This window comes from Arachis stenosperma, chromosome 3 (assembly GCF_014773155.1).
Source record: "Arachis stenosperma cultivar V10309 chromosome 3, arast.V10309.gnm1.PFL2, whole genome shotgun sequence".
Taxonomy (NCBI): domain Eukaryota; kingdom Viridiplantae; phylum Streptophyta; class Magnoliopsida; order Fabales; family Fabaceae; genus Arachis; species Arachis stenosperma.
The window spans coordinates 55036214-55108302 of NC_080379.1; the positions used below are offsets into that span (position 1 = coordinate 55036214).

Here is a 72089-nt window from a genome sequence, read left to right on the forward strand (position 1 = left end):
TTCTAACTCTGTGATAACTTCTGTTATTAGGGACCTATATTAAGATTTGCATGAGCATTAGTATTAGGATTGCATGATCATTAGTATTAGAATTGCATGAGCATTAGTATTATTTTTATCAATTTGGGTATAATTTAATTTTCTTATCATCATCAAACATAAATAAAATAGTAGATTTTTTTTAGAAGAGCAATGGTGCAAATATCTCAAGTATATAATAAGAAAAATTCAAATTATTTATATGTGGTGGCATTACTTTAGCTCTCTGAATGAATGCTTGAACACTGCATATTTTTTATAGTGAAGTTTATGAATGTTAAAATTGTTGGTTCTTGAAAGAATAATGAAAAAAGATAAATCTTATTGATAATCTGAAAAATCATAAAATTGATTCTTGAAGCAAGAAAAAGCAGTGAAAAATACAAAATAGAGAGAGAGAGAGAGAGAGAGAGAGAGAGAGAGAGAGAGAGAAAGAAAAAGAAAAAGCAAGCAGAAAAAGCCAGTAACCCTTTAAACTAAAAGGCAAGGGTAAAGAGGATCCAAGACTTTGAGCATCAGTGGATAGGAGGGCCCAAAGGAATAAAATCCTGGCCTAAGCGGCTAAATCAAGCTGTCCCTAACCATGTGCTTGTGTCATGAAGGTCCAAGTGAAAAGCTTGGGACTGAGTGGTTAAAGTCATGATCCAAAGTAAAAGAGTGTTCTTAAGAACTCTGGACACCTCTAACTGGGGACTCTAGCAAAGCTGAGTCATAATTTGAAAAGGTTCACTCAGTTATGTGTCTGTGGCATTTATGTATCCAGTGGTAATACTGGAAAACAAGATGCTTAGGGTCACAGCCAAGACTCATAAGTAGCTGTGTTCAAGAATCAACATACTTCACTAGGAGAATCAATAACACTATCTGAATTCTGAGTTTCTATGGATGCCAATCATTCTGAACTTCAAAGGATAAAATGAGATGCCAAAACTATTCAGAAGCAAAAAGCTCTAAGCCCCACTCATCTAATTTGAACTTGAGCTTCATTAAAGACTCTGAGATGTTATTGCATCATAATCTTCTTTTTATCCTATTTTATTTGTCTAGTTGCTTGGGGACAAACAATAGTTTAAGTTTGGTGTTGTGATGAGCAGATATTTTATACGCTTTTTGGTATTGTTTTCATATAGTTTTTAGCATGTTTTATTCACTTTTTGTTGTGTTTTTATTAATTTTTATTCAAAAATTATATTTCTGGACTTTACTATGAGTTGGTGTGTTTTTCTGTAATTTCATGTATTTTTTGCTGAAATTGAGGGACCTGAGCAAAAATCTGATTCTGAGGCTGAAAAAGGACTGCAAATGCTGTTGGATTCTGACCCTCCTGTACTCGAAGTGGATTTTCTGGAGCTACATAAACCTAATTGGCGCACTCTAAATTGCGTTGGAAATTATACATCTTGGGCTTTCCAGCAATATATAATAGTCCATACTTTGTTCGAGATTTGATGGGCCAAACTGGCGTTTAAACGCCCACCAGAGACCCTTCTCTGGCGTAAAATGCCAGAACTGGCACCAAAGCTGGAGTTAAACGCCTAAACTGGCATCCAAGCTGGCGTTTAACTCCAGAAATGGCACATGCACGTGAAAGCTAGGAAGCTCAGCCCAAACACTCACCAAGTGGGCCCCGGAAGTGGATTTCTGCACTCTCTGCATCTAGTTACTCATTCTATGTAAACCTACGTTACTAGTTTAGTATAAAAACTACTTTTAGAGATTTATTTTAGAACTTATGATCTTTTTGAAAAATCCTATTGTATCTTCTACAGTATGAACCTCTAAACCCCATAGGTGGGGGTGAGGAGCTCTGCTGTGTTTCCATGGATTAATGCAATTACTACAGTTTTCTATTCAATCACGTTTGTTTCTATTCTAAGATACTCACTCGTATTTCAACATGGAGAATATGATGATCCATAACACTCATCATCATTCCCCAACTTATGAACACGTGCCTGACAACCACTTCCGTTCTACATGAGCTCAACGTAGTCATTGGGCGACAGCTTGAGTGCGTATCTCTTGGGTTTCTAATCCACGAGTTTGACCTGCATCTCCTGATAACAGAGCACTCAAACTCGTGAGATCAGAACCTTGTCTGTGGTATTTGATGACCTCGATTCACTACCCCTTTTAAAAATTTAGTGAACAAGTTCTTTTGGCAAGCACACCAAAATTATCGCCAAGTAATAACCCACAGAGGAGTGGGATCGTATCCACAGAGATTGGCAAATCCAAGCAGTTTTAATTGATTGATGAATTAGTCAAACGGATCAATAAGATTGTGAAGTGCAGAATTGTAAATGACATAAATGTAAATGACTAGAATGTAAAGAAAAGCAATAAAGTGCAGAAATGAAAATTGCTGAATATAAAGTGCTGAATCATAAATGACTTGAATGTAAATGGGAATGGGGAATTGCAGAATGTAAAATTAAGCTATAAAGAAATGGATAGATAAGAATGGGGAAATTCATTGAGATTGGGAGATGTTGTCTCTTTGGATCAAATCTAGCTTATATCTTCTTCAATCATGCAACTCATTGACCTCTTGGCAATCTTGATTGATTGAGCCCCAATCCCTTAGTGACTCAATCTCTCAGATCTTGATCAATAGCCAATTTCTTGGTCTAATTGCTCATGAAGAGAGATATGCTTGGTCCCTAATTATACCACACACCCTTGTAGGTCCAAGTAGAGGAGGGATTATATGTCACGTATCCCATCACTAAAACCCAGAATCTACTCAAATGTGAGAAGGGATTTCAAGCATGGTTTCATGTTTTCTTTTCCAAGGTTCCCATGAAACCCAATTGCATTCAATTTCTTTCCCAAGATGATTGAACACTAAGCATTAAGAACAAAATTCCTTCTAACAAATCAAGAGAAGATGAAGAGAAGAGAATTTCACTATTATCAATCCATCAAGTACAACAGAGCTCCCTCTCTCAATGGGAGGGAAGTTAGCTACTCATAGCTTAGAAAGTACTCAAAAGTGGAATGTAAAAGTGGATCTAGAACTAACTGCTTAACCCTTTCTTCAATACTCTCTGGGCGTATTTATACTACTCCTAGTTAAAATAAAGAAATTACAAAAGTAAAAAGGGAAAATTACATTTTGGAGGGAAAGAAAGCACTCAATAAACGTGACTCCTTAGCTGGCGTATGGCTGGCGCTTCATTAGCGTGTCACGTGCCCTTCAAAATGGCTTGGCGTGCCACGCTCAATCCTTCTTGTGACATTCTTGTGTTGGCGTGCCACGCCTTTGAGCTCAAGTGGCACGCCCCTTTGATTTTTCCACTTTGTTTGCTTCTGGAATCTTTAACTAGCGTGGCACGCCCAGGGTCTGGCGTGCCACGCCCCTTATGATGTGCTTGGCTATGCTCTCTGGAAAGTTACACTAGCGTGGTACGCCCAGGATCTGGCGTGCCACGCCCCTTTGTGAGTGAGTGGTTCCTCTATTTGGCGTGCCACGCCACGAACTCAAGTGGCACGCCCCAATGATGCTTTGGCCTCTGAATGGCACTGGCGTGCCACGCCTGGTTGCTCAAGTGGTACGCCTAAGTGAAGAATAGTGATTGGCGTGCCACGCCTTCGATACCAAGTGGCACGCCCCATGTAATTGGCCTCTTCCACCCTCTCTGAAAACTTATACCAGCGTATCATGCCTATAAGTTGGCGTGCCACGCCCATGATCTTGCCTTGCTCCAGTAAGTGGCGTGCCACGCCTTGGCCTTCAAGTGGCACACCAAAGTAACTTTTTGGAACTGGCGTGCCACGCCTTCGACACCAAGTGGCATGCCCAGTCTTGAATCATCTTCAGCCCCTTCTTTGGACCATTGTACCAGCGTGCCATGCCATGTTGCTCAAGTGGCACGCCCATGTATTTGTGCATTCTTCAAGCTTGGCGTGCCACGCCTGGGTCTTCAAGTGGCACGCCAAAGTATTTGTGCATTCTTCAAGCTTGGCGTGCCACGCCTGGGTCTTCAAGTGGCACGCCAAAGTGACTTTTAGAGCTGGCGTGCCACGCCTTCGACACCAAGTGGCACGCCCAAGTGAGGTTGAGGGGTCAGGCGTGCCACGCCCCTTTTGTGTCCTCCGTTTTGCTCTCTGATATTTTGTACTAGCGTGCCACGCCTAGTCCCTAGCGTGCCACGCCCACATGCATGCTTGGATCTCCCTTCTGGAATTTAGTACTGGCATGCCACGCTTAACTCCTGGCGTGCCACGCTAGTGCATTTTTGTGGCGTTTCCTCCCAAGTGACACGCCAGTCTCACACGCCCAGCTTCTTGTTTGTCTTCTTCCCATTTTTGACACCTTTTTCACCTGTAATTCAGCACAACTCATCTCAAAGTAGTGTACCATAATATTCATCAAATAATGCATGAATTGTACTGATCAAATGAGATTTGTGCTCTTTTATGGTCTTCTTTATGCAAGAAAGAAGGGTAGATGATGCAAGTCATCAGTATTCCGAGTAGGATCTGGGATGGGATAACTGTGACGAGCTTTAAACGCGTGAATGTTGAGCGTAGTGACAGTGTGCAAAAGGATAAATGTATCCTATTCCGACACAAGTGAGAACCGACAGATGATTAGCCATGCGGGAAACCGTAGATGATATGTTTTCACCGAGAGGACGGATGGTAGCCATTGACAATGGTGATCCACCAACATACAGCCTGCCATGGAAGGGACATGCGTTTCTGGAAGAAGAAGACAGTTGGAAAGCAGAAATTCAGAAGACAAAGCAACTCCGAAACCTCAACCTGCTCTCTATTATTGAATAACAAGTACCATTCTTTTCATGCTCTTTTACTTTTCACAAACAAAATCCTTTTTATTATTAATTTCCTGACTAAGAGTTACAAGATAACCATAGCTTGCTTCAAGCCGGCAATCTCCGTGGGATCGACCCTTACTCACGTAAAGTATTACTTGGACGACCCAATGCACTTGCTGGTTAGTTGTGCGGAGTTACAAAAGTGTGATTGCAATTCCGCGCACTAGTGAATTGGCTAGGACTTATGGATTAAGGTCAATTATGCTTGTTTGACTTACTCCTTGATGGTTGGGGTTAACTAGGCGAGACTAACTCATGACAATTACCATAGTTGTGGTTATGGCAATGATAGGACTCCTTGGACCTTCACTCCCAAGTCAAGGTCTCTTTTATGCATTAATTCACAATTTCGCTCATTCCTTATTTCTTTGATTTCTTAGTTCTTTTAATCTTTAATTTCTTCCTCAAAAACCCCTTTTTGCCTTAACAACCAAGGAAGTAACACTTCAATTGCGTCCTAGGGAGAACGACCTGGGAGTCTAAATACTCTCGGTTTATATTGTATTGAATTTATTATTTGATTATGAGGGTTTGTTGTTGGTTTGGACTATGCTACTAACGAATTAATCCTTGTTTTGATTGATACCGAACCGTACACAATAAACTCTTCTACATCATACATCATAAAAAGAGAGAAAAAAAAGGAGCTACAAAGGATCTAGCTTCGCCCCGGTCATAGCATCCTGAGGGCCAGAAGGGATGACAAAGATCGGGACAGCACCGACCACACCATCAGGGCCATTCAGTATCTCCAAATCAGGTTCTGCCTCAAGCTGGGACGTCTCGGTAGGAGGGGCTGTGGAGGCCTTAGCGGTTGACACTAAAGGAGGAGCATCATCATCATCATCAGGAGCAAGCACAATTTTACCATCCTCCACTATGCTGTCCATGCTGAATAAGGAGATGTCAACATCGGCAGCGAGAACTCGGACCTGGGCCTTCAGATTCTCATATAAAGCAGTCATACCATTCACTACATGGCCCTGGAGCTCGGCATAGTCATCATAAGCAGACTGAAGCCTCTCCTTGGTCTCCAACAGCTTGCTATAGGTCCGAGTATAGCTCTCCTTAGCCTTTTTTGCCATCTCTTCAGCCAGATTAGCGGCCGCCTCTGCAGCTATGGCCCTAGCCTTCTCCCTCTCCGCCGTAAGCTCCAATCCAACATTCTTGGCCTCCAACTCATCCTTCAAACCCTTCATCCTATCATAATCGGCCTTAGCTTCTTCAAGAAAAGCCCTAGTGGCGCGAACAAGAGACTCCTTAACAACCCGAGACAAAACAGCGCTAAGATTAGCCATCCGGATAAAATCAAGGTGGTGAAGGATGGACACGTCATCAGTAGGAACCTTGCCATAAGGAGCGATGAGTTTTGAAGTGAAAGCCACACCATCAAAATATTTATCATCCAAATTGTAAATTCCGGAAGTCCTTGACTTCTTGGGAGGAGGACCAGATGGAGAAGGGGAGAAGGCAGCACCAGAAATCACCAAGGGAGGCTCAGTAGGAACCGTCGGAACTCGAGGGGTTGAGATGACCTTCCTCGGTCCCTGAAGGTCAGACTCCGGCTTCTTCGGAAGAACCTGACTAGAACCCTCCCCTGACGTCTTGCTCTGAATATTTTGAGCGGCCACTATTTTCTTGGTCTTTCTCAGGACCTTCATCGAATCAGAATGAGCAACCATCTCTGAAAAAGAAGAAAGGAATCACAGAAACAGTTATGTAATACGCAAATAAAGTAACAAGAGAAGACTGCCTCATAAAGAAGTCGGGCGCTACCTAGCTCGGAACAGAGGAGAGCAGGATCTCCTAAAAACCTCTTCGTGTTTAGATGAGGAGGCTCCCCACAATGCTCCTCTAAGACACCTACAAAAGCCCTTTCTACCTCATCTAAACTCTCCCACTGGTACTTAAGAACTAAAGGGTCTTTCTGCCACCATAAGGGAAATGTCGGCTCATCGTTTTCGTCCAAGAAGAAGGGCCAACACCCTCAACAGCTCAGACTTTGAAGTAAAAGTTCTTAAAATCTTGGAAAGAGTCATCAAACATGGAAAAAAACTTTCTTCCCTTGGATAGCCCGGAAGGAGATCTAAGAAGCTTTCTTCTTGGCCACCCCCGGTTTGGTCAGCACAAACAAATAAAGAAAAAGGGAAAGGGTAGGTCGGACACCCAACTCTTGACACAACAATTGAAACATCTTCATAAAAGCCCAAGAATTCGGATGAAGCTGTAAAGGGGCCACATTACAGTTCCACAAAATTTCGGTCTCAAAGGTAGTAAAAGGAAAGGTAATACCTAGCTAGGTAAAGAAATAGTCATATGCATAAAAGAAAGGATGCTCTGTCCGACTTAAAGGAAGGAAACTAACCCTCTCCTCGGAGTCGGGCGACACTAGCTCATAGTTCTTTTCATCTTCCCTACACTCACAAATTCTATGGAACCTCCTAAGCTTCTCACAATACTCCGGATCAGCCACAGTAACACACATTAACACTATCGAATCCAACCAATCAGCCATACCAGCAAGGACCTTCGTAGACATCTCAACAATATTCTTACGCGAAGACATAAGAAAACTACACCTACAACAAGAAAATGGAAGAAAGGTCACTACCAAGCAACTCGGGCAGAATCAAAAAAACAAAAAACAACCAGCAAACGACAGAATCCAACAGCGAAAAAAGGCGCCCTAAGGTTCAAAGATCACCACCAAAACCTAGGGGCACCCTTTGGAGGTAACAGTACAGAATACAGAAGGGAAGAAATGCTGCGAGCCAAAATCCTAACTCTCTCGACAAAGGAAACACAAGGAGGTAAATCAAGGCGCCAACATTTCTTCAAAGGGACAAGCAAAGCAAAAAGATCAAAACTTTCCAGAAAATAAACATGCAATACCAACAGAGACCAACACAGAACTACCAGCGAACCAGAAAAATACAGAAGGCACAATAAAAGAAAGAAAAAGTACCAACCTGCGATAGGAGCAACTGCAACAAACGCACAACAGAGGCACAAACGATCCACACGAATAAAGGCCTAATCAATAGGCTTTAAAGATGCTCGCGCACTCCCAAAAAACTAACGCCCTCGAAAGCAATGCCACAATTAAGGAGCGAAGGTAAAAACGCTTTGCATTTTTAAATGGCACTTAAAAGACGTGAAGCCCGCATAAGAAGAAGGAGATCGGACGCTACCAAACGAGATGCTTGAACACGACTTCCCAAAGAGGTCGAAAATCAGCAGCACATCCTCATGGGAAGATCGAAGCTCAAGTAGGGGCATAGTTCATACCCTGGACCGAACTGTAAAGTCCGAGTTGTCCAAAGGGCCAACCTCTTTAAAGGACAAGCTGTTACAACAGACTCTCCGTGCAGAGTCCGCACAAATCGCAAAGAGGCCCAAGAAGGCCCAGAAGAAACCAGCGCCTGAGTAGAAAGGCGGTTAACTAAAAAGATGATCTCATCCACAAAAGATAAAAGATAAGATAACAAACTTATCTCATAAAGATCATCAAGAACACTACTATAAATACACTAGAGCACCCAGGTATAACTCATACTCCAATTCTACAAAAAACCTGCCAAAAGCCCGTACTGACTTAAGCATCGGAGTCTCTTGCAGGCACCACTTCCCTCCGGTGAACGTTCACCAGCAGCGCTTCCCACTCCAACAAATCAGACACGGCAACCTCGACCTGTCCAGAAGATCTCGTCCGAGATCGACCTCCCAATTTCAGGTAACTCACGGAATATGACCTTTTCAAAAAAGTAATTTAATTTTTAAAATTTTTTTCTATAATCTATAATGTTAAAATAAAAATTAACGTAATTTCAAAAGATTTATATTTTCGTAATATTATTATGTACAAAAACACTAATATCAACTAATTTCAATTCGGTCAAGAATTAAGTCAACCAATTTTCTATGAAAATGTGGTCAAGAATTTGGGTGGTGTCGGATATTTTATAGAACGTATTCCTTCCTGTGACCCTAATCCAATTTCAAAAGTTCACCACATTCTAAAGCAGAACAAGAGCAACCAGTTCTAAGAGAATGGCCTCCAACATCATAACAATAAGCTCAAGCTTGGTTCTAGCAGTGATAGTGTCTTTCACAGTTCAAATCTTCTACTTCTCTCCCATCGATCCACTCCCTCTGGAACTTCCACCTTCATCTTCTACACCAGGAAACCAATTACAGGTTCAGAAAATGCATATCATATATTTTTTTTTTAAGAAAAAAAAGAGCTAACACTTATAGTGGAGCTTATTATAATTGAAGAATTAAAAAAATTAAGAAATAAAAGAGAGCTAAAGTGCTCCGTAATTAATATTTAAATTTTTGTTATATGTTACTTTGTTTCCTTAGCAGAACATAACTAAGCTTGGAGAAGGGGCTCTGAAGGATCCAGAGGATGTGTGTGTGGACAACGACGGAACTCTCTATGCCGCGACTCGCGACGGTTGGATCAAAAGATTGCCCAGAAATAACGAAAATTGGGAGAACTGGAAGCATATTGACAGTAACACTTTGCTAGGAATCGCTGCTTCTAAAGATGGTGGCCTTTTTGTTTGTGACGTTGAAAAGGTAACCACTGAATCTCTCATTCATATCTTAATTTATTGGTTCAGAGCATAATAACATGGTTAATTATAATTGTTTATATTGCAGGGTTTGTTCAAGGTTACAGACGATGGTTTTAGCCTTCTCCTTTCACAAGTGAATGGTTCTCGGTTAAGGTGAGTTCTTACTCTCATAATATTTTGCTTCAATAAAATCTGAAATTATGTTTAAAATACTTGGTTGCCTTTTTGCTTGTGATGATACGGATCTAATTCTTCACTGAATCTGCTTCACCCAAATGTTTGCACCTCTGTTTTGTTTGTAATTTTTTTTTTCTTTTTGTTAATGAAAATAAGGAAGAAAAATAAAAATAAATAAACTAAAAAACGTTAAGCAAGCTGCGTCAGCAACTTTAAATTGTACGTCAGTAGAGTCATGATCAGAAGTTCATAACACATTCACTTTAAAATGACCTATCCTTTTTATCCAGCCAGTGCTTTCAACTGCAGTGGTGATAAGTCATCATATACGTTTTAGAAGATTTGTAGTTATTGTAGCTTATTTTATTATTTATTTTTGGGTAAACTAATAAAATAGTACTTGAAACTTGAAAGTTCAAATTATGGACTATAGTTTAACAAAAATACTATTTATACACTAAAATTAACTACTATATATTTATATATAAATATATATAATTTAACTTATTTTTAATTTATATTTTATATTCTAATGCGAATCGATTGAATTCTATTTTAATAACTAATTTTAATAACTGATTTTAACATATATCTAACACGATTGAAAATATAATTACAAAAAGTATGAACGATAAGTTCTAAAAGATTTAAAAACATAACAAAACTAACTAAATATTAAATATATTTTTTAAAAAGACTTTTGAAATTATATTTTAATGTAATGTTTTGCAAATAAGATTAGAAATATGAGATATTTTTATTTTTAATTAATAATTTTATACCAGGTAAATTTTGTTTTTTTTTTTTTTTGTGTATAACTGAAATGTTTCTAAAAAAATGAAGAAAATATAGAAATCGAATTTGGTTTCAATTTTTCGCATGCACCTTTTAAATAATTATTTAAATATTTATACAAAACTTCAAATCAAATAGACAAGTTATTTGTCCGAAAAATAGTTTGCCACTACTTAAAGAATGATATTTTTATTATTTTTATCGCGTTTTTATAATTTCGTTTCTGAATTTATTTGTGTTTCAAATTTTTAGAATTTTTTTTAGCAAACGTAAACTTTGAAAAAACCATTTTAACTTCTTTATTTTTCTCTAGCAATTTGGAGTCCATACGTCTCTGCTACTTGTTGAGGCCCATTTGTTTTGACTTTTGATGCATTACGTTGCAGTTAAAATTATGTGAATTTATCAATTTAACATACCAATTGTTACAGTTATGCAGCCGTATTTCCGATTGCAGACTGTAATTTAAAATATGGCATTGGATTAACACACATTAAGCTAGTCTCATATCACTCTAATAATAAATTAACGTGTGTTAATCAATTTTCAAAAAAAGATATAAGAACGAAAAAATTCATCTCCATACGAAAATGACACAGGGAAAGAGGGAAATAATTTTAAGATAGTCACGTGCAAGGGAATAGCAAGATACCAATACCATTTGTCAAGGACACATAATGAATTAATGATATATTGAAATGGACGTGGCTACTAGATTCTGTCAAGGAGGAATACTTTTCTGCTGGGACCATTTAGACTAGTTACAGTGATCCATCATCTATCGAGTATGTACAAGCATAGTTATCAAAGTCCAACTCGCCAATTGATCCCGTTAACTTATTGAATTATTGGTGCATACTATGTTGAGAAAAAATGGTGAAGGGATAAAAGATTTATTTTTATAGATAACTAAATCTTTTTTGAGAAAATATGTCATTTTATTTTTGTTATTTAAAAAAAATTATACAGGCTACTTTTCATTCTCTTTATATAAATATCTTTTCATCATAGAATTATTTTTAATTATTAGATCACTTATTTAGCGTGTATATAAGTCGAATAAAATCAAATTTGTTTAAATTTAGATCTAACTATAAATTTAGAATTCAGACTGAGCCAATTTTACGGAATTTTACAGGATTTTAAACTCTATAAAATACTGTCTCTTTTAAATTAAATTAAAATAAGCTATAGATATGATTTAAACCTAATTAATTTCACATTTAAGAATGACAAAACAACTTTGTGGGATGTAGGAGTGGTAAAATGAACCAAATTCGTCGGGTCGACTTGTTAAAATTGTCAAAAAAAGATGGATCGATACGAGATTTTGAACACATTAATTTTAAAAAATCGCTAAACCCACATCGCCAAACCCACATAGCCAAAATCATGAGCTTTGGCAAGGTCAGGAGGGTTAGCTCAATGAACCTGTAATATTGTTATTTTTTTTAAAAAGAGGACAATGTTGATATTTAATTAAAGGATATACATACCAAAATTTAGGATTTCAAAGGCAAAAGCTTAGTCTTACAGTCACTAATGCTTTCATTCTCTCGTCTAGTCACCACACTAGTGATTAACCTCATTGCCTCTGTCAACACAATCTCTCTCTCTCTTTCTCTCTCTCTCTCTCTCTCTCTCTTAACTTTCTACCTTTCTCTCTTTCTCTCTCTCTTGCCATCGCTAATGCTTAAACCTCTTCACTCCACTTTCTCCCTTTAGCTTCCAACTCGAGTTCGCACCCAGCCTCATTTTTGTCCAGCTTTTCGTTGCCTACAGCCTTGTCTAGTCATCGTTCATATCTTCACCGTCTCTAACTAGCCATTTCCTACTATCTCCAGCTCCTTTTCCATCTCCGAATCTGCCAAAATAATTATTGTGCATTGTGAGTAGCTGGGTCAGTGGTGCGCGAAATTAGAACTCGCATAACTGAACCGGCAAGTACACCAAGTCGTCCAAGTAATATCTCAGGTGAGTGAGGGTCGATCCCACGAGGATTGTCGGATTGAGCAAGCAACAGTTATCTTGCTGGACTTAGTCAAGCGAATAGAAAAGATAGTTGTTGTTGTAGGCACATGAAACAAAATAAGAACGAAAGTAATACCGAATTGACGTAGAACCAATGATGAGAAATTAGTTAAAGCCTCAGAGATGCTTGTTCTTCCGGATTAATACTTCTTACTGACTATTTTAACAATAAATGATTCATTCAATGGCAAGGCTGTAAGTAATTAAAGTCAGGGTCAGTGGTCATTAATCTCCTCTGATCCACACTAAATGCAAGGGTCAGTGGTCATTCGATCTGAACGAGAATGAAGCTCACGCAATTCAATCTCTGGTGATCCTACTCAAAACGCCATAGACAAGATCAGATCTTTCGGATCTGAGAATAAAGCTCAGGGTTCTAGCCTTAGCTCCACAGAAACCTCAATTACCCATGACTAACAAGATTTTATATCACTTATCCCAATTAGCCCAGATACTCTATTGGAACCTGTGATGCATTCTCAAGCTGCAGCTCAATACTATCCTGTCAGGGACTCGCAAGAACTCATGTAGAATAAAGGATCATACTTCTGTTCCACCCCAGATTCATAAGGATGAAGAACCAAATTGCATTATAGAATAGAATCAAACGTATATTAAAATAGAAAAGTAATTATATTAATCCATGGGAATGAGTAGAGCTCCTATCCTTAATTTAGGAGGTTTAGTTGCTCATACTTTAAAGAAAAAACAGAAAAGAAGGTGTAAAAACTCTAAGACTAAACCTAAAAGATATTGTTCTTAATTAAAATTTACAAAAAGAGAATAAAATAAGCTAAGAAGTGTTAAAATCCACTTTGGTCATGTGCTTTATATGCCTGGCATTCAACTTGGGCTTCTGGGCGTTAAACGTCTATTGGGGGGTGAGCGTGATATTTCCTTGCTCCCTAGGTGGCGTTGAACTCTAGTCTTGGGTGTTCAACGCTGGGCTTGCTCCTCTTTGGGCGTTGAACTCCAGTCTTGGGCGTTCAACTTGGAGGCTGGTCATTCTTGAGCGTTGAACTCTAGAGGAGGGCATTCGATGCCCGTTTTGAGCAGTGATTCCAAAAGCAAAGAATAGACAATTATATATTTCTGGAAAGCCCTGGAAGTTTTCTTTCCAAAGACATTGAGAACGCATCAATTGGATCTCTGTAGCGCAAGATATGCTTGTTAGAATGCACGGAGGTCAGGATTTGACAGCATGTGCTATCCTTTCTTTGCCTCTGAATTAGACTTTGCCAAAACTTGCCAATCTCACCCAAAAATCACCTAAAATCATAAGAAAAACACAAAAACTCAAAGTATCATCCAAAAGGTGAATTTTGCACTAAAACATACTAAAACTTAATAAACCTTAATAAAATATAACTAAAAATGCTGTGAAAAAGGGTATGAGATGCTCCATCATCAGAACATCAAACTTAAACTGTTGCTTGTCCTCAAGCAACCAAAAACAAGATAGGACAATTGGAAGAGAAAAATATAATAGGTCTCAGAGTTGTCAATGATGCTCAGTTCCTAATATTGAATGGGGCTATTAGCTCTTTTCTTCTGAACAGTTTTAGCATCTCACTTTCCTTTGAAGCTCATAAATATTGACATCCCTTAGAATTAGAATCTGGAAGATATTATTGATTCTCTTTTAGCTTTTCTTTATTCTTGAACACAACTTTTTATTTTGGTGCTTTGCACCTTTTCAAGCCTAGTCGTGACTCTAAGCGTTTTGTTTTCAAGTATTACCACCGGATACATAAACGCCACAGGCACTTAACTGGGGGAACCCTTTGGATTCGAATTTAGCTTTGCATAAATTCCCAGACAGTGGTGCCTAGAGTTCTTAAGCATACTCTTTTATTGTCTTGGATCACGACTTTAACTGCTCAGTCTCAAGTATTTTATTTGATACCTTCACACCATAAGCATATAGTTAGGGATAGTAACTCATTTGACCTTTTTAGGCCAAATTTGACACTCCTAACCATTGATGCTCAAAACCTTGGACCCTTTTCTTGGTTTTCTTCTTTTTTTTCTCTTTTTTTTTTCTTTTTTGTTGTTGTTTCTTTTGCTTCAAGAATCCATATTTTTGTTTTCAAAGAACCAATAATACTTCTCTAAATTCACTGTTCTTCAAGAGCCAACATGCTTTGTAACACCCTAATATTCAAATCCTTATGCTCGAGTCATAAGTCAATGATATTACAGTGGTACGACTCTCAGGTAGATTTTTAATACATAAATATAGGTAATTTCGAAAGGAGTATTACTCGAGAAACCTGAAAAAGGAGTAAAATAAAATCGTGAAGATGTATCACTCACGTTTCGACAACTAAAAGGTAAAGCATGAAGTCGAAAGTGATATACAGATAAAGGCATAAAGGAGAATAAGAGAAGGACAATATATAGATATATAACATAAGTAAATAGCCACTAGTCGCGACCCGCGAAGTTTAGGTCGGCTAGGGTACAGTATAACAGTAGTTGATAATAGAATCTCCTAATCTCTCCCAAAAGAAACATAAGAGCCTCTATAGGCAAGTTCAAAAGAATCAAATACATAATATAAGTTCTTCAAAATAAAGGTGGAGAGATTCTAAGCAAAATATATAGTGGAGAATGTAAAGATCTTCGCCATCTGTCAGATGAACCATAGCTCACTTCTGAGTACCTAGACCTGCATCTGAAAAATAAGAGATATATACAGAATGAAAACCCCCGACCCATGGGTTCCCAATATGGTAAAAGTGCCAAATAAATACAATGCATTGTAACAAAAACTCACTAAGCATCCTAAACTTCCTTTCACCAAATATTCACCCTATGTTCTCGCTAATACATAAACAGGCAACTGTCATAAGGGAATGCTAAATCTAATTCATATTTTTCATGCTTCCTAACTTTCTAACTCTCCTACAAATCAGAATCAAAATCATAAGCCAAACCATCACCAGTTATGTTGTCTCGGCAATTCTATATCAATACTTCATATTCGCACCTGGAGCAACTGAAATCACTTCACTGCGTCTACCTAGGGAACTCAAATTATATCATTCAATAGTCATCATCATTATTCAATTACATCATCAATTCATCTCATCAAGAACAGCCCTTAGCGTCCACCAACACCAGCATGAAGGACCTCTCAGTTGTACAAACACAGGCAATACAGATAAGTAAGACATCATTAAAGTACAAGTAGAACAAGTAGCACATAATCAGGTAACATAGCATATATGATATAGCAATTCAAAACAAATAGGAAAATCCAAACAATTCAAACATATGCAAATGATGTATGCTTGTCATATGGCTGATGATATCATCTGTCGGTTATATAGCCAACCCGACACGTCTTGGTAGCTAACCATGGATAGAAACACCAATCACGGAGCAAGTAGGTTTGAGCTACAACCCCCTTGCTACTACCAGCTCAACCAAGAGCCAGTGGAATAACCATTACTGTGGCTACTACCCAGGCGGGTGTTTAAAAGCTCAACTTGGAGTGAGTGGATTCACCACTACTGTCGCTATTACCCAGGTGTCACAATCTTTGACTTTGAGCAAGTGGGACGAACCACAACCTTGCTACTGTCTAGGATCTCAAAATATACATTCATTCAACTTAAAATCAATCATCGTTGTTATCAAATCTCAAATGTTAACCTGGAGCAAGCGGGACGAACCACCACCCTTACTATTTTTGAAGAGTTATAAACTTTATGGACCGAGTTACGGACCACCAAATTTAGTCAAAAATCAGTTTTTATCAAAAAACAAAAATCCCCAATTTTTACAATGTTCACAAGCCAAATTCATTTCCACTCATCCGAATGACCACAACCCAACCACATTCACATAATTACACGCAACTAAACCAAACCTACCTCCTCTATACAATTTCACCCAAAATTATCAAATTCCACACTTCAATTACTCAAACCTTATTATTCAATAACCAAACCAATTATTCACACATTCAATATCTAAAATCTATTCAATCTCTTATATCATCATACAATACACACATCAACTTAACTTTCTTACCTCTCTCCGGCCTCTGGCCCAAATTCACAATTTAATTGCATATTCCACAAACCAATATTCATTATCCAATTCATCATATTCTCAACATACCAAACATGCAAATTCACACAATTTCTCAACTCAATCATTAATTCACATGACATATCAACTATGCATATTAGCACCAACCATTTACACAATCCAAACTTAATCCTATGGGCATCTAGCCTAAGAATTCTCATTACACCACACGGTACTTAAATGAAACTTAAACCGTACCTCTTGTAGCCAAAATAATTGAGCATCTTCTTGGAAGTCTCCACCAATCCTTAGCTGTAAGCCTCACCAAAGCTCCTCAAGCAACACCAACCTCCCAATTCTGCACCAAAATCACCAAATACACTAACATAACCAATTTCACATATATACATTAACTTAGGGTTCATGAAAATGATAAATCACAAGGGTTGGAGGGTTTCTTACCTTAACCCACCGAAGTTTATGATAAATATCACCCATTGCTCATACTAGAGTACTCCTAAACAACCAAAATCACATGATTTCCTCAAAACCCAAATCAAATTCAAATTTAAAGTGGAAAACAAAAAATGGGCAGAGGATAGTGAGATACTCACCACAAACCTTACATAGAATTATAGAGGATGAGAAAAGCGACGCGTCGCTGTAAACGGCTTGTCAATCGGAGTTCCGGAGAGAAAGTTATGGTGATTTGAAGTCGGAACTTGGATTAGGTTTTCTCCTCTCTTCTCTCTTCTCCAAATATCCGCCCGTACCCTCTTCCTTTAGGGTAAATGAGCTGAAATGCTCATAACTAATGTTTATATATGTTGGGTCTTGGGCCCACTTGGGCCCGATTCACTTATTTTTGTCTGTTGGCCCAATTTTGGGCCAAAACCTTTAATATTAGCACTCTAAATCGTACTTTAAATATTTCTACTTTCCCTAATTAAAATTCCTAATTTCTTAACCTCATTTACTTATAATCAATTTTTTCAACTGTAGTACCAGACAGATCTTAGCCGGTACTGCCGATCAAAATTCTAGTGCATGTTTTTACGCTGAAAACTATGTTTTCCAACTCAGAAAATTTTACTGAGTCCAAATATCATATTTAAATTATTAAATTCCTATTGCTAATTTTCTAACCATTTTCGCTCATATCTAATTTATTATTTAATTAATTACGGTTAGACCGGGTTTTACATTCTACTCCCCTAACAGAAATGTTTTCCCTCGAAAATTCTATCTGCCACCACGAGTACGTGATCATAGTCTCCCTTTATATCCAACACATAGTAGGTCTAATGTCTTTTTACTCTGCGTGCTTCCGTTGTCGCGCTCTGATTTCTCTATCTCCGAGGGTCTCAGTCGTTCGTTCAACGCCGACCAACAGCCTCGTTCTTTACTTTTATCGTCTCATCAACTCACATCCTATTAAATCTCAAATCATGTCATCAATAATATCACCATCATCGTTAATCATAGTCATCATTCCACATCACGATAATCAACAAAAGATCATCACCACACCTTAATCATACTCCATCACTATCCTCTCTCTCTGTTAAGCCTATTACCACTAATCACTGCTCAACTCCAAGCATAACCTCTAGACTTACTTTCTTATTCCCAAACCCTCAAATCTATATATATAAATTGTTGTTTTAAAGTCTTTGACTAATTAATCAAAACTTTCTTCGTTTTTAGAAATCAAAGGAGTTTGAAATAACAAGTTAACAAAATTATAAGAATCTGCTTTTCTTTAGTAATTTATAAAAGCATTCAAAACACATCTCTTTTGTTAAAGTTACTCAAATCAACAATCATTTTCAAAATCATAACCAACACTCCTTCAAATTCTTGGGAAAATTTTGACAGCACCTCTCCTAAGAATTGGAGTTTACCACCCGTCACGGGTTTCCTCAAACCAATCTCAGTACAACATCAGCATTTCAATTTAATAGTTTTCAAAGTCGTCTTTCAAAACCAATCATTATAAATCTCAATCTAAATCCAAGGTCATCATGACCAAATATCATAGTACTCATCTCTCAAACACGGCGACTTGTACTTACTCATCAGCTAAATCCAATTACGCATCAACGATCATTTCCTCATCCATTTCAGAACCATCAAAGTTCATAGCCATAATTCATCCCAATTATCTAAAATCATTATCTATATTCGTTCACTAACCTTTTAAGTACTCAAAGCATAAAGCATTTCTAATCATACCCTACTATTCCTTATTATTACCATACTATGCTAACGCTTCAGCAAGCTTCCGCTGCGTCATTCTGATTATTAACCACTAAAAATCCAGAAATCAACCAATTAAATGACAAACACAACCTATCGATCTCAACAGAAAATCGTTTACATCACAGGCATTTATCCACTTGTATTAATCTGCTAAAGTTATCAGGTATTCAGAGCCCAAAGCATTCTTGTTTAAAGCGAACCCCTACTCGGACCATCCGGTTTGGTTCTAAGTCTAGTACTAAGCTCGAAATTCCCAGTTTTATTGTAAAGGTGGTATTATAAAATCATGCACTGTCCTTTAAGCCTAATTATTGTAATTACCTCAATCTTACTGTCGCAATCGGCCTGCATCATGACTCCCGCCTCGTTGGCAATTTCTTGATACATGCCTAGTAACCCACACTTGTAACATACACCTAACCCCAATCGGCACGACCTATTTGGGTGATGACTTCCACATCTCTGACAGCTCGAAACATCTGAAGCAGCCGTTGTCTGTTTTTCCTTACAATTCCCTTGGGACTCCTCATTCGTTGCAAAGTTATTCCGTCCTTGGGGAAGTGTTGTGTGCATCCTCTCTCCTTAAACTCTCGACCCCTTGGTGCAAATCCTTGGTTGGGCTCCCTATGACTTCCTTTCTCTGCAGCCACCTTTTTCACACACTCTTCAGCAATTCTGCTCTTATTCACCAACTTTGAGAAAGTGCGGATCTGCATTGGTCCCACTGAACTTAAGATATTGTTCCGGAGCCCTCCTTCATACTTAATGCACTTCCATTCCTCGAAGTCTCTCGGAGTTCCCTGACACATATAGAAAAACCTGAATAGTTCCTTAAATTTTTCTGTATACTCAGACACGGACATAACACCCTGCTTCAGTTGCAGTAACTCCAGTTCCTTGGCCGTCCTAGCAGAATTCAGAAAGTACTTTTTGTAAAATTCCACCTAGAAGGCATCCCAAGTGATAGGATCATCACCCTGCTACAGGAGATGTCAGGCTTCTTGCCACCAATACGATGCTTCTCCAGTGAGCAGATAGGTAGCAAATTCAATACACTACTCTTCAAGTACCAACTGTGCTTACAGTGCTTACTCCATAGCCTGAAACCAAGTATCAGCTTCAGTCGGATTGGTGGTTCCCTTGAACTTAGGTGGATTAACCTTTAAGAAGGTTGCCAGTGTTATCAGGACCTCAGCTCCACTTCCGCCATTGCCATTATTATTTATCTGTTGCCTAAGAGCCTCTGCAGTGGCCTGCATAGTAGCAGCCATATTCTCCAACACCGCAATGAAGTCTACCGGGTTATTCGGGTTGGTTTCCGGTCCTTAAGTACTAGTACGACCTCTCTCACGGCTTCGACTGCGTCCACGAGGCACCATCTGGTCCCTATACACACCAAACAAACGATATCAAGTTGATTAGTCTCAATATCGGAAGTACAGTGCTTCAAAGTACCAAAGGTACACTCATGGACTTCATGCTAGATGTATCAGTTAGATACCCTAACTAGCACAGGCACAGACTCAGAGTATGCATTGAAGCATAAGCAGTTCCATCCCTCAGGCTCACGAGGATGAACTGCTCTAATACCATAATGTAACATCCTAATATTCAAATCCTTATGCTCGAGTCATAAGTCAATGATATTATGGTGGTACGACTCTCAGGTGAATTTTTAATACATAAATATAGGTAATTTCGAAAGGAGTATTAATCGAGAAGTCTGAAAATGGAGTAAAATAAAATTATGAAGACGTATCACTCACGTTTCGACAACAAGGTAAACTATGAAGTTGAAAGCGATATACAGATAAAGGTCTAAAGAAGAATAAGAGAAGGACAATATATAGATATATAACATAAGTAAATAGCCACTACTCATGACCCGCGAAGTTTAGGTCGGCTAAGGTATAGTATAACAGTAGTGGACAATAGAATCTCTTAATCTCTCCCAAAAGAAACATAAGAGCCTCTATAGGCAAGTTCAAAAGAGTCAAATACATAATATAAGTTTTTCAAAATAAAGGTGGAGAGATTTTAAGCAAAATATAAAATGGAGAATGTAAAGATCTTCGCCATCTCTCAGATGAACCACAGCTCACTTCTGAGCACCTAGACCTGTATCTGAAAAACAAGAGATATATACAGAACGAGAATCCCCGTTCCATGGGTTCCCAGTACGGTAAAAGTGACAAATAAATATAATGCATTGTAATAAAAACTCACTAAGTATCCTAAACTTCCTTTCACCAAATATTCACCCAATGTTCTTGCTAATCCATAAACAGGCAACTGTCATAAGGGAATGCTAAATCTAATTCATATTTTTCATGCTTCCCAACTTTCTAACTCTCTTACAAATCAGAATCAGAATCATAAGCCAAACCATTACCAGTTATGTTGTCTCAATAATTCTATATCAATACTTCATATTCTCACCTGGAGCAAGTGAAATCACTTCACTGCGTCTACCCAAGGAACTCAAATTATCCCATTCAATAGTCATCATCGTTATTCAATTACATCATCAATTCATCTCATCAAGAACAGCCCTCAGCGTCCACCAACACCAGCATGAGGGACCTCCCAGTTGTACAAACACAAGCAATACAGACAAGTAATACATCATTAAAGTACAAGTAGAACAAGTAGCACATAATCAGGTAACATAGCATATAAGATATAGCAATCCAAAGCAAACAGGCAAACCCAAACAATTCAAACATATGCAAACGATATATGCTTGTCCTATGGCTGATGATATCATCTGTCAGTTATATAGCCAACCCGACACGTCCTGGTAGCTAACCATGGACAGAAACACCCATCGCGGAGTAAGTTGGTTTGAGCTACAACCCCCTTGTTACTACCCGCTCAACCCAGAGCCAATGGAATAACCACTACTGCTGCTACTAGCCAGGCGGGTGTTTAAAAGCTCAACCTGGAGCGAGTGGATTCACCACTACTGCTGCTAATACCTAGGCATCACAATCTATAACCTGAAGCAAGTGGGATGAACCACAACCCTTGCTATTGCCCAGGATATCAAAATATACATTCATTAAGTTTAAAATCAATCATCATTTTTATCAAATCTCAAACGTTAACCTAGAGCAAGCGGGACGAACCACTACCCTTACTATTACCCAGGTATCACAATCTTTGACCTGGAGTAAGCGGGATGAACCACAACCCTTACTACTACACAGGTATCACAAATACACATTTATTCATAACTCCATAATTAAACTCATTTCTCATAATCTTCCTTTCCCATCTCATACCCGGAGCAAGTGGACAATGCCACTGCCTACTACCCGGGGTCACACGTCACATTCAACATTTTCCATCATTATTCATTTACCACATTCATTAATCATATATGCATTTCCGGCAAACTCGCCCCATGTTCAAGCTTAATCAATCAATCATAATAATTTAATCATTAATCATATACATGTACATACTCAGCCATATTTCAATGCTTGTCACAGCCATCCGACTCATAACATATACAGCACTCTCACCATCATCCTCAGTAACTCATACAATCATCATTACTCATCATTCATCATTGATTCTTACTTTACTTCATCCACAAGTTGCCACATGTCCTAGCTTCTTTTCATTACTAGGCATGCTATAAAGATTTAGGACCTAGAGGATAAAAATGGAGGCTTAGAAGTCTGAAATTCGGCTTTAAAAAACTCAAAAACCAACTTTTGCTGAAAACAGGGTCAAGCGTGCGCGTCGTCCACGTGCACATGTCGAAGCCAGAAAAACAACGTGACGTGTGCGCGTCGCCTATGCACACGCGTGGTAGTCAGAAAAGCAAAGCGATACGTACGCGTCAACCACACGTACGCGTGGGTGCGTTTTGTGCTCCTCGCACAAAACCAGCACAGTATCCGCACAACTCGGTATTTTCTATGGGGCATTCGCATCAGTGCAGCGACACATACGCGTTAGCCAGGCGCACGCGTGGATGAGTAAAAATCGAGACTGACACGTGCGCGTGCACGTAGAAGCACGATTTTCCAAAATTTTTACTAAGTTAAAAAGCTGCAGAATTACACTTTTAAACCCCAAGCTTCAAACACATATAACTTCTTCTACAAAAATTTTTTTCAACCATTTCTGAACCGTTGGAAAGATCTTTGAATAAACTTTCATAAAAAACTCTTTTTAAAGAATTACAAACTTCGTGGACCGAGTTACGGACCACCAAATTTGGTCAAAAATAATTTTTTACCCAAAAATGGAAATCACCTATTTTTCCAATGTTCACAAGCCAAATTCATTTCCACTCATTCAAATGACCACAACCCAACCACATTCACATAATTACACGCAACTAAACCAAACCTATCTCCTCTATACAATTTCACCCAAAACTATCAAATTCCACACCTCAATTTCTCAAACCTTATTATTCAATAACCAAACCAATTATTCACACATTCAATATCTAAAATTTATTCAATCTCTTATATCATCACACAATACACACATCAACTTACCTTCCTTATCTCTTTCCAGCCTCCGGCCCAAATTTTACGGCCTCCAGCCCAAATTCACAATTAAATTGCATATTCTCCAAACCAATATTCATTATCCAATTCATCAAATTCTCAACACACCAAACATACAAATCCACACAATTTCTCAACTCAATCATTAATTCACATGACATATCAACTATGCATATTTACACCAACTATTTACTGATTTACACAATCCAAACTTAATCCTAGGGACATCTAGCATATGAATTCTCATCACACCACACTGTGCTTAAATGAAACTTAAACTGTACCTCTTGTAACCAAAATAATTGAGCTTCTTCTTGGAAGTCTCCACCAACCCTTAGTTCAAAGCTTCACCAAGGCTCCTCAAGCAACACCAACCTCCCAATTGTGCACCAAAATCATCAAATACACTAATATAACCAATTTCGCATATATACATTAACCTAGGGTTCATGAAAATAATAAATCACAAGAGTTGGAGGGTTCCTTACCTTAATCCATTGAGGTTTGTGATAAATATCACCCATGGGTCATACTAGAGCACTCCTAAACAACTAAAATCACATGATTTCCTTAAAACCCAAACCAAATTCGAATTTAAAGTGAAAAATATAAATTGGGTAGAGGAAAGTGGTATACTCACCACAAAACTTAGATAGAATCATAGAAGATGAGGAGAGCGATGCGTGACCGTAAACGGGTTGTCAATCGGAGTTTCGGAGAGAAAGTTATGGTGATTTAAAGTTGGAACTTGGATTAGGTTTTCTCCTCTCTTCTCTCTTCTCCAAAGCTGCGCCCCTACCCTCTTCCATTATGGTAGATGAGCTAAAATGCTCATAACTAATATTTATATATGTTGGGTATTGGGCCCACTTGGGCCCAGTTCACTTATTTTTGTCTGTTGGCCCAATTTTGGGCTAAAACCTTTAAGATTAGCACTCTAAATCGCACTTTAAATATTTCTACCTTTCCTAATTAAAATTCCTAATTTCTTAACCTCATTTACTTATAATTAATTTTCTCAACTATAGTATCAGACAGATCTCAGCCGGTACTGCCGGTCAAAATTTTAATGCGCGTTTTTACGCAGAAAACTATGTTTTCCGACTCAGAAAAATTCACTGAGTCTAAATATCATATTTAAATTATTAAATTCTGATTGCTAGTTTTTCTAACCATTTTCGCTCATATCTAATTTATTATTTAATTAATTACGGTTAGACTTGGTTTTACATGCTTAACTTCATTGTCAATTATGCACAGTTAATTCATACATTCAGAAAGTAAAAGCAAGGCCACCACATCAAAGTAATTGGAATAACTCATGATATAACTCAAGATCTTATGTATTTTACTACTGTGTTTTCAAAAAATTTCTTTTTAAGCTTTAGTGAGTAATGCATGAGACATCTTCTACCCATAAAATTTTTAAAATTTTCAAAATTGAACTACTAGACTAGAAAGCAAAGGAAATCCTAATAGTGATCATGCAAGAGCTAGAATAGAAACTGAAAATAACATAGAAGAAGGGATGATGAAACTTAACCACCTCAGTTAAGATGGTTGCTCAGGCTGTGCTCTTCTATGAAGATGATTCACCTTCCTTTGGTGCCATTGATGATAATATACACTTAGAGCTCGCTCTGCAACACCAAACTTAAAAACTTTGCTTGTCCTCAAGCAAAGAAAACTTGGCTCCTTAGTGGCGTTGAATGCCAGGACCGGCATTTGAACGACAGAGGGTCCTCTCTGTTCCCTTATGGGCATTGAACGCCCAAGTTCTCTTCCCCCTTCTAGCGTTGAATGCCAGTTGGGGTATACACCAGGGTGTTCTGTTCTCCTTGCCACGCATTCCTGTTTCTGTTCTAAGCACTGTGCATGATCACAAACATTAGAAAACCTAGGAAAACTTTGAAAATCAGTGAAAATTAAAATGAAATCAAGCTAAAATAAAATTAAAGTAAAACTGAAATAAACTAAAGGATACTTATGGTTGGGTTGCCTCCCAACAAGCGCTTCTTTAATGTCATTAACTTGACACTTGATTGTTGAAGTTTCTTCCTCTTTTCCAGTTGGTTAAAAGAAATGACTCCAAGGGAGAAGAGGAGGAGAATAGTGCCCTTGGATTTGAATTCCTCCTAACAAGCTTTCTTTTATGGTTATCAGCTTGATTCTCCTTGCTTGTTAGGGTAGGGTTGTGTTGTTTCTTGTTTACCTTCTCTTTTTCATGGATATTATCTATTGTTCCTTGGTCACAATCCCCTTTTCAATACATTCCTTGATTATCTCTACCACTCTGAATTCAGGACCTCAGTGTTGTGTGATGGGTGGAGTGTACCCTTCATCAAGAGCCTTTAGGTTTGGTAGTTCAGTGAACTCACCCTCTATTAGCTCTCTGCTTCATTAGAGTGTAACTTCCCAAACTTGTCTTCCTCCCTTACACTATCCTTTGTTCGTGTATCTCCTTCTTCTTCAATGTGTGAGGATGAAGAACTCTCTAATTTACTGAGGTATGGACTCCTTTGAATGATTTCCTCACATTATTTTACAGGAATTTATATTGCTTCTCTTATGAGGGAGTTTGCTTGTTCCTCTGCCCAGTGCTTGGTAATTACCTCCACATGCCCCTCTACATTCTTGACACTCATTCTCATCTTGTATGCCATCTTGAGCGACATCCCTTAATTCTTTCATGGTAAGCTCTAAAGCTGATAGTTCTGAATAAGGAGATGATGAATCTTGATATGAATAATAAGATGGTGGCTCTTGATATGAGTAAAAAGAGCATGGTTCTTGGTATAGATAGAGAGGTGGTAGTTCTTGGTATGAATATGCAGGGGATAAAGATGGAAATTTTTGCAAAATTTTCTCTGTTATTTGCTCTAGTTCTTGGCAGGCAAGATCAAAAGATGATGCTTTTTCATATGAGTAAGAAGATGATGGTTCTTGATAGACGGAATATGGAACATTGACATCTCCTTACTCTTGACCTTGCCAACCAAAATATGGATAATTTTTCCATCCATAGTAATTCGAATCACTACTTGGGTGTGAGTAGTAACCCATGTGATCCCTCTCCATGATTGTTTCTCAACACAAAACACCAAACAAAATTAAACGCACCAGGTGGTAAACAGAAAAGTAAGGAAGAAAACTTTCTTTTTGAAAAATTCAAAAATAAATAATAAAAAAATAGAGTACTAATTTGAAAATAAAAAATAACTAAAAATTTCAAAAAAAATTTAAAAATTAGAAAGAGAGGGGTTTAAAAATTTTCGAAATTCAAAGAGAAAGTAAAAGAAAAATTAAAGAGACACAAAACTAAAAATAAAACAAGATAAGATAAATAATTAACTAACAAGATTTGAAATTAAAGATGGAAGAATGGATTTGAAAATTTTCGAGAAGTTGGAGAGAGAAAAAGTCAAATGAAGATTTTGAAATTCAAATTTGAAAGAAAGAAAAACTAAAGAAAACACTAAACTTAAAAATTGAATTTAAAATTTGAATTTAAATGAAAAATCAAATGACTAGAATAAAAAAAAGATAAATAAGATAAAGATTAAGAATCAAGAAAGATAAGTAAGATATGATTTGAAAATCTTAAAAAAATTAATTAAAAAGAAAAAGAAAAGATTTGAAATTTTTGAAATTTATAAAGAAAAATAAAATATTAAAATATACCAAACTCTTAAAATTAAAACAAGATAAAGCAAGATTTAAATTTAAGATGCAAGTTTTGAAAATTAAAAGAAAAATCAATTCAAAGATTTTGAAATTTAGAAAGAAAAAGTCAAGGGAAAGAAACAAGGTAAGATAAGATTTGAAAATTATGATAGGAGATTTGATTTTGAATTTTTTTTTTTAAATTGGAAAGAGAAAGTCAAATAAAGATTTTGAACTTTGAATTTGAAAGAAAGAAAAACTAACAAAATACTAAACTTTTAAAATTTGAGTTTAAAATAAAGATAAGATAACAAAATTTTGAAATCAAAGGAAAAGAAAAGATAAAGATCAAAGAAGAAAAGATAAGCAAGAAAATTAAATTAAATAAAAAGACTACTAACGGGACACCAAACTTAAAATTTGAAACCAAGATAGAAAAAGATTTTCGAATATATATATATTTCGAGGAAATTAAAAAGAAAGAAAAACACTAGACAGACACCAAACATAAGAAATTTTGAAATCAAATAACACTAAAAATTGAGAGAAAAAACACTAAAAGACACCAAACTTAAAAATTTTTAAATCCAACAAGGGAAAACACTAAAGAAATTCAAACACAAAGAAAACAAACAAGAATAATTTTTGAAAATCAAGAAAGAAAAATCAACCAAAACCAAAAGACACCATACTTAAGATTTGAAACAAAAGTTGAAAAAGAGAAAAAGATGATTAAGATGAATTTTTGAAAACTTTTAAGAAGATAAACAAATATGGTTTGAAAATTTTTACAAGAAACACAATTAAAAGAAAAACAGTAAAAAGTACCTGATCTAAGGAGAAAGACAACCGGTAGTTTGTCAATCTCGAACAATCCTCCACAACTGCGCCAAAAACTTGATGCGTGAAATTAGAACTCGCACATCTAAATTGGCAAGTGCACCGGGTCGTCCAAGTAATACCTCAGGTGAGTGAGGGTCGATCCCATGAGGATTGTTGGATTGAACAAGCAATAGTTATCTTGCTGGTCATAGTCAGGCCAATAGAAAAGATAGTTGTTGTTGTAGGTGCATAAAACAACATAAGAACGAAAGTAATACCGAATTAATGTAGAACCAATTATGAGAAATCAGTTAAGGCCTCGGAGATGCTTGTTCTTCCAGATTAATACTTCTTACTGACTATTTTAACAATGAATGATTCATTCAATGGTAAGGCTGTAAGTGATTAAAGCCAGGGTCAGTGGTCATTAATCTCCTCTGATCCACACCAAACGCCATGGTTAGTGGTCATTCGATCTGAACGAGGGTGAAGCTCACGCAATTCAATCTCTGGTGATCCTACTCAAAATGCCACAGACAAGGTCAAATCTTCCGAATCGGAAAATGAAGCTCAGGGTTCTAGCCTTAACGCCACAGAAACCTCAATTACCCATGATTAACGAAATTTTATGTCACTTATCCCAATTAGCCCAGATACTCTATTGGAATCTGTGATGCATTCTCAAACCACAGCTCAATACTATCCTGTCAGGGACTCGCAAGAACTCATGTAGAATAAGAGGTCATACTTTCGTTCCACCTGAGATTCATAAGGATGAAGAACAAAAATGCATTATAAAATAGAATCAAATGAATATTAAAATAGAAAAGTAATGATATTAATCCATAAGAATGAGTAGAGCTCCTATCCTTAACTTAGGAGGTTTAATTGCTCATACTTTACAGAAAAATAGATAAGAAGGTGTAATGTAATGTGTCTGTGCTTCTCCCCTCCTAGGAGGCATGATCCTCACGAGGAAGGAAGTTCCTTATTTATAGTAAAAACTCTAAGAATAAACCTAAAAGATATTGTTCTTAATTAAAAATTACAAAAATAAAATAAGCTCAGAAGTGTTAAAATCCACTGTGCGCCCACTTTGGTCATGTGCTTTGTATGCCTGCCATTCAACTTGGGCTTCTGGGCGTTGAACGTCTATTAGGAGGGTGAGCGTGCTGTTTCCTTGCTCCCTGGGTGGCGTTGAACTCTAGCCTTAGGCGTTCAACACTGGGCTTGCTCCTTTTTGGGTATTGAACTCCAGTCTTGGGCGTTCCACTTGGAGGCTGGTCCTTCTTGGGCGTTGAACTCTAGAGGTGGGCGTTCAACTTCTGTTTTGGGCATTAGAAGTTAGCTTTCCAACGTCATTTTAGATCGCATCAATTGGACCTTTATAGCTCAAGATATACTCATTGGAATGCACAGAGGTCAGGATTTGACAACATTTGCTATCCTTTCTTTGCCTCTGAATCAGACTTTGCCAAAACTTGCCAATTTCATCCAAAAATCACCTTAAATCATAAGAAAAACACAAAAACTCAAAGTCACATCCAAAAGGTAAATTTTAAACTAAAACATACTAAAACGTAATAAAACTTAATAAAATATAACAAAAAACACACTAAAAATGCTGTGGAAAAGGGTATAAGATGATCCGTCATCAGTCGGCCCACCCTTTTGTGAGGTGGTTTAGGAAGTCTATTTTGTATTGATTTGGTAGGGTAGGGTGGCTCGCCTCATTTTAGGGCAAGATTATGGCTAGGCATCTTTAGTTGTTTTTAAGTTGTTTTTTGAATAGTTTTCTTAGATTTAAATCAAAGTTCTTATATTTTTAGTGAAGTTTTTATGACTAATTATATGTTTGGATTTATTTTAGAATGATTATATTTTTAGAACATGTTTAAGTAAATCAGGATAAAATTTATTTGAAATTACACAAGTGCACTTCTAGGGAAGAAACACAAAGCTGGTGCCAGGCTTCAAGAGGCCAAGCCTAGCGCCAGGAACAGGAGCCCAACTCCAAGCACCGGCGCCCATCACCCAACCTCCAAGCTAGGCGCCGAAACTCCCTACTCCAAAGCCCGATGCCTTCGTGCCCTAGGAAGACCCAAATGGACTGGCCCCAACTCCCAGAATTGGCACTTAGCGCCACCTAACTTCAAAGTATTGGGTGCCCATTGCCCAAACCCAGACCCAACTCCAAGTGAATTCGCAACTCCTAGTGATCTAGAATTTATCAGAGCCCAGAGCTAGTGGATCAAGCTCAGCGCCAAGATCATAGTCCGTTCCTAATAAGCTCTAAATTCAACCGAAAATTCAAGATTTAAATGATTAGTCAGCATTCACTTCTTTTAGAAAGATAAAATTTGGTTGTTAGGATTTAGTTTAGATTATATCTAAATTATTGTTTTGAATTTGAGTAAATTATTATCTCATTCTTCGGAGAAAAGAAGATAAGATTAGTTTTTGAATTTCAATAGTCAAGAAGCTAGAATAACTAGATTCAACCAACACCTTATTAGTCTTAGGTTATTTTCTTTTCTATCATAAGTAACTAAACCTTCTCTGTTAAAGGTTAGGAGCTTTATTTGATTTTATAAATTAATAATATAAGTGTTTTCTTTATTTTGATTCATGCTTTTTTACTTTTTCAAGATTGAGTTTCATTCTTCATCTTTAACGGTTAGAAGTATTGAAAAATATTCTAATTCTGTCTTGGATTCTGTTATTACATTGGAACATTTAATATTGGAATTAGCTTAAAACTCTTTCTCATGATTTTCAACTTGACTAAGAATAGTATTTTGAAAGTTGTATGGCTTTAAATCAAAACCTTGCGTAACCTCTTCTCTTAATTAGTTGACCAAGGAATTGACAATTACTTAAGTTAAGAGAAATTAAATTGCTAAGGAATTGGAGTTTGGTTATAAATGATTTGTTGTGAAAATAATTTTTCATGAGTGAAAGTAGGAAAACATAAGAATTACTTTTTCTAAGAGTCAAACACCTCCAAAGTCTTTAACATACCATTCTTTGATTACTTTTCCAAAGTTTCTAAGCATTTATTCATTCACAAGCACAATCTTTTTTATTGTTCTTTGCTTCTATTTCAAGATTCACAATCCTCTTGCCGATTTTTTATTGATCTAATTAGAGATTCAATTAGACATTACTTGATTTAGTTTTTTTAATCCTCGTGAGAATGATATCCACTCATTGTGGTATTACTTAGAGCGATTTGGTGTACTTGCCAATATAAGAGTGTATCAATTTTGGCTCATCACAGGGTAACTCGCTTTTGCACCCCCTAGTGGAGAGGGTATCTCTCCCTTTCCACAACCCCATCTTTATTAAAAAAATGGCCCTCATTTCTTTCCCATCTTTGTCACATGATCTTTATATTAATTTTTGTTAGTTTAGTAAACTTTGATGGATATTTAAGGATATTGATTGAAAAAAAATTCAAAAAGTTTTTAAAAAACTAACACAAAATAATAAACATAACACAATATAATCTTACATAATTTACTTTAGAAGATAAATATTCATAATTTATTCTTTAAAAAATACAACATAAAATTAAATATAAAAGTTCATATATATCATTTAGAAGTCAAACCTTTTCAAATATATAATATTATTTATGTTATTGTCTATCCCACATCAATGATAATATTATCTAGATCTGGTATTAATAAATAAATAAAAATGATTATCACTACAAGAAAGGAAAATTTATCGACGGCAAAGCCCTTTTGCCATCAAAAAAGATTATCAGCGAAGCTGCCATTAGTAAATCCAGATCATTATTACCGATGGCTATAGATCGTTAGTAAAATATGGCATGGAAAAATATTATTTTCATTGTACTAACAGTTAAACCATCAATAACACTAATGGTAAATAAAAAAAACATATTAATTGAATATTTTCGATGGACAAGCCTTCGGTAAAATGCAAAAGTACCTTTTGTTATTTTTTTAAAACATAATGTACTAACAGCTAAAAGTGTGGATTTCGTAAATGATATATACATGTATTGGGTCCTTAACTAAAATACAATGAAAAAATAGAAATAGGAAAATGTCGTCAAAACTGAAAAGGAAAGTACAGTACTTGTAATCATCTAAGATGAATTTGTCATCATCGTCGTTGGCTCCATCTGAGATCTTGGGGTTTGTGGTGGCACTGGTGGTGCTGGTGGCGCCAATAGTTGGGGATCAGAAGATGTCGAAGGAGGATATCTAGGCGGTAGAAAAGGTGGCATGGCTGGCGCACCGTTAGACACGTCGTTCGCTAGCTTTTCCTGCATAAAGGAATTCATGTTTGTGACCGTATTCTTCAACTAGTCTAGATCGGACTACTAGTGGATGACGGTCTCTTGGAGGCTCTTGATATTCACACCTCTACTAGCAGTAGACTTAATATTAGAGAATCATGGAGTAGTTGTGGTGGATTAATATCCCATGTTATGGATCCTCCCTTGCTTGTGGCCACCAACTGTCTGCATCAATATCTCATCCTAAGATATTGGTGGTGGCTCCTGTCCCACTATACAATCTAAGCCACATGCTTTTCCTAGACCTTAGCTAGCTAAATTTCAACTCTATCTAAAATCGAATAAAATTGATGAAGATAGAGTTAAATAAACAAACAAATATAATTTATTGAGATATATTTGGATTTGTCAAACTCATAGAAGTGTCCTAAGACCGCTTCTCAATCCACCTCATATGATCTTCCTTCCTCGTCTGCGTCCTCTGAAAGACCTCACTCCGATGAAGTTTGCGAGAATCCCTATCTTTTGTCCATAGGATTTAGAATTTCAAGAAGTCATTATACTAGTTTCAACTTTATTAATAATAAAGAAAACAAATTAAGTTAACAACCTCCCGTGTGGATAGATCCGCTGGTCTCGGATGCTCAACTGGCTCGGGCCTTAGCCCGAATTGTCCGATAATCTACTGTGTTCCAATACTCCTTTAGATGGACAAGGATATCGTCTGGATCCAGTCTGTAGGAGCACTTTTATTGTGGATGTCTGCTAGCATCTCCTAGAGGCGCTTGGCAGCTCTCACTCACCAAGCATTGTATATCTTCTGCTCCTCACTGTGGATGAAGTCAAAGTGGTCCTGCAATATCAAACGCAAATGAATCATATCAATATAAGTTTATAATTTGATATTAGAAAAATACTTAATTACCTTAAAAGGTTGCCACCAAAGATCATGGATGCCATCTAGAGCTACACTAAACTTGGGTATGAACCACCTATAGTGGTTCTTTAAAAACCCAACTAATTCCCTTTATCTTCTGTTTCGGGAGGTCCCAATTATCATTAAATAAATAATTTTCACTACAAATACATGTTATACTATAAAATTAATTAAACCCATAAATATAAAACATACTAGTCACCTCCATCCAACACTAGCATCTGTTTAATAGACTGTGTAGATAGGGCATCTCTTGAGGCTCCAGCTGTTGAATGTATTGACTGTGACTGTAGGTTAACCGATGCCTGTGGCTGGGGTGGTGTATGGGTTTGTGGTTGTGGTTGGGGCTGAGGCTGTGCTTGAGGCTACAGCTACGAGTGTGGAGGTATCTGATGTGTGCCACCTGCCTCTGAGGATAACCCAAGTCAAGTAAGATACCTGTATTTTCCTAGGCCATCCTCTACAACGACCATCAACCTGCTCATCCTCACCTCGCCTTCTACCCCTGTCACTTGTCATGTCATCTAAAGCTGGTAAAAGTAAATAAAATTAGACCATTAGTGCTTAATTCCTCCTACATTGTCCTTATAAGAAAAGCATATTCCGAATGATGTTCCAAAATTAGCAAATTATTGACAAAAATATTTTTAAAATTTGTTAATAATAAAAGGTTTAATTACTCGGTTGGTTCCTATAGTTTTGCGAAATTTTCAATTAGGTCCCTATACATTTTTTCCTTTTAACTAGGTTCCTGCACCAATTTTTTTTTTCAATTAGGTCCCTCTTAGTAGTAATTTGCTTAATTGTATAGGAATCCAACTAAAAAAAATTGGTGTAGGGACTCAAATAAAAAGAAAAAAAAGTGTAGGACTCAATTGAAAAAAAAATTTGGTGTAGGGACCCAATTAAAAAGAAAAAAAGTATAAGGACCTAATTAAAAATTTTGCGAAACTATAGGGACCAAAAGAGTAATTAAACCATAATAAAATATTCTCAAAATATTTAAAATACAAAAAAGTAACAATAGAATACAATTTTAATAAGCAACAAATGTCCTTAGATTTAGCAAATGACTTGTGTATTTAATTTGAAATTTTAAAAGAAAACTTGAATAAAAATACATGCAAAAAGCTAGATCAAAATTTCTCTCTCTAGATTTTTATTTTTAAAAATATTTATGGCTATTGACAAAAAATTAAAAAATATCAACATACTTAAAATAATTACATATTAAAAATAAAAATATCTAATTTTTAATCATATCTGAAAAAACCATAAAAAATTTAATATGTCAATACTTTTGGAAATATAAATTCAACGTCAGATATTTTTATTATATTTAAAATAACTTTTATAATATTTTTGTCATTAATAAATTTGAAAAATTTTTTTGTCAACTACTTAATAATTCAGAGATACTTTTAGTGATTTACTCTTATAAAAACTAGATTTTTCTGAGTTCTGCTAGATGGCTCGAGTTAGAACCTTAACCTGGTTGAGAATGATGAATGAATGATATAATTTATTTTTGGGATCTCCCATATTTAGGATGAAATTCGGTCAGGTCTAGCTTAAATTGAGTGGTCATTCTAGGTCTTTGAGATTCGTTGGTTTAACTTTTTTTTAGGTTTATTAATTAGAAATAAAGCCTAGTACATATTTTATCATTCATTCAATTAGAATTTTATATTAAACACTTGATTACGCTCAAACTATAGTACACTTCTAATGGAAGAAAAGTTATATTGCATTTTGAGAGCTTCAGCTAATATGACAATTCTGCATGACATTAATGATGACTTGTATAACCAGGGGACCACACAGATCTCTAATCTTTATGTTGAAGCTACTTCTTTTTTTTAGTACAACACAAACACGATCACACATACTACATAGATTTATTTCTATTTTTGGCTAAAGTTATATCCAAATTCAGATGTGGCTGCATTTTTTTTGTCAAACATACATACTCACACATATACTCACTCATACACACACACACTAATTCATTATAGCCTAACTACTGTTGAGTATCAAACTTTGTATGGCACATAGTCTCCTAGATGAACCAGGTCTCTCACCTCCAATCAAATATTGAAGTCACTTCTTAAGTCAAATTTTAACTGAACAGTTATGAGGTTAGTTTCGCTCCTATACCATTTTTTTAGTTGAATATACACAACACATACAAAAATAGAAAAAAAATGACATAGTAGCCTAAAAAACCCTAACCTACAATAGCCAAAAAATAAGCAAATTTATACTCTATTTTACTATGACTCCTAAATAATGACTTTGTTTTAAGGTAATAATAGATAAGATAAAGTAGAGTTTAAACGCTAGGTTAATCCTATCTGTGAGTTTAAATCACTCAATTCAAACTCTACCCGCACCGTAACTCTCTCAACCTAACCATACTCAAGTTAATCCACATAAAACAAATTCATTTCTATTCAAATATGATATTTGGTATATTCATATTTTATAATATCAAATACTATTTATATATTATTAATAAATTGAATTATTAGCTTAGTGATACTAAATAGTTGTACAAAAGAGAGAAACTCGAATTTAAATATCTACTTGTTTATCATATGTATGTATGTTTATTATATATAATATATTAAGAGTATGAGTTGGACTAATAGAGTTAGCCTAGTACCTCAACCCAACTCTATCATTGCAGGTCGGGTTGCCAACCCACTTCCATTGGGTGGAAGTAAGTTGGATAATTGCAAGTATAGGTATGGCTACCAACCCTAACTATTATTTTCAAAATCTTAAAAATAGAATATATTAAGAATAAAAATACAAACCAAATATACTCTAAATGCTTAAATACAATGGCGTATGCTAAAAATTTCAATAAATTTTGGCAGAGTCTAAATAAAAGTGAATTGATAGTCCGCCATTAATATGTAAATGCTTAAGTATCACTCACACACGTGCACACGCACACGCACATGCACATGCACATGCACACGCACACAATTTATTTTAAAGTTTGATGTGTCCACACACACACACAATCTTAAAAATAGAATATATTAAGAATAAAAATACAAACCAAATATACTCTAAATGTTTAAATACAATGGCGTATGCTAAAAGTTTCGATAAATTTTGGCAGAGTCTAAATAAAAGTGAATTGATAGTCCGCCATTAATATGTAAATGCTTAAGTGTCACTCACACATACACACACACATACTCAATTTATTTTAAAGTTTGATGTGTCCACACACACACATCCTAAATTATTTTAAAGTTTGATGTGTCTACGATTCTAAGTGTTACTGTCTGTATTAGTATCTGAATTATCTCACAGGTTAAAGTTTAAAAATATATTTAATTTGTTTCAAATGGTTGAACTAGTTTTGCAGATGATGTGATCGAAGCATCAGATGGAATTGTATATTTTAGTGTTGCAAGCACCAAGTTTGGTCTCCATAATTGGTATTTGGATCTGCTAGAAGCAAGGCCTAATGGACAAATTCTTATGTACAATCCATACACAAATGAGGTGGATATTGTCATAGATAAATTGCACTTTCCCAATGGAGTTGCACTCTCTAAAGATGAAGATTATCTTTTGGTTAGTGAAACTTGGAAGTAAGTACCTGTTTACAAATATTTCTTTTTTTACCTCATAATATATCCAAAATTGGGTGTTATATAACATATATATATATATATATATATATATATATATATATATATATATATATATATAATCAGATCAAGAGTCCTTAGATATTGGCTAAAAGGAGCAAACAAGGGCAAAACAGACATTTTCATTGAAAATCTTCCAGGTGGACCTGATAATATCAATCTAGCTCCTGATGGCTCTTTCTGGATTGCTTTGATTCAGGTAACATTGAATTTGGTAATAATTCAATCATGGTAAAAATAAATGAGGACAAAAAATGAGTGTTATATCTTGGAATAAAAATAAGAGTGCATTAAACTTAGCTATGATATTTGAACTGATAAAATAAGAATGAGTAGGAGAAAAATTGAAAGAAAAGAAAAAATATCTCTTAAAAGTGAAATAATCCACTCAAAAATAGTCAAAACGTGTAGATAGATAAAAGTGACTTTCGCTTCAAAAGGGAAAGTGCCTACAAAAATGAATGATTTTCGGCCAATTAATATGATTGGAAGTATCTATAAAGTAATATAAAAATTTCTGGTCAAGAGAATGAAAAAGGGTGATGATTGTTTAGTGGGAGAGATCCGAGTAGCGTTTATTCAAGATAGACATTACATGTGTAATGGTAACATGGCTGAAGAAAGGCTCAGAGTATTGTTGCAATAGATAACTCTTCGATAGAGTTTATTAATATTTGAGCTTATTAGTTTTTCCCCATCGATTTGAATAATGGGTCTCAATTTCCATGAGCAAAAACTCTTGCCATCATGAATCCATTCATTGGTTATTAGGGGCATCCCAAAAACTCCCAGGTCAAAATATGATTTTCAAATTAAGTTCCAAAAAATTTATAAATAGATACAAATCTTTGTTCTCGTCCTCCATATTAAGATATATTATAAGGCCAATGAAAGTCCAATTCCCATATAGGGATTGGATAGTGAGTAATAACTCCAGTAGAGACTAATACGATTCAATTCTATATTTGTTTCAAGAAATATATTGATCACTTCTTATTCTTTTTTCATTGATTCTTTTTCCCCAATTCTGTTGCTACCACGTGCTTTAAGCAATTGATCAGATCGTGTAGATATCCTTTCAACACAACATAAGTCATCGAAAGGGTCTCGAAGACTCACTTAAATTCCTTGTACTGCAGTATTAGTCAGTTATAGTATATATAGTGAAGAAGGCTATTTTACTTTGCATTTTTTCAACCCAATAAATTAGAGCAATATAATGATGTCATTATTTTATATATGGATAATTCTTCAATATCTTTTTTAATTTGGAACAAAATAAGCAAAGACAGAGTGTTAGAGTATTTTTATTGATCGGTCATGTCATATAGGCCCGAATCATGAACAAAGAAAGGCATGAGATAAAAGGATACCATGGAAATAGGTCAACATCTCTATTGGTAATTAGGGAGATTCCAAGTGCATGCCCAAGTACTTATAACTTCTTGGGTTGTAATTGCTATAAGTAATGTAACTAGGAATCTCATAGAGAGTTTGATCATGGCTTAGGATGAACACTGGCAGCTAAACATGATGAGCTATCTCGTAATAAACTCAGTTGTTACTGATAGTTTCTTCTCGGTATCTTCTTGCATAATCCGAACTCGAAGAAGGAAGAGATAAGAGGGCCTTATGGAGAATGTGCTCAGAAATATGATATCTTGGCAGTATTTCGAGTAACTTCTCAACCTAGTGTTCCTTCGAAAGAAGCGGCTGCCATAAACGAAGGTATTCATGTGTGGATTGTGGCTCAAGATCAGCCTCATATACTCATGGTTTGGAAAGTTTCTATTTGCTCGATGAAAGTATTCTTTTTCTTTTATTGGTTTTGGTTGGTTCCATTTTTTCGATGCAAAGCGAAGAACCTTACCAGGGCTTAACATGTCACAAATCCTCTTGAAAGAGAGGTCTTTCTCGATCAATCCTTTTGTCCCATCCCATTCTTTGAGAATCAGAAAGATCCTTTTCAATCAAGTTTGAATTGGAAACAAAACAAGAGAACAATAGTTTGACAAAGGGTTGAAGTGGATTCTTCTTTTTTATCAATCAAAAGGATGAATCACTCTCGAAAAAAAATCTATTGATTCTCTTCCAATCAGTTGGATAGGACCGTAGGTGCGATGATTTACTTCACGGGTGAGGTCTCTAGTTCAAGTCTATGATGGCCCAGTTGCGCCAAGGAAAAAATAGAAGACTGACTCTTTCATGCATGCTCCACTTGGCTCGGGGTTAGTTTTTTCAAACTAGTTTATTTTTTAACATTAAACAGATATCTATGTTTAGCAAATTTTGAATTAAAGAAGGGGTAATTGTGAAGTTAGACATCAGAAAAGCGTATGACACTATAATGTAGTCTTTTCGTAATCATGTACTAGAATTAATAGGATTTTGGACAATTTAAAGAGGATGAATACAAGGTCTTCTCAACATGGTGACAATATCTTATATCGTAAATGGTTCTCCAACTGTGCCTTTTCTAATGAACAAGAGATTGAGACAAGGTGATCCAATTTCACTTTTTCTCTTTATCTTGGTAGCGAAAGTGTTAAACCAAATATTGGGGTTGGCAAAGGAGAATGGAATCATCAGGGAATTGGAGGTAAAAAGAGACAAAATACCTTTGTCCTACCACTAATTTGCTAAAGACATCTTATTCTTTCCTCCGAAGAAAAGAATAGAAATATAGGAGAATCCTATTGTAATTTGGTCTTATGTCGGGATTGTAATAACCTATTAGAAGTCAACACTTTTTTTCTTTGGAGTTAACCCCAGAAAGATTGAGACTTGGAGACCGGTGATCAATAAGATCGAGAATAAGTTAAGTAAGTGGAAAGCGGGTCAACTGTCTAGAGCGGGAAGAATTACTATGATTAGAGTGGTGGTTAACAACCTCTTGCTTTACTATCTAAGTTTATTCAAACTCTCTAAAAATCTAATCTAATTTTTTTCTGGGGGATAAAAAATGGAAGGAAAAGAATGCCAACTATAAAGAGGAGTGTGCTTCAAAGACCCAAGAACATGGTGGGTTGGGGTGAGTATATCATAATCAAGAATGCGATGTTATTGTTCAAATAATGGTAGCAGTTTGAAAACGAGATAAATCACTTTGGAAAAAAATAATGGTATCCTATAATGTGGGTCAACTAAATAAATAGGTAGTAGAAAATGGAATACCAAAGTCGAATGGACCGTGGAGGGATAATGTTAAGGTGGTGAATGAAGACAACACTTTCAAGGAGATAGCAATAAGAGGGTTTAGAATGTGTGTTGGAAATGGAAACAAAATGAGATTTTGGGAGCATGTATGGGTGGGAGAAAAGAGCCTAAAAGATGAATTTCCAACACTCGATTCCATTTCAATTAAAAACTCTAAGCTGATTATAAACTGCAGCTTCTGTGATGGTCTATCTTGAAATTGGAATCTCACATAGAAAAGACGTTTCTTTGAGTGGAAGTATAAATACTGTGAGAAATTACATACTACTTTACAGAATATTGTTTTAATGAAGGTACAAAGGATGATAATTTGGATTTTTTCGAAAAACATATTGGTGCACGAAATTGCAATCACACTTTTGCAACTCCGCACAACTAACCAGCAAGTGCACTGGGTCGTCCAAGTAATAAAACCTTACGCGAGTAAGGGTCGATCCCACAGAGATTTTCGGCTTGAAGCAAGCTATGGTCATCTTGTAAATCTTAGTCAGGCAGAATCAAATGGTTATGAGGTTTTGATAATTCAAAGATAAATAAAACATAAAATAAAATAAAGATACTTATGTAATTCATTAGTGGGAATTTCAGATAAGCGTTTGGAGATGCTTTGTTGCTTCTGAACCTCTGCTTTCCTATTGTCTTCATCCAATCATGCGTGCTCCCTTCCATGGCAAGCTGTATGTTGGTGGATCACCGTTGTCAATGGCTACCATCCATCCTCCTAGTGAAAATGGTCCAGGTACGGTTTCCATACGGCTAATCATCTGTCGGTTCTCACTTGTGTCGGAATAGGATCTCTCTATCATTTTGTACACTGTCATTGCGCCCAACATTCGTGAGTTTGAAGCTCTTCACAGTCATCCCATCCCAGATCCTACTCGGAATACCACAGACAATGTTTAGACCTTCCAAATCTCAGGAATGCTGCCAATTGGTTCTAGCCTATACTATGAAGGTTCTAATCTCAAGGATTCGAATGCTCTGTTGTCAGGAGAGGCAAGTCAAATCCGTGGATCAGAGACCCAAGAGATTATACTCCGGCTGTCGTCCAATGACTACGTTGAACATCATGTAGACCGCTTGTGGTTGTCAGGCACGCGGATCTTGACTAAGTGAGTAACGAAGATAGTGGGTGATTGTCATGAGTCACCCCTTCATTCTGACTTAACTGAATTAAGTACGAGAGTATATCTTGGAGAAGAAGTAAACGTCAATTGAAAGAGAAACAATAGTACTTGCATTTATTCATGAAGAACAGCAAAGCTACGCACCTTAATCTATGGGTGTAGAAACTCCACCATTGGAAAATACATAAGAGAAAAAGGTCTAGGCATGGCCGAATGGCTAGCCTCCCAAATGTGAAAAATGGCATAAGCCCCCTAGTACAATCGTAAAAGGCGCTATTTATACTAAACTAGTGACTAGGGATTACAGAAAATAAGTAACTAAGTGCAGATAGTGCAGAAATCCACTTCAGGGGCCCACTTAGTGTGTATTTGGGCTGAGCTTTGAAGTCTTCACGTACATAGGCCATTCTTGGAGTTAAACACCAGCTTGTATACCAGTTTGGGCGTTTAACTCCAGTTCTGGTGCCAGTTCCGGCGTTTAACACCAGAAAAAGGGTCTCTAATGGGCGTTTGAACGCCAGTTTGGGCCGTGAAATCTCGAGAAAAGTATAAACTATTATACATCGATGGAAAGCCCAAGATGTCTACTTTTCGACACAATTGAGAGAACGCCAATTGGGCTTCTGTAGCTCCAGAAAATTCACTTTGAGTGCAGGAGGATCAGAATCCAACAGCATCTGCAGTCCTTTCTGAGCCTCTGAATCAGACTTTTGCTCAAGTCCCTCAATTTCAGCCAGAAAATACCTGAAATTACCGAAAAATACACAAACTCATAGTAAAGTCTAGAAATGTGATTTTTGTATAAAAAATAATAAAAATATATTAAAAAGTAACTAGAACATACTAAAAATACCTAAAAACAATGCCAAAAAGGGTATAAATTATCCGCTCATCACAACACCAAACTTAAATTGTTGCTTGTCCCCAAGCAACCAAAAACAAAATAGGATAAAAAGAAGAGAATATACAATAAATTTCAAAATATCAATGAAGCTTAGTTCTAATTAGATGAGCGGGACTAGTAGCTTTTTGCTTCTGAAATGTTTTGGCATCTCACTTTATCCTTTGAAGTTTAGAATGATTGGCATCTATAGGAACTCAGAATTCAGATAGTATTATTGATTCTCCTAGTTTAGTATGTTGATTCTTGAACACAGCTACTTATGAGTCTTGGCCGTGACCCTAAGCATTTTGTTTTTCAATATTACCACCAGATACATAAATGCCACCGACACATAACTGGGTGAACCTTTTCAGATTGTGACTCAACTTTGCTAGAGTCCCAAATTAGACGTGCCCAGAGTTCTTAAGCACACTCTTTTTGTTTTGGATCACGACTTTAACCACTCAGTCTCAAGCTTTTCACTTGGACCTTCATGACACAAGCACATGGTTAGGGACAGCTTGATTTAGCCACTTATGCCAGGATTTTATTCCTTTGGGCCCTCCTATCTACTGTTGCTCAAAGCCTCGGATCCTCTTTACCCTTGCCTTTTAGTTTAAAGGGTTACTGGCTTTTTTGCTCTTGCCTTTTGGTTTAAAGAGCTATTGGCTTTTTCTGCTTGCTTTTTCTTTTTCTTTATTTTTTGCCATTTTTTTCGCAAGCTTTGTGTTTTTCACGGCTTTTTCTTGCTTCAAGAATCAATTTTATGAGGCAACAATTTTAACATTCATAAACTTCACTATAAAAAATATGCACTATTCAAGCATTCATTCAGAGAACAAAAAGTATTGTCACCACATCAAAATAATTAAACTAATTTCAAGATAAAATTTGAAATTTATGTACTTCTTGTTCTTTTACAAATAGAAACATTTTTTATTTAAGAGAGGTGAAAGATTCATGGAACATTCATAGCTTTAAGACATAGACACTAAACACTAATGATCATGTAATAAAGACACAAACATAGACAAAACATAAAGCATAAAACCGAAAAAAAAAGAAAAATAAGAACAAGAAAATTAAAGAACGGGTTCACTTTAGTGACGACAGCTAGTTCTTCCTCTTGAAGATCCTATGGAGTGCTTGAACTCCTCAATATCTCTTCCTTGCCTTTGTTGCTCCTCTCTCATGGCTCTTTGGTCCTTTCTAATTTCATGGAGGATAATGGAGTGCTTTTGGTGCTCCATCCTTAGTTGCTCCATATTGGAACTCAAATCTCCTAAAGAGGTGTTGAGTTCCTCCCAATAGTTGTGTGGAGGAAAATGCATCCCTTGAGGCATCTTAGGGATTTCTTGATGAGGAACATCCTCATGCTCTTGTTGAGGTCCATGAGTGTGCTCTCTTGTTTGCTCTATCCTCTTTTTAGTGATGGGCTTGTCTACTTGATGAGGAAAGGCTAACCTTGCCAAAGTGGAGGGCCTGTCAGCCACCTTGTATGGTTCTAGAGGTATGATCTCATGAACTTCCACTTCCTCTCCAATCATGATACTTTGGATCATGATAGCCCGATCCACAGTTACTTCGGACCAGTTGATAGTAGGAATGATAGAGCATTGGATGAACTCCAACCATCCTCTAGCCACGGGTTTGAGGTCATGCCTTCTCAGTTGAACCGGCTTGCCTTTAGAGTCTCTCTTCCATTGGGCTCCTTCCACACAGATGTCCATGAGGACTTGCTCCAACCTTTGATCAAAGTTGACCCTTCTAGTGAAAGGATGAGGATCTCATTGCATCATTGGCAAGTTGAATGCCAACCTCACGGTTTTCAGACTAAAATCCAAGTATTTTTCCCGAACCACTGTGAGCCAATTCTTTGGGTTCAGGTTCATACTTTGATCATGGTTCTTAGTGATCCATGCATTAGAATAAAACTCTTGAACCATTAACATTCCGACTTGTTGGATGGGGTTGGTGAGAACTTCCCAACCTCTTCTTCGAACTTCACGTCAAATCTCTGGATATTCACTCTTTTTGAGCATGAAGGGGACCTCAGGGATCACCTTTTTCTTGGCCACAACTTCATAGAAGTGGTCTTCATGGACTTTTGATATGAATCTTTCCATCTCCTATGACTCAGAGATGGAAGAAACTGCCTTCCCTTTCTTCTTTTTAGAGATTTCTTCGGCCTTAGGTGCCATTAATAGTTATGGAAAAACAAAAAAAAAGTAGAGCTTTTTCCCACACCAAACTTAAAAGGTTTGCTCGTTCTCGAGCAAAAGAAAAAAGAAGGGAGTAGAAGAAGAAAAAATAGAGGAGATGGAAGTGTATGAGTGGTTCGGCCAAGAGAGGTGAAGAAGTGTTTGTGATGTGTGAAATTGAGGGTGGTAAGGAGGGGTATTTATAGGGTAAGGGAGAATGGGAATCCGTGTGAGAATGGGTGGGTTTGGGAGGGAAATGTTTTGAATTTGAATGGTGAGGTAGGTAGGGTTTTATGAGGGGTTTTTTGGGGAAGAGTTGATGGATGTGAGTGGTAGAGAGATTGTGGGGAAGAGGGTAGGATTTGATAGGTGAACGGTGTTTGGGAAAGAGTGTTATGGAAAGGTGTAAAGAGAAAAGAGAGTGAGTTGGGGTAGGTGGGGATCCTGTGGGATCCACAGATTCTGAGGTGTCAAGGATTTCTCATTCCTGCACATTTCTGGCGTTTAAACGCCCTCTGTGTGCTATTTCTGGCGTTTGACACCAGCTTTGCTACCTTTCCTGGCATTAAACGCCAGTCTGGCTGCCTTTTCTGGCATTTAATGCCCAGAATGCTGCCAGACTGGGTGTTAAACACCCATTCTGCTATTCTTACTGGTGTTTAACGCCAGCCAGGAACCATACACCCTTTTCTGGCATTAAACGCCAGTCTGTTTGCCCATTCTGGCATTTAACACCCAGAATGCTGCCATTTTAGGCGTTAAACGCCCATTTTGCTATCCTTACTGGCGTTTAAACGCCAGTAAGCTCGTCCTCCAGGGTGTGCTATTTTTTATGCTATTTTTGATTCCTGCTTTAATTCTGCAGTTGTTTTTGTGACTCCACATGATCTTCAACCTAAAGAAAACATAAACTAACAATAGAAAATAAAATAAAAAATTAATTAACATAGATAAATAAAATTGGGTTGCCTCCCAATAAACGCTTCTTTAATGTCAATAGCTTGACAGGAAGCTCTTACAGAACTTCACAGATGCTCAGAGCAGGATTGTGGTCTCCCAACACCAAACTTAGAGTTTGAATGTGGGGGCTCTGCTTGACTCTGTATGGAGAGAATTGGATGAAGCTTTTCATGCTTCTTCTCCATGTTTACAGAAGAAGATCCTTGAGCCTTAAACACAAGGTAGTCCTCATTCAATTGAAGGATAAACTCTCCTCTATCCACATCAATCACAGCCCTTGCTGTGGCTAGGAAGGGTCTTCCAAGGATAACGGATTCATCCTCATCCTTCCTAGTGTCTAGGATTATGAAGTCAGCAGGGATGTAGAGACCTTCAACCTTCACTAAGACATCTTCTACAAGTCCATAAGCCTTTTTCATTGATTTGTCTGCCATCTCTAATGAGATTATTGCAACTTGTACCTCAAAGATTCCTAGTTTCTCCATTACAGAGAGTGGCATGAGGTTTATACCTGACTCCAGGTCACACAAAGCCTTCTCAAAGGTCATGGTGCCTATAGTACAAGGTATTAAGAACCTTCCAGGATCTGGTTTCTTCTGAGGTATTTTCAGCTGAACCAAGGTATTCAGTTCATTGATGAGCAATAGAGGTTCATCCTCCCAGGTCTCATTACCAAATAACTTGGCATTCAGCTTCATGATTGCTCCTAGGTATTGTGTAACTTGCTCTTCAATAATATCTTCATCTTCTTTAGAGGAAGAATACTCATCAGAGCTCATGAATGGTAATAAGAAGTTCAGTGAAATCTCTATGGTCTCTATATGAGCCTCAGATTCATTTGGTTCCTCATTAGGGACTTCCTTATTGGCTAGTGGATGTCCATTGAGGTCTTCCTGACTGGAGATCACTACCTCTTCCTCCTCTATAGGTTCGGCCATTTTGGTTATATTAATGGCCTTGCACTCTCTCTTTGGATTCTCTTCTGTATTGCTTGGGAGAGTACTAGGAGAATTTTCAGTAACTGTTTTACTCAGCTGACCCACTTGTACCTCCAAATTTCTGATGGAGGATCTTGTCTCGGTCATGAAATTGAGAGTGACCTTAGATAGGTCAGAGACTATGTTTGCTAAGCCAGAGGGGCTCTGCTCGGAATTCTCTGTCTGTTACTGAGAAGAAGATGAAAAAGACTTGCTATTGCCAAACCTATGTTTCCCACCATTATTATTATTGAAGCGTTGTTGAGGCTTCTGTTGATCCTTCCATGAGAAATTTGGATGATTTCTCCATGAAGGATTATATGTGTTTCCATAGGGTTCTCCCATGTAATTCACCTCTTCCATTGCAAGATTCTCAGGGTCATAAGCTTCTCCTTCAGAGGAGGCTTCTTTAGTACTACCGGATGCAGCTTGCAATCCAGTCAGATTTTGAGAAATCATATTGACTTGCTGAGTCAATATTTTGTTCTGAGCCAATATGGCATTCAAAGTATCAATTTCAAGAACTCCTTTCTTCTGAGTCATCCCATTATTCACAGGATTTCTTTCAGAAGTGTACATGAACTGGTTATTTGCAACTATCTCAATGAGTTCCTAGGCTTCTGCAGGTGTTTTCAGATGAAGAGATCCACCAACAGAATGGTCCAATGACATCTTGGACAATTCAAATAGACCATCATAGAATATACATATGATGATCCATTCTGGAAGCATGTCAGAAGGACACTTTTTGGTTAATTGCTTGTATCTTTTCCAAGCTTTATAGAGAGATTCACCTTCCTTCTGTTTGAAGGTTTGGACTTCCACTCTAAGCTTGCTCATCTTTTGAGGTGGAAAGAATTTGGTCAAGAAAGCACTGACCAACTTGTCCCAAGAGTTCTGGCTTTCTCTATGTTGTGAGTCTAACCATATCCTAACTCTGTCTCTTATAGCAAAGGGAAAAAGCATAAGTCTGTAGACCTCGGGATCAACCCCATTGGTCTTAACAGTATCACAGATCTGCAAGAATTCAGCTAAGAACTAATGTGGATCTTTCGATGGAACTCCATGAAACTTGCGATTCTGGTGCATTAGAGAAACTAATTGAGGCTTAAACTCAAAGTTGTTCTCTCCAATGGCAGGAATTGAGATGCTTCTTCCATAGAAGTTGGAAGTTGGTGCAGTATAGTCACCAAGCATCTTTCTTGCATCTCTAGCATTGTTGTTGGGTTCGGCTGCCATGTCTGCTTCTTTTTCGAAATTTTCTGTAAGGTCCTCTCTGGAATGTTGTGCTTTAGCTTTTCTTAGCTTCCTCTTCAGAGTCCTTTCAGGTTCAGAATCAGCCTCAACAAGAATGTCCTTATCCTTGTTTCTACTCGTATGAAAAAGAAGAGAACAAAGGGAGTAGTGAAATCATTTATGTCACAGTATAGAGATTCCTTTATGTGAGTATAAGAATAGAAGAATAGAAGAATGAGAAGAGAGAGGAGATGAAGAATTCGAACACACACACACACACACACACACACAGAGAGAGAGGGGTTTGAATTATGAGGAGAAGAGAAGTGTTAGCAATTACATAGAAGGAGATGAGAGAGGGAGTATTCGAATTTTAAAAGAGAAAAATATTTTTGTTTTTATTTAATTAATTAAGTTAGTTTCGAAAATATTAAAAGAAATAAAATAAAATTAGAATTTAAAATAATTAGTTAATTAAAAAGAATTTTGAAAAAGTGGTGGGTGATTTTCGAAAATTGGAAGTGGGGAAGTGGTTAGGTGGTTTTGAAAAAGATAAGAAATAGTGATTAGTTGAAAAAGATTTGAAAATAATTTTGAAAAGATAAGAAGTTAGAAAAATATTTTGAAATTTAAATTTTAAAAAGATATGATTGAAATTTATTTTGAAAAAGAATTGAAAAAGAAATTAAAAAGGTTTGATTTTTAAAATTAGAGTTCATGACTTGACTAATAAGAAACTAAAAGATATGATTCTAGAATTTAAAGATTGAACCTTTCTTAACAAGAAAGTAACAAACTTGAAATTTTTGAATCAAATCATTAATTGTTAGCAAGGATTTTCGAAAATATGAAATAAGATTAAGAAAAGATTTTTGAAAAATTAGTTTGAAAATTTTCGAAAACATTAAAAGAAAAATGAAAAAGATAAGATAGAAAGATATGATTGATGAAAGATGATATGAAAAAGATAAGATTTTAAAATTTAAAAGGGATGAAAAAGATAGCCATTTAAAATTATGAATTAAAACATGAAAATTTGAAAAAAAAATCGAATTGGAAACAAAATTACCTCCCTTGTATCATCCTGGCGTTAAACGCCCAGAATGCTATCCATTCTGACATTTAATGCCCACTTGACTGCCTCTCTGGGCGTTTAACGCCAGGCAGGGTACCTGGCTGGTGTTAAATGCAAGGAATCCTTCTTTACTAGGCATTTTTCTAAACGCCCAGAATGCTGCCAATTCTGGCGTTAAACGCCCAGAATGCTGCCCATTTTGGCGTTTAATGCCCAGAATGATATCTTTACTGGCGTTTTAACGCCAGTGAGCTCTTTTTCTCTGTGATTCCTCTGCTTTATGTTCTGATCCTTATTTCTTTGTATTATTTACTGAAAAGATATATATTTATTTTTTTTGAATTTGAAATTTTGACTTGACTAACAAGAAACAACTAAATTTTAAAAATTTTTTGACCAAGTCAACTCAATTTTGAAATTTATGAGAAGAAAAAGGAGAAGATATTTTTTTACTTTTGAATTTTTAATGAGGAGAGAGAAAAACAACAAAATGAAACAAAACATAAAAATTTAAGATCAAAGCAAATAATGCATGCAAGAACACTTTGAATGTCAAGATGAACACCAAGAACACTTTGAAGATCATGATGAATATCAAGAACATATTTTTGAAAATTTTTTAAGAAAAGAAAGACATGCAAGACACCAAACTTAAAAATTTTTAATGTTTAGACACCATGAATTTGAAAATGCACAAGAAAAATAAGAAAAGACACAAAACAATAAAATTTAAAGATCAAACAAGGAAAATCATCAAGAACAACTTGAAGATCAAAGAAGAACACAATGCATGAATTTTCGAAAATCTAAGAAAAATTAAAAACATGCAGTTAACACCAAACTTAAAATTTGACACTAGACTCAAACAAGAGACACAAATTTTTTTTGTTTTTATGATTTTATTAATTTTTTCGAAAACATTTTTGAAAAGAAAATAAAGGTTGAAACAAGAAAAAAGGTTACCTAATCTAAGCAACAAGATGAACCGTCAGTTGTCCAAACTCGAATAAACCCTGGCAACGGCGCCAAAAACTTGGTGCACGTAATTGCAATCACACTTTTGCAACTCCGCACAACTAACCAGCAAGTGCATTGGGTCGTCCAAGTAATAAAACCTTATGCGAGTAAGGGTCGATCTCACAGAGATTGTCGGCTTGAAGCAAGCTATGGTCATCCTGTAAATCTTAGTCAGGTGGACTCAAATGGTTATGAGGTTTTGATAATTAAAAGATAAATAAAACATTAAATAAAATAAAGATACTTATGTAATTCATTAGTGGGAATTTCAGATAAACGTTTGGAGATGCTTTGTTGCTTCTGAACCTCTGCTTTCCTATTGCCTTGATCCAATCATGCGTGCTCCCTTCCATGGTAAGCTGTATGTTGGTGGATCACCGTTGTCAATGGCTACCATCCGTCTTCTCAGTGAAAATGGTCCAGGTACGGTTTCCGCACGGCTAATCATCTGTCGGTTCTCACTTGTGTCGGAATAGGATCTCTCTATCCTTTTGCACACTATCACTGCGCCCAACATTCGCGAGTTTGAAGCTCGTCATAGTCATCCCATCCCAGATCCTACTCGAAATACCACAGACAAGGTTTAGACTTTCCGGATCTCAAGAATGCTGCCAATTGGTTCTAGCTTATACCACGAAGGTTCTAATCTCACGGATTTGAATGCTCTGTTGTCAGGAGAGGCGAGTCAAATCCGTGGATCAGAGGCCCAAGAAATTATACTCCGACTGTCGTCCAATGACTATGTTGAACATCATGTAGACCGCTTGTGGTTGTCAGGCACGCGGATCTTGGCTAAGCGAGTAACGAAGATAGTGGGTGATTGTCACGGGTCACCCCTTCATTTTGACTTAACTGAATTAAGTACGAGATTATATCTTGGAGAAGAAGTAAGCGTGAATTGAAAGAGAAATAATAGTACTTGCATTAATTTATGAAGAACAGTAGAGCTCCGCACCTTAATCTATGAGGTGTAGAAACTCCACCGTTGAAAAATACATAAGAGAAAAAGGTCTAGGCATGGCCGAATGGCCAGCCTCCCAAATGTGAAAAATGGCATAAGCCCCTTAATACAATAGTAAAAAATGCTATTTATACTAAACTAGTGACTAGGAATTACAGAAAATAAGTAACTAAGTGCAGATAGTGCAGAAATCCACTTTCGGGGCCCACTTAGTGTGTATTTGGGCTGAGCTTTGAAGCTTTCACATGCATAGGCCATTCTTGGAGTTAAACGCCAGCTTGGATGCCAATTTTTGCGTTTAACTCCAGTTCTGGTGCTAGTTCCGGCATTTAACGCTAGAAAAGGGTCTCTGGTGGGCGTTTGGACGCCAGTTTGGGCCGTCAAATCTCGAGCAAAGTATGAACTATTATACATTGTTGGAAAGCCCAAGTGTGTACTTTCCAATGCAATTGAGAGCATGCCAATTGGGTATCTGTAGCTCCAGAAATCCACTTCGAGTGCAGGAGGGTCAGAATCCAACAACATCTGCAATCCTTTCTCAGCCTCTGAATCAGACTTTTGCTTAGGTCCCTCAATTTCAGCCAGAAAATACCTAAAATTACAGAAAAACACACAAACTCATAGTAAAGTTCAGAAATATAATTTTTGCATAAAAACTAATAAAAATATATTAAAAAGTAACTAGAATATACTAAAAACTACCTAAAAACAATGCCAAAAAGCGTATAAATTATCCTCTCATCACATATGCTTCTCATAAAATCATTGATATAGATGTTTCTCAGTAAAATCATTGATAAGTACATTTGTGTGGGCAAAGCTAGGTGTGGCGGAATCAAAGTTTTTTTTTTTTTTTTACAATATTTAAGAGGGATGGTTCCATCTAGAGTTGAGATGATAGGATAGTTTGCTTACTTTGCAAACTAAATACAAAGGTAAAGTCTGCAAGGATAAACATCATTCATAATGTGAATCTAATTGTATCCTTTGTAATGTTTGTGTCAAGGATAACAATCATTTGTTTGTTCATTGTAATTTCATTAATAAATTGTAGTGTTTAGTCCTATGTATAGGGGTTTGATGCGGTAAACCCGAAGGGTATTAGGGAGTTTTTGAAGTTTGGTACGATAACATAAAGACTAGTTATATGTACTAGAAAATGGGTTAACTTGTTTTTTGCAATCATATGGGTGACATAGAACATTAGGAATTGTAGAGTCTTTGATAATAAAGAAACTCTAGTAGAAGAGGTTTGGGAGGAGATATTAAGTGTGTGTTTGGATTTCAGTTTGTAAACGGGAGTTTGCATAAAATTGATTTTGCAAACTTGATTTTGATGAAAAGTGAGTTTGTGTTAAAGTGATTTATGTTTGGTAATCTTTTATCAAAATGGATTATAGTAAAGTAAATATTGTTTGGATTACACTACTCAAAATTACTTTTAGATAAAAAATTACTAAAATAGACATCAAATTAAATAAATTTTTTATATTATTCTATCATTTTAATTTATTTATTTAAATAAATATTATTAATTAATTTTATAATAAAATTAATATTTACTTACTAAAATAAAAATAATATATAAAAATTGTCAAAATATATTTTTATATCAAAAGCAAAAATAATATATGAAAAATATATATCAAAATATACTTTATTAAATTATATTACTTATAATTTTTTTAATACTCTCTCTACTCTTTTATTTAATACTATTTTAAACTATAAATTTTAATTATTCATGACTTGATTCTTAGTTATAATTAATTTTTTATTTATTTTGTTTTTTTTAATGGGATCAATAATTTATATTATAACAAAATTATAATAATAAATTAATATACAAGAATTACACTTACAAATTTTAACAAAGCTAAATAAAAATATTTTTTTTATACAAAATTAAAAGTAAAAATTTAATAAAAAAATATAATTATATATTTAAAATATTTAAATACTAAAAGGACTACAAGCAAAGAAATAAAGGGTAGAATTGATAAAACAAAATAAATTCAATCCTAACGTGATTATCTAAACGCAGAAGCTACAATTTCTAACTTCTTATAAACGCACGTTAAGAACCTAAAATCACGTTGGCGTTTAAAGAAAAAAAAAGCATCCAAACAAAAAGAGGAAGCGTTCAATGCACTCAAACGTACTTCTCTTCTTTCTAACGCAAAACCAAACACACCCTAATAAGTCATTAGAAAGAGTGAAAAAGATATCATAAGCATGATGTTGTTTGTAAAAGTAAACAGGTTGGCAGACCACAAATAATAATTGAACTACCTCAAGGGATGCACAAAAGACAATGGTGGCTATGTGTTGAATTTATTCGAGAAAAATAACGATTTTCATTGGTGGATATGTTCTTGATGATAAATTGATAATAATAAGTGGCTGGTATTCTAACTGAAATGGTAGATGTAAGAAATAGGTTTATAGCAGTGGTGCGTGGAGTGGAAGTATCCGTTTAATTTGTCCTAGGAGAATCCTTGGGAATTCCAAATGAGCTAATGATTAGAACATATGAGGAAAGCATTATCAAATGGTAAAATGAAGACAAAAAGTGAAATTATACACAATATTTTGAAAGAAACAGATTCAGATATCTAATGCAAGAGGTGAGAAAAGTAGAGTTTATTTTGACAATTTCAATAGAATTCTCTTTCCTAGAGAGACAGTGACAATAAACAAAATCGTAGGATGATTATGGTGTGATTTAGTGTAATTAGTGTTGAAAATTTTGTTGGGTGTAATTTACAAATATTCGTCGGTGCCAGTGCTACCAACTGTCTTGATGGCAATAGCAAAGGGACAATTCAGTAGTGTCTTCTTCCTTTAGTGATAAAGTGATAATAGTAGGAAGAAAAATACTAGTAGGACAGTGCATCACAAGTTCTTTTTTCTTTTGAAGTAACCTTAAGGGTTAAAACTCTTCAAGAGTTATAAAAAAAAATGTGTAGACAAATAAGAATTAATTTAATTTCAATGTTTTTGTAGCCAAAAAATCAATTTAATCTTTAGATTTTAAAATATTGATTTGATTTCTAAATTTTATAAAGTTAGCTCTTTTAAATTTATCTAGTCAACATTGTTAACAGAATGCTAATATTTAATTGCCTCCTTTTCGTTGTATATAGCCATGCATATTTTTATGGCATTTTTTTATTTTAAACAGTAATACTACATAACCAGTAAAAATTTACAATCATTTTTATAAATATTTGTCCATAGAAACATATAATTTGCATCTATAATTAATTAAGTTTGCGCACATAAGTCAACACGATTTGAATCTAAATTTATCAAAGTTTACACAAATAAATCAATAAAGTTTATTTGTTGAAGATAATTTGATATTCGTATGGACCAAATATTTGTCAAAATTGACAAAAAAAAATGCTGATTCCAAGAATTTCTAATATTTAATTGGCCTTCTCTCTTGTATGGCGTGTACTTGAATCACCTTTTTATTAAAGTACTTTTTTCTAAAACAAAGGTAGAAAGATCAATCCAATATCATGTCGATTAAAAGATAGAAAGATGATAAAATTTTTTGCAAATGAACTTTGTTTATAATTTTATAGATTTGTTACTGTATATTTTTTTTAATAAGAGTATCAATACTTTGGTCTAGTCAATATAGTTTAAATTCATTTTTAAGATTTTTAAAATTTTAAAAATAACTAAGTTTAGTTAATAAGACTTGTAACAACTTTTCAACTACATACATATTGATGGATATGTCTAAAATGAACACAATAATTATGTGTTTATTAGATGCGCCACATTTATATAGACCATTAGATTTGATTAGATGAAAATCAAAGCCTAATATAAAAGAAGAGTATTGATGGACTCTAATAAATACAGAATATCCTAGTACATAAATAAATATTTTAAATGGAAATACTTTAATACACAATATTTTAAATGACAATAAAATCTTTTATTCTTAAATAATTAAATATAAAACATATAAATAGAAAAATATGAGTATTTTTATTCAATAAAATTAATTATTATACAAGAAGTTTTTATAATATTAAAAAATTATATTAAAATAAAATTTTAAACTGTAACATAAAAATATAAAATAATTAAAATTTTATTTTATATTACTTGACAAATAATTAGATTATTATATTCAAAATTATTAATTAACTAATTTTGTTAAAGATATTATCATATAAAATAATTTTTCATCAAAATATTTTGAAAATATAATTTATTTAAAATATTATATATAATACATGAAAATATTAACCTTTTTTATTTTTTTCAATTTTTTTAAAAAAGTAGAATAAAAATAATATAATTCTAAAGACATGCCTATCACATTATATATTTACTTATATTAGTAAGACCTAAACTAATCAAACTTACATAATTAAAAATATAAAACATATCAATACAAAAAAATAAATATTTTTTATTTATTAAAATTAACTTTAAAGTTTCATATATATAATATTTAAAAATATATATTTATAATAAGGTCATTTTTTATTTTTATTATTTTCATGTATTTTCTTATTGTTTTAGTTAAATTTTTTATTCTCTAACTCGACCAAATTTATATATATATATATGATATATATATATATATATATATATATATATATATATATATATATATATATATGAAAAATTAGTGTACAAATGTCATAATATTTTTAAAATATTTTTATTTTTTTTGTATTTATATATTTTATATTTTTAATTACATAAGTTTGATTAGTTTAGGTTTTACTAATATAAGTAAATATGTAATATGATAAGCATATCTTTAGAATTATATTATTTATTCTATTTTTTTAATTAAAAAAAAAGTTAATATTTTCATGTATTATAAATAATATTTTAAATAAATTATATTTTTAAAATATTTTGATGAAAAATTATATTATATAATATCTTTAATAAAATTAGCTAGTTAATAAATTTTAAATATAATAATTTAATTATTTGTCAAGTAATATAAAATAAAATTTTAATTATTTTATATTTTTATGTTACAGTTTAAAATTTTATTTTAATATAATTTTTTAATATCATAAAAATTTTTTACATAATAATTAAATTTATTGAATAAAGAATACTTATATTTTTGTATTTATATGTTTTATATTTAATTATTTAAGATTAAAAGATTCTGTTATCATTTAAAATATTATCATTTAAAGTATTTATTTATGTACTAAAATATTCTGTATTTATTAGAGTCCTTCCATACTCTTTTTTTATATTAGCCTTTAATTTTCATCTAATCAAATCTAATAGCCTATATAAATATGGCACATCTAATAAACACATCATTATTGTGCTCGTTTTAGACGTACCTCATATTGATATTTTATACTTTTAAAGGATATCGTGATAATTCCCATAATTTTAATCATTAAATTCATCCACGAACTGATTTGATTAACAAAGTGAAAGATTATGATAAAACCTTTAAGGTGGTATTAAATTGGTTGTCTCTTATGTTGTTCAGCAAACTATTGAAGGATTGGAGTTTGTGCACAAATACAAGGTCATTAAGCGCATGTTGGCTACATTTCCAAGGCTATATAAAGTGATCAATGGTGCAACCAAGAAGGCAATGATCGTAAAAGTGAGAACTGATGGCAACATAATCAAAATGTTTAGTGATAACAATGGAAAAGTAATTAATTTCGTGACGTCAGCTTTAGAGTTTGAGGATCACGTTTATTTGGGTAGTCTTAATTCCAACTTTGTTGGAAAACTACCACTGCATAGTGATTAGAAATTTAAGCCATCCTCCAATAAATTAAAGGGCGTATGTGTTTCAATATTGTGTAAGAAATAAACAGTAACAATAATATCTTCAATAATGTGCCAATGTATGTGATTGCTTATGCCCCAAATATATTATAATTATGGAGTGTTAATATCCCCGGCCGGTTGAATGTGAAGGGTGGAAATGTAAAATACAACGTAATAATTAATGTTCAAAAGAGATGCACATGGAATAAAATGTGCCACCTTAGAATACTTGATACTCGAATATAATGCGTTGCATAATAATACTAATTTAGATTCTCATGTAATGTATACAAAATTTCTATTTAATTTATATATTTTTTTTATAATTTTTAGCAAATGAATATTGTCATTCCTATTTTGATAATATCACTCCTTTATTTTTTACAAGTTCATGCAAATATATAATGTAAAAAAAAATCATGTTTAAAAAGACATTGTCATTTTTTTAAAATTATTTTTTACTAACTTATTTAATTTGTATAAACTCTATTATTTAATATATATATATATATATATATATATATATATATATATTACATTTTTGTATAAATATTCTTCGATAACTACTAGAAAGATATAAATCCATTTTACAATATATAATTAATAAAAATCAACACGTCGCAATATTGCAATACAATAGTATGATTATAATAGAATGAGTAAAATAGGAGTGTTTAATGTAAAGTTTGAACGTCAAATGTGATGTGTAATTCACCAATGGAGTAACTCGGAACATTGCCTTCTTTAAATTTATGAGTTGTGATTGGTACTTGTAATGTCATTCTGATGCTTAAATGAGTAAATAGATTTTAGCAGTAAGATAATTGTAAAAAGCAGTGTACCTCCCTCTTGTATCCAGCTTTTCTTATATATTTTGTCTTTTGCTGACAGTTTTCTTGCCATTTAGTGGATATTCATTAAGCTTTGTTGTAAATCACTAAACCGTATGATGAATTACACATTACACATTACACATTAATGGTCCCAGATTTATATGACTTTGCAACTCATTCCTGTTGATCGTGATGTTTTTTTTTATTTTTTTGGTCAAGTGAATTGGACGGCCTCCAATCCTAGATTATTCATTAGCCCCCCAAACTCAGATAATTGTTGTATCTTACAAATGATCCATTCGAATTAGTTGCGTGCTCCAAGCTTTTCTAGTCATTTTTGGCGCCTAAACCCTTTAGTTTCCACTTTTGAAGGAAATGTATGCATTTATTTGCATTAAAAGACCTAGCACAAATACCAAGCAGTTCATTCATTACAAGAAATTTGCTAAAAACCATCAAAATTATCTACCAATTCTGTGTCAGCCATTACCAGCAAATTTACTGTCGATAACAATTTCATTAAGCTATTAGTATTATCATTGAATTAAAGAAACCGTTGGAAGATCTAACCATAACGGTTAGTGTGGATTTAAAGTAAAATGGTGTACTTATTACTGTCAGAGTTTACGTCATATAAATACAACGATAATTAAAAATTCAAAATGCATCATTTTACTTAACGAAACCAATATTACCATTGGATATTTTTTATGGAAAATCCAATGGTAAAACCTAACCTAAATTCGAATACGCACTCTTCCTCATTTATGCATCTTCCCTTTCTCTTCTCTTTCCTATTTTCTATTTTCTCTCCCTTCTCTCACTGCCACTGCCATAAGCTTCCATTATCTCCGCCAGTGACGTCTGTCACAGCCACCGTCAATTTCCCCTTCTATGTCGTAGCTAGTAACGTTTGCTGTGACCACCATCTCTCTTCTCTAATTTCTCTCTTCTTTCACCACCACTAACTTTCATTCTCACCACAGCCACCATCACTCCACTACCACTATCTCCATCTCTGTCGTAATAGGTGGGTGCTACGTGAGGGAAGATTGTGTTCAACCTCATCAGTCATTGCTGCCACTATGGAGATGCGCTAATTCATTTACATCTTTAGTAGTTATTCTTTCATTATTTTCACATGTTCATATATTTAATTACAATTTCTTTCATTTAAACTAATTAATTTGAGGAATTCTTTATTGCTAATATATTTTCTAAGTACTTTCAAGAAAATACAGATAAAAAGAAGAAATCCAAAGAGCAAAGGAAGCACCATTCAAAGGCAAGCAAAGAGAGTGGCGTGCAATGCCACCAAGGGCGTGCAATGCCCTCTAATTTAAGAAATCTGGTATGCAACGCCTTCGAGGTCCATCAAGCTATATTACAAGAATATGGCCGATTAGCTACTACAAAAAGAATCCTAAAATCATCACTAATCTGACGCAAAATATAATTTTTGACGGATTAGCAAACGCCTAGCAACTAATGGTTTTCTCGCTAATTACAAGTCGCAGATCAGTGACGTAAACACAACAGTCGCTAATTCATCTAAAATTTTTTTAGCTACTGAATAAATCGTCGCAAATCAATCACTAAAGTAAAAGCTAATTTCGTAGAAGAAATGGATTAAACGATAGTCGCTAATTAGTGATAAACTCTACTGCAGCAGATTCATCGCTAAATGCAAGCTAACTGCGTAGACAAAATGGAATGGTTGGTTGACGCTAATTAGCGAGGAATTTTTTCGAACCTAACTCGTCACAAGTTGTCCGCTAATATGGTCGCAAATCTGCCACATTGTGTAGCAAATCTATAGCTAATCTTTGAAAATCCTTAATCAAATTTGTAGGAATTTTGTCGCTAAACCAAAGCTATTCAAAATGATAAAATAGAGTTATGAAATAGTCGCTAATTTGCTAAGAAATAATATGTAGTCAATTAGTTGCAATATTATCGCAAAATATCATCGCAAATTCCTTTTAAAATAGTAACAAATCGATAGATATCTCACAATTGTTTCAGTCGCAATAGAATCTTTAATTTGTCACCATCATCAACAGTGAGTATGTCGCTAATTTTACCAGAATATCTGTTAGAATTCCAATTTTTTTGTTATACTAAAATAAAAATCATATTATTTTTTTATTTTATTAATTGAAATGAAAGATTATAATGCATAAAAATAAAATTAGTTCATAAAAATTATACATGTTTAAAAAAAATTCAAACCCAACATATTTATTAAAATAAAAGACTAATGAAGATACTTCACAAATAAAATACCAAAACAAGCTAAATCTAACAATATCAATAACTATAAAAATCAATCCAAATAATTATTTATCAACTAAGTAAACTACCAACAAAAGTAAGCCAACTTCTATAAAAACTGAAAATGAAACAAATTACCTAATCAATTATCTATCAAACAAATAAACTACGATAATAAGCTAAGCCTAATAAATTGCATTAACATAAGCCACCTAACCAAATATTATTCCCAACAAAATTACTCTAATGGTTCTTCTCTTGGGGGAATCCTGGAATCTTAGAAAGGAGAGACAGTAAATTACTCTGTATAGCTTCATTTATAACACTAGGCAACACTGCATTTATAGCACTAGGCAATGCTTCTTTAATGGCCTTAGTGATGTCTGTTTGTGAAACTGACTTAACTGTAGAAACACCTGTATCTTCAAGTAATGGCACATCTCTATGATCATGAATACCAATATCCAGACTTCGGCCTAACCCATGAACTCATCCTTTCTTGTTGGTTCCTGCAACTTCTATCCACACGTCAGGATCAACTTCAGGTTGATCTATGAAATCTTCTCCATATTTTTGTGATATTGCCTCTCCATATAAGTCCTACATCAGAAAAATAAAGACATATTATTAAGAAAACTAAAACTAAATTATACTACAAAATTAAAGACACTTACAATAATTTCCTTGGATACTTCAGAAACATATTCTCCACTTTTTTTTCTTATGAACATCATCATATACTTCAAGGAAAGATACACGACGCTTCAACTTAGCTTCCTGTAACAACATTTATTAGAATATACCATCATAAATCATTTGTTATAGACAATATTTTTCTTTATACATTTCTTCTCTTGTGTTCCCCAAAACTGATAGACCCTGCAGTGTGTAGTTTATGAGCAGGCATAGCAGCCCTATTTTTTTGACCGGCCACAGACTTGTTTTGCCACTTTGAATCTAACCAATGATCAACTAAGCCATTCCAAACATCAACTTTCATTGCTTTAGGTCCATGACCCTTAATATCAGCAATACTAGTAGAGTTTGCCTCCTTAAAAGCTCTATCCCTTGCTCTTTTCAAAATATCAGGATAACGGTCATGCATTGTCTTATTCCAAACAGTTCTTGCTATAGCCTTATCATAATTTGATGCAAATTCATGTTTTTCCTAAATTTAAAGAGTGAAAGAATTATCAAATACTCAATCCAATTATTTGTAAAAAATCGCAGTGAACTGAAATTATAATTACTAACCAGAAAACCTTTAAACAATTTGTCCTTCATGTTTGGACAATAATCCAGCCATCTTGGCGCTGGAGAAGGCATCCTACTTAATAAATCTTTCGTGATGTCACGAGTTACCGTATGATCTGTAAATCTCTTCCTACTTTAAAAAATATGCAACTATCAAAAACAGTTTAACACACAATAACATAGATCATCAAAGCAACAACAATTTCTTGGCTTAGCTATACTATTTATAACTTTAAAATAATTCATTAAAATAAAATAGATCAAAAGAATATAAAGCTCCCAAGAGTGCAAGACTAAAGCAGCAACCATTGTTATCTTCATGCAAGCAATCCTAACAAACAATTTTTCAAATAAAAATAAAGTTTATCAAATGCACTATAAAAGTATCATCATAAAACCAAAGGCAAATTACACACATGACTCACCCCTTTTGAGGTTTGATAAAATATAAACTTGATCCCATTTCTCTAAAATCATGCATTGATTAAATGAAATTCAGGTAATAATAATGTTGTACTCTTGTATTTTCTAAAATATAATGGTAAACTGTAAACACTCCTAATGCACCATTTAAAGAGAGATGAATGTTACTTGGACAAATAGAGAGGAGTTTTCACAAATTCACCAAACCTCGGGAGGTTAGTGTCTTTTGCACTAAAGACAAATATATTTTATCTTAAATTGTAAAACCCACAGGAAATGAAGAGAGAAAAAGAAGTGATCTCATTTCATCCCAAACATGTCTTAAAAAAGTACCGATAATAAAGGAGTAAGAAGCAAGAATAACAACTTCAGCATCACTGTAATTTAATTTGTGATTGCACGGAAAAAATAAGTAAGACTATATTGAATCAGTTTTAATAATTTTAACATTTAGTTAAGCTGGATATTCAAGGCTTGGCATCAAGACTTGTGGGATCATATCTATCTATCTATTAATAGAATAATACAATTAATAGAAAAGTTGAGTGATAATTTTAACATTTAGAAAAGTTGAGTAATCTCAATGGAGAAGCCAGCCAAGTGTCACAAATACATACAATTAATAGAATAATACATTATTATAATTTAATTTTTGTATGTTATTATATTTCTTTTAAAAAATACAGCACATGCATTTCTAACAAAATTAATGAATAAACAGTAAAATCAAAGCCATGAATTCTACCTTTGTGATAATTTCAACATGATAAAATATAAAATAAATATATATACAAGTCAGAACATAATCAGGGATAAAATCTAGTAATAAACTAAGAAATTAAAGGTACTACACTTAATGATACCCTTCTTTTTTATTTTAAGTAGAAAGTATGCTATAGGTCAAAATAATTTTATAACTACTTACGGTTTATCGCCTTTCTCTACAGTTATTACCAGCTTCCTATTACTCCTAGTTTCAGTATGCACACTTGATTGTCCAACACTAGGTAGCTCATTATCTTCTGCGTCTAAAGCAGATGCGTCAGACGAATTCGCACCTACAATGAATAAGAGACAATTTTCAATTAGTTGTGTTGTTATGTGTGAATATGTAAACAGTTAGCCGCTGAAGTAAATCATACCATCTAATTGTGGTGATGGTTGTGATAAAATTTGTGGGGATGATTGTGATGCTGATTCCACATTCAATTGTGTAAGATGAGGTTCATCATGAGTATTACTCTGTTGACCTAAACAAAAGAAAAAGACAAGAAAAATATAGATGCGATAAAATCACTTCCTAGCCTAGGATTAAATAAATCACAATGAAGACATATAACTCAAATATATAGTACCGATGGTTGAGAAGAATCAATATCAATATTTTGCTCACCTAAACTCAATAAAATAGGCATACATCATATTTCCTAAATAAAGAATTGTTAATGGTAAAATAAATTAAATGGTAAATGTATACCTGACATACGTGAGGGAAGCTGAGATTGATCAATACGAGTTTTTCATACTATTCGTCCACCTCTACCTTTCGGTGCCATGATTATCTGTCAAATAAAGAATAAATAAAAAAAAGTGTTATTAAAAATATTTAAAATACAAGCAGTTGAGATATCTAGGAACGATAGTTACCAATAAATAAGAAGAATAAAACATTAGAGCACAATCTAGATCACAAAAATTTTAAAAAAATAAACAATAAAGAGTTGACAGTCACTAATTAACTAAGGCAACCAAACATTATTCAAAACATTAGTAATCAGCCAAGGCAACCAAACAATGATATGAATCCTTCTTTTGACCACAAAATGCCATATATAGCTACTACCGAGTGTATGGTGAAAATAAGCAAAATCAACTCAAAGTTATAGTCTTCATGTGTTCCTATCCTAATTCCTATGATGACATGTTCAATAAAAACATTCACTAACCCAACATGTGCTTCTACCTTTTTCTTTGGTCAACAACTCCATATATCACATATCTTAACAAATAATTTCACATAATAATAATAATAATAATAATAATAATAATAATAATAATAATAATAATAATAATGATATAGTCAAAGAAAGAAATCACAAGGAGGCAAAAGGGTATCTCTTATCTAAGTCTAAGGCTAAACAAATTGTGGTATTCAAATTCCGTCTTAATTAACCCATTTTGTTTTTACCCCTGCAAAATATTAAAGATTTGAGAGTCACTAACTAGCTAAGGGACCCAAATATTATTCAAAGCATTATTAATCAGCAAAGGCAAAAAGGTAGTCCTGCCTGTGATATAAATTTAGGCTGTGTTTTGTTAATGAAGGGAAGAAAATAAGACTTAGACACAAATAGACATAGACAATATAATACACAATTTTTTTAGGCGTGTAACACCTCAAGAAAAAAGAAGTAGTGTATAATGCCACCTATGTAGTTAGACGCCTTCGAAGCCCAGCATGTAAAATAAGTTGGCGTGTAATGTCATTTTAAGGGCATGTAATGCCTTCATCTCCTGAGAAGTTTTACAAGAATTAGTGTGCCACGCAAAGCCCAGGCGTGCAACGCCTTGAAGCCCAATAAGTTGGCATGACACGCCACAAGTCCAAGTGCAACGCCAAGCAAGCCCACTTCCCTGGAAAGTGTAATTTCAATCAAGGTTATGGAAGATTCTGTTAGGATATGATTCAAGTTGATTTGGTTTTAATTAAGATTTAAATTATTGTTATTAATTATCTTATTCTTCCTAAAAGATGAGATAAGATTTAATTTTAAATTTAAAATTTAGGTAAACCTATGATATAAATAAGTGAACATTGTTCACAGAGGAGAAGTTCGAAACCCTAGCCGTATCCTTTCATCTTTGTTTTTCATCTTTCTCTATGAGTCACTAAATCCTTTTGTTAAGGAATTAGGAGCTCCGCTTATGTTTTCATGAATTATTAATCTAAGTTTCATTCTGTTTTGAGGTTATGCAGTAATTTATTTTCAAGATTGAGTTTTTCTTCATTCTTTAAAGGTTAGAAGTATTGAAAAATATTCTAATTCTATTTTGAATTCTGTTTATTACTTTGAAAAATTTAATATTGGAATTAAAGCTTGAAATCCCTTTCTCACGACTTTTTGATTTGATTAGGAATAGTAATGTAAAGAGTGTGTGACGTTTTCATAATTTTCAATTGTTTAGAACTAGTTTTGAATACGTGATTTATAATTTGAACTAGAACTACTTTTGAATCTTATTTGAAACTAAATCAGAATTGTGTTAAACATCTTTACTTAATCGATTGACCAAGAAATTGGTGATTGATTAATTAAAGATAAATTGAATTACCAAAAAAATAGAATTTAATTATTTATAATTTGTTGTGCAAGGATCTTGCATGCCTCAAAATAGATAAACACAAGGTTTAATCTTCCTGAAAAATAAACATCTTCGAAACTCTTGAGATTCTCAACCATTACTTTCTCTCAATTAATTGCATGTTCATCACTGCCTCCCTTAAGCATTCAAGTATTCAAAGTTCCAAGCAAGACACAGACTATACCCTCATTAATCCAAGTTCAATAGATTTAATTTTGTTAGATTAGGTTGGATTAACTTTAGGTTCATATGTTAGTATAGGTTGGATTAATTTTGTTAGATTAGATTAAGTTTAGGGTTTAGGATATTAATATATAAATCTTGTTAGATTAGGATTGATTAGAGTTTAATTAGGGTTGATTAGGGTTTATTATTGAAATCATTTAGAGTGATTAGTGTGTAATTAGGGTTTATTTAGGGTTTAGAATAATTTTGATTAGTTAGAGTACTCATTGTTTAGTTTAATTTATTATTTGTTAGTTTAATTTTTTTTATCAAGGTTTGATATAGTCGATGAGCGAAAATTAAATGCGCTCGGATACTAGCAAGTACACCAGATCATTCAAATAATACCACAGTGAGTGGATATTATTCCCTCAAGAATTAATGGATTGAGGCAAGCAATGTCTAATTGAATCTCTAATTAGATCAATCAAACCTTGGATTGTGGACTGTAGATCTTGAAGAAAAGAAAGAACAATGAAGAAGAGAATGAAAGAATGCTTTATGAAGTTGAAAGAAAATCAATGGATGGGGATGTTGAAGGCTTCAAAGATGTTTGATTCTTGGAAGAATAATGCTTTTGCTTTCTTATCTTAATTCATGCTAAAATCTTTTCATAGAAAATCATTTATAATCAAATTCCAATCCTTTGGTATTTTAATTTCTCTTAACCCAATGAATCGCCAATCCCTAGGTCAACAAATTGAGAGAAGAGGTGAAGAACGGTTTTGAATTTAAGCCACACAATACTCAAAAATTATCCCTAGTTGAATTATATTTCACATATTCAAAACTAGTTCTAAAGAATTAAAGATTGATGAGTTCCAAGCTAATTCTGAAATTAAATTTTCTAAAATAATAACAGAATCCAAGACAGAATTAGAATACTTTTCAACAGTTCTAACCATTAGTGATGAAGAACGAAACTCATTCTTAAAAAGGTAAAGAAGCATGAATTAAAATAAAGAAAACACTCATAAACCAAACAGAGCTCCTAACCTTCAACAATGGAGGTTTAGTTACTTATGATAACAAGAAAACTAAAGCAAAAGAAGAAGATAAAGGTATGAGATCTTGGATTGGAATTCAAAGATTCTCCTGCAGATGTCTCTCTTGTGAACCTTGTTTTTTACTTATTTATATCCTAAGTTCTATCTATAATTCAAATTCAAAGACTAACTCTAATCTTATCTTTAGGAATGATAAGATAACTAACTACTTGAATTCACATCAAATCTTTATAATAATTCAAAGCTAATCTAGAATTAAATTCTAACAACCAAATCTTTATCTTTCTAAAAAGAATTAATGCTAATTAATCTCTTGAATCTTGAATTTTTGGAAGAGATTAAGGCTTCCCATGATTACATGTTGAAATTGGGCCTTAACAAGTGTTGCATCCTAGGAGTTGAGGCTTAGGAGCGTCGAGCTTACTGTTTGGCCACCGGGCGTTGCTCTCTCTTTTGGCATATGGACGTCGGGCTTTGGTGAAGGCTGTCGGGCATTGCTCTCTCTTTTGCCATATGGACACCGGGCTTGTGTGATGGCCGCTGGGCGTTCGTAGTTGGAGGCCGGGCGTGGGTGATGGCTGCCGGGCGTGCTGCTTGTTAAGGCTGGACATCTATTTGGGCATCCAGTTTTGAGGTTTTGGATCCTGTATGGGCCTCCTTTGAACTGTATTTGTGTTTTGTTGTCAAAAAGGCTTTAATTCTTGATTACTGGTACACAAAATTGTGATCACACTTTTTACAACTCCGCACAACTAACCAGCAAAAGCACTGGGTCGTCCAAGTAATACCTTACGTGAGTAAAGGTTGATCCCACGAAGATTGCCGGCTTGAAGCAAGCTATGGTTATCCTGTAACTCTTAGTCAGGAGTTTAATAATAAAAAGAGTTTTGTTTGCAAAGAGTAAAAGAACATGAAATAGCTGATACTTTTTATTTAGTAATGGAGAACAGGTTGGAGTTTTGGAGATGCTCTGCCCTCTGAATTTTTGCTTTCCTACTGTCTTTTTCTCCAAACACACACGGCTCCTTCTATGGCAAGCTATGTGTTGGTGAATCGCCGTTGTCAATGGTTACCATTCGTCCTCTTAGTGAAAATGGTCCAGCTACGATTCTCAACGCAGGGTTAATCATCTGTCGGTTCTCACTTGTGTCAGAATAGGATACATTTATCCTTTTGCACACTATCACTGTGCCCAACATTTGCGAGTTTGAAGCTCGTCACAGTCATCCCTTCCCAGATCCTACTCGGAATACCATAGACAAGGTTTAGACTTTTCGGATCTCAGGAATGCTGCAAATTATTTCCAACCTTTACCACGAAGGTTATGATCTCATGGAGAATGCTCTGTTGTCAGGAGAAGTAGTCGAACTCGTGGATCAGGAGCCCAAACGATACGCACTCAAGCTGTCGCCCAATGACTACGTTGAGCTCAGATAGAACGAAAGTGATTGTCAAGCACGTGTTCATAGATTTGAGAATAATGATGAGTGTCACAAATCATCACATTCATCACATTGAAGTACGAGTAAATATCTTAGAATAGAAGCAAGAGTAAATGGATGGAAAACAGTAGTAATTGCATTAATCCATTAAAACACAGCAGAGCTCCTCACCCCCACCTATGGGGTTTAGAGACTCATGCCGTCAAAGATACAATATGAAATGTAAAAATGTCATAAGTCCTGAATGAATCTCTAAAAGTAGTTTTTATACTAAACTAGTAACCTAGGTTTACAGAAAATGAGTTCCTAAGTGCAGATAGTGCAGAAATCCACTTCTGGAGTCCACTTGGTGAGTGTTTGGGCTGAGTTTTGAATCTTTCACATGCATAGGCCATTCTTGGAGTTAAACACCAGCTTTGGTGCCAGTTTGGGCGTTTAACTCCAGTTTTGGTGCCAGTTCTGGCATTTTACGCCAGAAAATGGTTTCTAACTGGCGTTAAACGCCAGTTTGGGCCATCAAATCTCGGGTAAAGTATGGACTATTAAACATTGTTGGAAAGTCCAAGATGTCTACTTTTCAATGCAATTGAGAGCGCGCCAATTGGGTTTCTGTAGCTCTAGAAAATCTATTTCGCGTGCAGGAGGATCAAAATCCAACAGCATCTGTAGTCCTTTCTCAGTCTCTGAATCAGATTTTTGCTCAGGTCCCTCAATTTCAGCCAGAAAATACCTGAAATTACAAAAAAACACACAAACCCATAGTGAAGTCCAGAAATATGATTTTTGAACAAAAATTAATAAAAATATAACAAAAAGTGAATAAAACATGCTAAAAACTATATGAAAACACTACCAAAAACCGTATAAAATATCCGCTCATCAATTACTTTGGGAGGAAAAACTTCTGAAAATACAATAATACTAAAACAACTCGAAATACTTGATTAGTTTTGAAATTTCACTAGAAAACATAAGAAACTTGATTAAAAATTAAGAAAACTAATGAAAAAAGAAAACTTAAAACTACTAAAGATGCCTAGGGATCAATAGGTTTAAGGTTTAAATTAGTTTAGAGTAATTAGGATTTAATTAGGGTTTATTTATGATTTATTGTTAAAAAATGTAATTAAATTTATTTATTAATTTTTAACTTTTACCAACTTCATTTTTATTTTAATTTTTTTGTTTTTTTAGCTTTATCGTGGGTTATTCGTGCTACTTATATAGTAGGTTGTTCGTGTAGTATCGAGATTAGTTTTTTATTCTCTAGACATGTTAAATTTTTAAGTTTTATGTAGGACTTACTTTCCTAGGATAGAGTTTTAGGACGAAAGTAGGAGAAGGTTGCCTAGTGGCACCTTTTTAAAACTCTTGTTAGCTGAAAAATTATAGAGTAATTAGAGGATTTGCATTAGAATGGCTAAAATTCATGTTCGCTTGAATGTTTTTTTCAATATATGATTGCAATTGCTTCAACTGTGAAAATTGAGAAATTATTTTGGTGGAAGTATCTGAATTAAAGGGAAACTCTGCCGATTTTTTGTTGAAATTGTTTAAAGTCATATTTGGTTTGTAACAGTTCAAAATTACATTTGGTAGAGGTCACTAATTATGGCCGAAACTCTGCCAAAATTTCTAAAAAATTTAATAATTAAGATGTATTGTTAGTTAAAATTCTAGGTTGTTTGTGGCAAAATGATTCCAAGTAATCATTTATGGATATATTATAGGGATAACGGAAAGGACTGTTAGAAGACGCCAACAGTAAGCTAGAGCTTAAAGAGTCACTAAAAGTCTCAAGGAGAAATTTGAGAAGGAAATTGGTGCACGAAATTGTAATCTCTAATAATGGCATTCAACTTGGTATGCACATCTACTAACTCAACACTTTCTTCACAAATTTGTACAACTAACCAGCAAGTGCACTGGGTCGTCCAAGTAATAAACCTTACGTGAGTAAGGGTCGATCCCACGGAGATTGTTGATATGAAGCAAGCTATGGTCATCTTGTAAATTTCAGTTAGGCGGATAATAAATGGTTATGGAATTTTTGAATAATAATAAATAAACAGAAAATAAAGATAGAAATACTTATGTAAATCATTGGTGAGAATTTCAGACAAGTGTATGGAGATGCTTTGTCCCTGTTGAATCTCTGCAACATACTGCTTTCTTACTGCCTTCATCCAATCCTTCTTACTCCTTTCCATGGCAAGCTGTATGTAGGGCATCACCGTTGTCAATGGCTACATCCTATCCTCTCAATGAAAATTGTCCAAATGCTCTGTCACAGCACGGCTAATCATCTGTCGGTTCTCGATCATGTCGGAATAGAATCCATTGATTCTTTTGCGTTTGTCATCACGCCCAACAATCGCGAGTTTGAAGTTCGTCACAGTCATTCAATCCCTGAATCCTACTCAGAATACCACAGACAAGGTTTAGATTTTCCGGATTCTCATGAATGCCGCCAACAATTCTAGCTTATACCACGAAGATCTTGATTAAGGAATCCAAGAGATATGCGTTCGGTCTAAGGTAGAACGGACGTGGTTGTCAGTCACGCGTTCATAGGTGAGAATGATGATGAGTGTCATGGATCATCACATTCGTCATGGTGAAGTGCAACGAATATCTTAGAACAGGAATAAACTGAATTGAATAGAAAATAGTAGTGATTACATTAAAACTCGAGGTACAGCAGAGCTCCACACTCTTAATCTATGGTGTGCAGAAACTCCACTGTTGAAAATACATAAGTGATGAAGGTCCAGGCATGGCCGAGAGGCCAGCTTCCAAAACATGATCAAAGGATCAAAATACAATCCAGAGATCTCTAATACAATAGTAAAATGTCCTATTTATACTAGACTAGCTACTAGGGTTTACAGAAATAAGTAATTGATGCATAAATCTACTTCTGGGGCCCACTTGGTGTGTGCTTGGGCTGAGATTGAGCTTTACACTTGAAGAGGCTTCTTTTGGAGTTAAACGCCAAGTTGTAACGTGTTTTTGGCATTTAACTCTGGTTCGTGACGTGTTTCTGGCGTTTGACTCCAGAATGCAGCATGGAACTGGCGTTGAGCGCCAGTTTTTGTCGTCTAATCTCAAATAAAGTATAGAGTATTATATATTGATGGAAAGCTCTGGATGTCTACTTTCCAACTCCGTTAATAGCACGCCATTTGGAGTTCTGTAGCTCCATAAAATCTATTTCGAGTGCAGAGAGGTCAGATTCCAACAGCATCAGCAGTCCTTTGTCAGCCTTTTATCAGAGTTTTGCTCAGGTCCCTCAATTTCAGCCAGAAAATACCTGAAATCATAGAAAAACACACAAACTCATAGTGAAGTCCAGAAATGTTAATTTAGCATAAAAACTAATGAAAATATCCCTAAAAGTAGCTAGATCCTACTAAAAACTACCTAAAAATAATGCCAAAAAGCGTATAAATTATCCGCTCATCAGAAATCGAAGAAATCACTATGTGACCTAACAACAACAACAATGTTGCTATTCCTAATGCTCTTGAGCAACCTAGGAGAACTCTGGGTTCTTAAACTGCTCCAAATCCTACTTTCTATGGTAGTAGTTTTGTTGTGCCCCCTGTAGCTGCTAATAACTTTGAGTTGAAGCCTCAACTTATCACTTTGCTGCAATAAAACTATCAGTTTCATGGACTCCTACAGAAAGACCTAAACTTATTCATCTTTAATTTCCTGCAGATTTATGATACATTCAAGACTAATGGAGTCCATCTTGATATTTATCAGTTGTTTCTCTTATTATTTGCTATATGGGACCGAGCTAAGCAATGGCTTAATACACAACACAAGGAGAGCCTAGATACATGGGACAATATGGTCAGCAGATTCTTGACTAAGTTCTTTCTACCTCAGAGGCAAACCAAGCTAAGGACCAATGTTCAGACATTCAGGCAACAAGAGGGTGAATCTCTCTATGAAGCTTGAGTGAGGTACAAGGTTATGCTCAGAAAGTGCCCTCCTAACATGTTTCCGAACTGGATACAATTGCAGATCTTTTATGATGGGATTACTCAGGCCACTAGGACTTCTTTGGATAATTATGTAGGAGGATCTCTTTACATGAAGAAAACCACTGAAGATGCTCTAGACTTGATTGAGATGGTTACTAACAACCAGTATTTATACTCTTCTGAGAGAACCACCATGAGAAAGGGAGTCATGGAACTAGATGTTTTGGATACTATTCTTACTCAGAATAATGCCATGTCTCAGTAGATAAATGGAATTACTCAACACTTGGGTGGATTACAAGTTTTAGCTATTAATACCTAAGATATTCCTTATGACATGACTGATGAATTTCCTCAAGGGGTGAATCCTCTAAACAGGTAAATTACATGGACAATTCCTCCAAACTCCCAATAATGATCTTTTTTCCAAGACTTACGGTGGAGAAATCACCCAAATTTTGGTTGAAAAAATCAACCACAAACGCAACCGAATTTCAACAACAACAACTCTCCTTAGGGTAATTTCAATCAGAGTAATTTCAACAACAACAACCATCTGTTCTAGTCCTCTCAATAATGCCATGTGCCCCCTCCCTCTCAGAAACCTTCTGACTTGGAATCTTTAGTTGCAGAACTCTCCAAGAACACTAATAATTTCATACAGAAAACCAGAGCTTTAATTAGAAACTTAGAGGTTCAAATGGGTTAGTTAATCAAGTAAGTAGCTGAGAGTCCTCCTCACACCTTCTCAAGTGATACAGTGCCCAAACCAAAGAAGGAGTGCCAAGCCATCCATCTGAGAAGTGATAAGGTAGCCGATATGGAAGCACAGGTTAGTGAGAAGCCAGTTGAAAAAGAAAGTCCGAAGGAGGCTCAGGACAAGGTGGAACACGCCCCTGAGAGGTATCCAAACAACCCTTTTTTTATTGATGGTGAGTAATACAAAGTGAAGTCTCCAGTGCCTGAGTATTAACCAAAAATGCCATATCCTCAGAGGCTTCAGAAGGCATCCAAAGACAAGAAATTTTTAAGATTCCTAGACATCTTCATGAAGCTATAGATCAACATTCCTTTTTGCAAAGACCTTGGAGCAAATGCCTCTCTATGCTAAATTCATGAAGGAATTTTAAACCAATAAGAGGAATTGGAAA

At 34.9% G+C, this 72089-nt stretch overlaps 1 protein-coding gene across 1 annotated transcript; it reads left to right on the forward strand.

Moving 5' to 3' along the window:
• The first annotated feature begins 8828 nt into the window (after window positions 1-8828).
• Window positions 8829-56364, forward strand: LOC130968152 (uncharacterized). The gene is made up of 6 exons (XM_057893259.1): window positions 8829-9080; window positions 9252-9467; window positions 9552-9619; window positions 36377-36613; window positions 36740-36872; window positions 55830-56364. The coding sequence occupies exons 1-6, from the start codon at window positions 8934-8936 to the stop codon at window positions 56100-56102; spliced, it is 1074 nt and encodes a 357-aa protein (XP_057749242.1). The 5' UTR covers window positions 8829-8933; the 3' UTR covers window positions 56103-56364.
• The last annotated feature ends 15725 nt before the right edge of the window (window positions 56365-72089 follow it).

Coding starts and splice junctions, on each gene's coding strand:
- LOC130968152 (XM_057893259.1), top strand. CDS start 8,934: ATGGCCTCCAACATCATAACAATAAGCTCAAGCTTGGTTCTAGCAGTG. Junction 9,468..9,551: donor TTGTTTGTGACGTTGAAAAG/GTAACCACTGAA, acceptor TTTATATTGCAG/GGTTTGTTCAAGGTTACAGA. Junction 36,873..55,829: donor TCTGGATTGCTTTGATTCAG/GTAACATTGAAT, acceptor TATGTTGTTCAG/CAAACTATTGAAGGATTGGA.